Genomic DNA, 72,089 nt, shown 5'->3' on the forward strand with positions numbered 1-72,089 from the left:
CCAATTTGTAAATGGTGATAACACCTACTTCACAGGGTTGTTGTAAAAGATCAAATGAGATAACAGATGTAAAATGCTTTGCAAACCTTAAAGCAGTATCTAAATATTAGGGATTATATTAGCATGATTCCAAATTACTTTTCAAAGCAATTGGACCAATTTATAGTTCCATTAATAGCATATTAGCATACCTGTCTTTCCACAATCCCTCCAGCATTGACTTTTTCCATCTTTGCCAATTTTCAGGGTGTGAGGTAAAATCTTAGTGTTGTTTTGATTTGCCTTTCTCTTATTATTAATGATTTGGATTAATATTTCACATGGTTGTTTAATGATTTGAAATTCTTCTTTAGGAAATTGTTCATACCTTTTAATCACCTATCTACTGTGGAATTGCTCTTAGCTAGTAGAATTTGTACATCGTTGGTACTTTTTAGCAGAAACTATGGTGTTTAAAAACTATTTCTAGAACATTTTTATATTCTTAATAAAAAACTGCTGAAAGCCTAGTGACTTCTGAACCACATAGATATATTAAGGGGGAAAGAAATTGTCTATCTCCTAGGAAATTCTTAATTATCTAATACGGTCTCCTTAATGAGATTTCAGGAAAATCAATGATCTGGCCTTAAACATCGACCCTATTTTCACATATCCCCCACCTTGTCTTTTTTGGAATCAAGAGTAATTGAATGTAGAAGAGATTTGTTTTCCTTTCCTTGGAGTTCTTTTGTGGGACTTCCATCTTAGTTATCTCTCGTTGTCTTAGCTGGCTTCCCCAGTGTCTCTTATAGTCCAGAAATGTCAGTGGTTTCTCCTTATGCTATATATGAACCAGAATTTGAGCTAGGAATGAGATCTTGGATGGAGACTTCTCCATCCTGACTCCTTAGTGAACCAATTCAACTCTACTCTGCCCTTCTCTCTTGAATCTTTAGCCTGCTCATCATAGCACTTATTATGCTCAGTCAAGCCTGGTCTTGGATCTCTCCCATCATTCACTGTGGCTGAAGTGAAGATTGTGAATGAAGAAAATCACATAACTATTTTGATTGGGTCCACTACAAATTTTTGTTACATAACTTTAACTGGGCCCTCACTCCTGTTAGGTAATCCTACTATTTTTCCTTTATCAACTCACTATCTCACTCATCACAGTGGCTCTTCCAAACCTTTTTATCCATCCTCAAATTTCCCATGGCTCCCCTTTCCCCTACTCTCTCAGTTGAGAACCTTGCCTCATATTTTGCCAAAAAAATTGAAGCCATTCACTGGGAACTCCCTTTTCTCCCTTCTTTCTCATCTATCACTCAATTGCCTTCTATCAGTATCTCCTTTACCCCTGTCTCACGTGAGGAAGTGGCCTTATTCCTTACCAAGGCTAACCCCTCTACTTGTTCAAGCACTCTCATTCCATCCTGTCTCCTCCAACAGATTGCCCACTCTGTCATCCCACTCTTTCACTTATTTTCAATCTTTCCCTCTTCTGGCTCATTCCCTACCACCTACAAATATGCCCATGCCTTTCCTATCCTGAAAAAAACCTCTCACTTAAATCTTCTATCCCCGTCCTATACATCTTCTTCCCTTTGTAGCTAAACTCCTTGAAAAGGCCATCTACAATAGTTGCCTCCACTTTATCTCCTCTCACTCTCTTAAACTCTTACAATATGGCTTCTGACCTTATTCCACTGAAACTGCTTCCTCCAAAATCGCTAATGATCTCTTAATGGCCAAGTTCAATGGCCTTTTCTCAGTACTCATTCTCCTTGACCTCTCTGCAGGCTTTGACACTGTGGACCACTCCCTCCTCCTTGATACTTTCTTCTCTCAAGGTTTTGGGACACCATTCTCTCCTGGTTCTCCTTCTACCCATCTTACTGCTTCTTCTTTGCCTTCTTTGCTGGCGTCTTTTCTAAATCACACCCTCTAACTGTGGGTGTCCCTCAGGGCTCTGTCCTGGACCCTCTTCTTTTCTCCCTCCATACTACTTTACTTGGTGATCTCATCAGCTCTCATGGATTACTATCTCTGTGCTGATGATTCTCAAACCTATTTATCCTGCCCCAATCTCTCTGCTGACCTCTAATCTCTCATCTGCAACTGCCTTTCAGACATCTCAAACTAGATGTCCAGTAGATACCTTGAATGTCCCAAACAGAACTCATTATCTTTTCCCCAAACTCTCCACACTTCCTACCTTCCCTATTACTGTAGAGGGCAACACCGTCTCCCTAGTGTCTCAGTCTTGCTACCTAGAAGCCATCCTGGATTCCTCTCACAGCCTATATCCAAGCTGTTGCCAGGGCTTGTCGATTTTACCTTTGCATCATCTCAAATTTTTTCCCTTCTGTCCTCTGACACTGCCACAACTCTAGCGCAAGCTCTTTATCATCTCATGCCTGGATTATTGCAATAATCTGCTGGTGTGTCTGCCTGTCTGCCTCAACTCTCTCCCCACTCCAATTAGTTCTCCCTTCAGCCACTAAAGTGATTTTCCAAAAAAGCAGGTCTGAGCATGTCGTTTCCCCTAGTCAATATACTCCAGTGGCTTCCTGTTGCCTCCAAGAGCAAATACAAAGTGCACAGTATTCAAAGCTCCTCATAAATAACCTAGCCTTATCCTACCTTTCTAGTCTTACATCTTACTTCCTGTCATATACCCTTTGATACAGTGACATTGCCCTTCAGGCTGTTCCATGAATGAGACACTCCCTCCCTCAGATCTGGGCATTCAATTCTTGGGCACCTTCCCACTTCTGGAATTCTTTCCCTCCTCCACTGTGACTTCTGACCTCCCTGACTTCCTTTAAGTCCCTGCTAAAATCTTACCTCCTAAAGGAAACCTTCCCCAACCCTCTTAATTCCAGTGCCTTCCCTCTGTTCATTATTTCCTATTTATCCTGTACCTAGTTTGCTGTGTATATATTTGTTTGCGTGTTGTCTCCCCCATTAGATTATAAAGTCCTTGAGGGCAGGGACTATCTTTTGCCTCTTTTTGAATCCCCAGAGTTTAGCACAGTGCTTGACACATAGGGAGTATTTAATAAATGTTTATTGGATGATTGATTTTTACTACATAATAGGATAATTTATATTTCAAGTTCTGAGTTTATTAATGAGTTTATTTCATATAACCAAAACTGCCATGACTTTTTGTTGATTAACTTTTCAGATTGAGACTTAGATAAATAATGTTCTTAGTCATTAGAGGAAAATTAATTTGGTTACTCCAGAATAGCCCCAATCTGTTTTTCAAATTTATTACACTCTCAACCCCATCTAAGAACTATAAGGTTTTGAACTTAGGTCATCCTGACTCCAAATCCAAGCTCTATTCACATGTTCTTTTTATGCATTGTTACTTTAATAGTGAATTAACTGGTTCCATGTTAGGTTTAGATAACTGTAGGAAACAGGATCAGGTGACTCTGTTCCCTAGTCATCAATCCTAAACTTCACATAAAATACCCTTAAGTTGGTAATGTTGAAGGAAAAAATATGAATGCTGGATTCTGTGTTTTAGACACTACACTGGTCTGCAAGAGACAATATTATTTAATTTAACTTTATTCTATATTCATGCCACTTCTAGCTTGGACAGAGAGGACCAACCTGGCATAATTTCCTGGTACTCTTTGATATGCTGCTCCACCTCAAATGATTTGAAATAATGTTTATGGGAGTCCTTTTTTTTTTTTTTGCTTTTTGGTGAGGCAAATGGGTTAAGTGACTTGTCCAGGGTCACACAGCTAGTGTCAAGCATCTGAGGCCAGATTTAAACTCAGGTCCTCCTGATTCCAAGGCTGGAGCTCTATCCACTGCACCACATAGCTGCCCCTGTTTGTGGGAATCTTGAACAAGATAATATTTAAAATAGAGTTTGGGGTTAATGTTCCAAAATAATAGTCATTAGTTCCTTAGTTGACCATCCCCTCAGATGAAAAGAAAGGTCTCTTTTCTGTGATCAATATTTTAACCTTGAACTCAGCAAAAGAGAACTCTGTTTCTATCAGGCGGGTCTTGGCTTTCAATTCCTTCAAGTGGATGGAGAGAAAGATCTTATCTAGACCAAAGTTCAGTTATTATTCTGCATCCATTTTTTGTCCTAATAACTTTCCTAAAGAGAAAAATCTGGAAAGGGTTTTAGGCTGGAGAAAATGTTATTTCCTATTATTTTCAGTTGAACTAAAAATGAAGTTTTGAATATGATTCCTCAGCAAGCATTCCTGATTTGAGGGTCTGAAAGCTGTTTTATCTAAAGATAGCTTAACACAAGCATCATATGTACTGATGATCCCTCCAATGCATCTTTACAGGGAGCCAGAATAGTCACTGGAAATAAGATTGGAAAGCTGTAGAAAAAAGGTTCAACTTTGCCAAACCATCCATTTAGAAAATTATAAGGAAACTCTGGTTGGACTTTGCTCATTGTTAGAAAGAAGGGGAAAAAAGGTGGAAATTGACAACAAAGACAAGAGAAGCTCATTTTCCATTTCAATTTGTCTTTTTGAATGACTAAGTCTTTGGTCCTCTTGGAGGATAAATTGCATTTGAAATGGAATCTTCTTAATGACTTATCTTTCAGGCAGGTATTGTGCACACCTTTTAAATGCATTTTACGTGTGGGGGGGCATGGGTGGGATGGGAAGATGAATTATGAAGAAGTTAAGAGGAAAATAATTTCAGGAGGTAATGGATGAGCTCTGTCCGGAAGATTAATCAGGGCAGTTGCAAGAGAGTGCCAAATGCATAAGTGAAGTAGAACTAAATATCTGATTGTAATTAAAACTTTAGGCTTCTAATAGCTGCATGAAAGATATTTTAATAAACGTGAAATGCACTTTCTAAATGGCACGCTAACTTTTAATGACTTGGGTGTTTTGTTTGATTAGTAACCTGGACTGTTAAATTAAAGCCAACTGCAAGTGAATGATAAAATATTGATGGTTTCAGGCAAGTGAATTGGGGGAGTTATGCTTGACAGATTTTTGGTATCATTAAGGATTTTAACTGGTGGAAAATATATATTGCTGGTGCTTAAAGATAGTTAAAGAGGAGCTTCCTGTTTATATGCCCTAGTTTTAATTTTACAGTAATAATGGGGGGAAAATCTGAATTATTCACAGATGGTTGGTCAAGAGGGGTCACTTAATTAAAAAAAATGTTATTTTAATTACACCTGTTTCTCATTCCCTGCATGGAAAATTAAATATTCAGCAGGGTTTGGTTATTTCTGTTTCATGGAGGACCGGGAACTTTGCTGAGTCTTAGGAAGAAGTGGGAGAAGGTGGCAGAAGGATTTTTACTTCTTGGTAGCTAAAGTCTTGCTTTGCCGAAGAGGATTTCAAAAAACATTGTATTGACAAAGCTTTAGGAATGATGCAAGAAGAAACCTTGGATACACTTTAAAAAACAAGCAAACAAACCTTGATCCATGAAGCATTTAGGAGTCTTTAGTAGCTCAACTGGTATGTTTCCTTTCCTTAACTCAAAGGATTTTCTTTCATCTGCCTCGATTAAGTGGGTGTTTCAAAGGATCTTCATTCATAGGACCTAGTGTGTCCTGCTTCTTATATTAATCTTTATGAGAATCTTTTAGTTTTTTTTTTATTCCTGTAAAAAGCCTAAATGAAAAATGATTCATGAAATCCCTTACTTCTTTGCAGAAATATAGGACTCTGGCTGAAGAATATTGCATATATTGCCAAACATATGGTTGGTTTAACTAAGCTGCTTTAAAAAAAATCTTTCTTTTTAACACTAGGATTGGGATTTAAGAATACCTTGAATGACCAAACTGGGTCAGCTGACACATTGCATTTGCACATACTAGAGATAGTAGGGTGAAAATTTATTTCAAAGTAAGATTATAGTATCTGCTTGTAATTATTTATATTTAAAGAGCATTTGCATAGGTTGGAGAAATTATAGTAAAATTTTTAAAAATTCTAAAAATGCATCAATTGATAGAATTGACATGCTTGGTCCTTCTTTATTAACAGAGGTGACTTGCTGGATAGGAGACAAAGGAGGGACATATTTGGGGAAAAAAAGATGATGTAAAAAATAAAAGATATCAATTATTTTTTTTAAAAGAAAGAAAAAATAATGCATGCATTACCAAAATATGTCTGCCATTCTTGAGGTGGATACAAAGTATCACACTATAATAACATTCCATTATAAGTGAAGGACAATTTTTTTTCTCCCTAAAAAAAATACTCTTTGTCATATGGGATGATTTTTGGGCAGAGGGAAAGAGAGGGATCCATGACACATTATGGTAATATAAGGAACAGAAAAGTCAATAAAAATTATTTTAAAAAATAAGTGAAGGATAAGTTGAGGGGGAAGTAATGAGAGGGTCAACAGTCAATCAACAAACATTCGTTAGGTGTCTACCCATGTACTAGACACTGTGCTGGCATTGAAGCTACAAAGACAAAAATGCCCATCCTTAAGGAACTTATATTCTATTGGGTGAGACAACATGTACATAGAAAGTAGTAACTACACACAAAATAAATAAATGAAATTTTGTTTAGGTGAAAGGAAAAAGATGTTGGGTATAGTGATAAAGAACAGTTGATTCTGGGTGCTTTATAACAGACGCTGCCTCGTGTAAGCAAATACATGGTGCAGTGGATAGAGCTGGCCCTGGAGTTAGGGGAACCTGAGTCCAATCTGACCCCAGACATTTACTAGCTGTGTGGTCCTGGGCAAGTCACTTCATCCTGTTGGCCTCAGTTTCCTCACCTGTAAAATGAGCTGGAGAAGGAAATGACAAACCACTTCAAGTGTCTTTGCCAAGAAAACCCCAAACGAGGTCACAAAGAGTCAGATGCAACTGAATAGCAGCAACAACCCTCATGTAAAAGAAAATACAGATTTCTTTTCAATTAGAAGGTCACGAGCGTCTGTTTTATATCTGACTGAGGCAACTCATTGGTGATTTGCAGATTGATAGTAGCACCCCATGGGGGAACAGTGAAAAAACCCCCCATAACTTTTTCATAAATGAGAGGTCCAACTTCCTCCCATTAGGGATGCCTTATTAAGGTCATTGCCAAGTTGAGGGGTGGAAAGGGCCTTAGGTAGATTAAATGAATCCATAACTGTTAGATACTCCCCTAGTGGCTGACACTGAGAAGAAACTAAAACTAATCCTTGCTCGGCTGCTAATTTACTGTGTAATGCTGAATAAGATTCTCTACCCCTCTGGGCCTCTCCTCGATGAAATGAAGATAATTCTGTCAGATTTTGCAGAGTTTTTAAGGGAGAATGATAAATAGATTGTAAATTTATCTTCCAGTATTTCCTTTACAACATACTCAAATGTTATTGTTAGTGATCTAGCCTAGAGGCTTTCATTTCTGGCAAAAGATATCTATCTATCTATATGTATAGATATAGATATATCTGTATAGATACAGATATATCTGTATCTATACATATATATGGTTGAGAGGAAGAGAAAGTGAAACATTTGCAATGTGAATTTGATAAACAGATTCAAGGCCTTTTTTTTGGCAAAAACAATTAATCAGCATTAAGGAGGTCAGGTCCTATGCTAGGTACTAGCGATACAGAGACAAAAATTAAACAGTTTTTGACCTCAAGCAAATTATCTTCTCCAGAGGAAAACAGTTATGTTCGCTATGAACTATGAGCGATGTAGCTTAACTTTGTAGTTCAGTTGTTTTTCAGTCGTATCCATCTCTTTGTTACCCCTTTTGGAATTTTCTTGGGAAAGATGCTACAGTGGTTTGCCATTTCCTTCTCTAGCTCATTTTACAGATGAGGAAACTGAGGCAAATGGGGTTAAGTGACTTGCCCAGGGTCACACAGCTAGTAACAGTCTGAGGCTGGATTTGAACTAAGGTCTTCCTGACTCCAGGCCTAGCATTCTATCCACTGTGCCATCTAGCAGCTCAACTATTTTAGACATTTAAAAAGAACAAGGTGTTTCTGTATCCTAATCAAGGCATGAAAGCTGTTCCCTACCATATCTAAAAATTGTTTGCACTGTGCAAAATTGAAGCTAAGAGTTCTTTCACTTGAGGTAGGAAAAAATATATGGTTAAGAGAAGGTTATGGGCTGTAGCTGTAAAGGCGGTTGGAAAGGTTAGGGTTGGGGGTGTGGTGGGATAGGAGCTACTGACGGTAAGGGCACATCAAAACTCCTGGTTACTTCAGTGGAGACTTTCTCCTCCTCCTCCTCCTCCTCCTCCTCTTCCTCTGCTCCCTTAAGACTTTTCCCCTTTGTGCCCCTTTCCCTTTTGGGGAAAGGAGTGGCCTGCTCCCTAAATAGCTGAACCCTGTCCTCTGTGGAGACTGGCAGGGTAACGCAGGCTCAAGGAGAAGGGTGTCCCTGGGACAGTAGTTGCTGTGAGAAGAAAGCGTGTATTCTCTGGAAGGTCATAGTAACTTCTCCCCACCCTCCACGTTAGACCCCTGGAGCAAGGCCCCATTCACTCCACAGTAGCTATGCCTCTGCTCCTGGATGTACTGTTCCCTAAACAGCCCCTGTAACCTTCCCTGTAACAGTGACTCAATGCAAACTAAACGATTATGTTTCTTGGGGAGAGGGCTTTTTTTCTGGAATTAAAAAATCATGTGCCTTTATAAAAAGTGTCCCTCATCCCATCTTCACCTCCTTGCATGCTGTGGCCTAGGCATCTGCTTGCTTTGCCCACCCCTAATATTGGCTATGATTGCAAATATTAATGCAGAAGGAAGTCATCCAAGTTCTGGGACTTTTATGTGGGTAGAGTAAGGGGTACTCCAAATACAGGAGAAATTACTTTTTAAAAATTTTAAATATTTTATTTTTCTCTTAATTACGTGTACATTTTTAAAAAACATTTTTTAAAAAAAGTTTTGAGTTCCAAATTCAATCCCTTCATTCTTCCCTTCCCCAATCCCTGAGATGGTAAGCAACCTTATTTACATTATACGTGTGCAGTCATGTAAAACATTTTATGGGAGAAATTCTTATCATTCATGGTTGCAGTAGGCCGATAACAGAGTAAGAAAGTTCCGGACATGGTAGTACAAAGGATATGTGAATTTGACCAGCAAATTTATGTAGGCAGAGTGCTGAGGTGTATTAAAACCTTTCCTCCTGCCCTCCCTCTCTTCCAGTCTATGGGGGCAGATACCACAAGGACTCTCTTCTGGTCCAAGCCTACATTTGGCTGGTCCAGCAATTCAGGTTCAAGGGCTTAAAATGCAGTAAGTTACTTGTGGACCATAATACTCAATAAAATCCACTTTACTTAACAAGAAATTAAAAGAACACACTTCAAAGTTAAAAAAATACAGAAGCCAAAATAAAAACATGACTTCAGTCCTCTGCCAAAATCAACATAACAACCAGTCAGCTAGCTCAGAAAGAATTCCCTGGAGGCCAGCAGGAACTAAAGTGAAACTTTTGACCCCCATTCTGATTTGGCTGAGTTTTTTTATGCCTCTGGCAGCAAGATGGCCAAATGGACCTCTCTGTCTCATTAAAAGATGAGCCTTCGAGACACTTTAGATGCTACTCTCTGCTGTGCAGAATACCAAGCTGGGCACTGGAGGAGGAAGGGGAAAGGGGCACAAAGGGGAAAAGTCTTAAGGGAGCAGAGGAGGAGGAGGAGGAGGAGGAGGAGGAAAAAGGCTCCACTGAAGTAACCAGGAGTTTTGATGTGCCCTTACCGTCAGTAGGACCAAAAGCTTCTCCCCAGCAATGTCCCTAGCACCTGGCCCACCACCCTCAGCCCTGCACAGCCACCAAAGAAACAGCAGCAAAGTGAGGGCAGCCACAGTGGTGCAAAACGAATATTGCTCCTACAACAAAATCCAACTTCACCGATATCTATAGAGGAGCGTGTGTGTGTGTGTGTGTGTGTGTGTGTGTGTGTGAGAGAGAGAGAGAGAGAGAGAGGGAGAGAGAAAATAAACTTCTGATTTTTCTAAGACTACTTTAAAAAAATTTTATTGTATTTTCCCACATTTATTTTCTCTCCCTCCCACCATCACCCCCAATTTAAAAGGGAAGAATAAAAACAAAACCCTTATAAAAAATGTGCCTAGTCAAGCAAAAACAAATTCTCATGTTTTCTATGTCCAAAAATGTATGTCTCATTTTGTTGTGGTGGTTTGTTTTTTTTTTAATGCAATTGAGGTTAAGTGACTTGCCCAGGGTCACACAGCTAATAAGTGTCAAGTGTTTGGTCTGAGGCCCGATTTGAACCCAGGTCCTCCTGACTTCAGGGTTGGTGCTCTATCCACTGCACCACCTAGCTGCCCTTCGTTCTGTACTTGTATCTGTAATCTTTCTGTCAGGAAGTAGAATCATGGGTGAACATTGCTTTGATCAGAGTCCTTAAGTCTGTCAAAGCTGTTTGTATTTTCAGTGTTGTTGTTGTATAGATTGTTTTCTTGGTTCTGCTCACTTCACTGTTCATTAGCTCATAAAAGTCTCATGGGAGTAGCCACTGAGCCCAGTGGCATGCTGAGGGGTGCCACTGACGTAGTTTGCCATGTAGAGGAAAGCGGGGAGTCTGTTTTTGGGAGGGATGAGCCCCCACACATAGTGAGTATTTTTCTGGCCTCACTCTCCCAAAGTGAGGCTGGCTACATCTTGGGGTTCTAAGAACACCCATCAGAGTTAGAGTATCTCTTCTCTACTTCTGCAGGTTTGAACTTCCAATTCTGGTAAGGTTACTACCTACACCCACTATCAGCCACCAGTGACTAGTAACCCATTTTCATTGAAGTAATCAATATAAATTAGCTTTTAACAAGGGATATTTACTTCAAAGATACGTTGAGAACAGAGGTGCAAACATTTTCCCCCAATACCGCTAGGATATACTTTCATCTATACAATCTTAGTCTCTGGTGAGACTGGTCATCAGATTCAAAGCAATTCCTGCATAGCATTCATCCTACCAAGTTTGTGCCCAAATGTCATATTGCTGCTGGAACAAGTACTTGTCTCAGTTATCATGGGGATTGGCCCTCCTTGGGGCATTGATGCTAGGCTGGCTGAAAAACCCAGCATGGACTTGATCCTTGGTGGTTTGTTCTCCTGATCTTTCAAAATCCACAATATGATAACCTCCATAAAATCAGAGTTCTTAATCTTTTTGTATCATGGACCCTTTTGGTAGTCTGGTAAAGCCTAAGTCCTTCTTGGAATAATATTTTTAATTCATAAAATAAAATGTATTGTTGTTTGTCCTGCCTTTTCAAAGATCAATGACATTACAAATGAGTGATGTCTTGACTTGTATATGAATTGGATTTAAGTGAGGTGGAGTTGCAAAAATTGTCAGCCAGCCTCTCTTCCAGAATCATCAAAGTCCAGTGGCAAGACAAAAGTCGGGATGACTGGTGATGGCCCAGGATACAGTAGATGACCTTGGCTTCTTTGATGTCTTACCAAGCTCTAAGATCTCTGTAGTGCTTGCTTCAGCTGCCTTCATGGACATTGGAACAAATTGTTCTCATCTACTTGTTCCCCTGGGAGAAGTCTTCATATGCTTGAGGTAGGCATCCCCCAACTCACTGATGAGTTTGAAGCCTGTCAGCTACCCTTAACCTGGTATAGCCTAGCTGCTGAGACAGTAAACTGGATGTGGCTGCTGCACACGCTACAGCTTCTTGGAGCCTCAGGTGAGGGTTGGGTGACAGGTGGACACCAAAGGTTGATGAGCAGCCCTGAAAAGAGCTTGGTAAGCCCTCACACCAGAGGTGCTAGTCCTCCCTGTTACACTCCATACCCCAAGTGTAAAAATCAACAAGCAAACAAACAAAGCCAAGCTCATGGACCCTAGGTTTAGAACTCTACCTAAAATGAAAGAACAAATAAAGAGGCAAATCACTGAGACCTGTATACACTGGCTACAGGTTGACCTCAGGGAGAAGGCCCACGGATCCTCCCCTTAGAGCGCTGGTCGTCACCGGATGCTTTCAGCCAAGAAGTCACAAGAAGAGAAACAGGAAAAGGATTGACTAAGTTGACCATTACCTTTTGAATGCATCCCCAGTTCTGGCTACCCAGCCATAGTCACCTGAAGAGTCTCTTCTTCATTATGTGGCAAGCAGATTGGAACTCATTACAAAATACCTGCACAAGCTCCAAAGTCTCTTCCATTGCACATCACCATGACTTTTCTAGAAGCAGACTTCACCGCTTCTTCCATATGGGGAATTGCATTAATGGTTGCTCTGTACATGTTCATAAGGTTGAATTCAGTGGCCAGTCCTCTATTACTCAGTCTACCCAGGTTTCTCTGAAATCAGCCATTCATTACTTATTATACAATATTATTCCATTATATATCTGTATCATAATTTGTTTAGCCATTCTCCGTTTGATGGATACTCCTTCAATTGTTGTTCTTTGCCACAGTGTGAGCTGATATGAATATTTCTAACATTAACAAGTGTTTATTTTCTCTCTCTTACCCCTACCCCCCCAAAATAAAAATTTTTGTTATAAGCATGTAGGAAAACGTGTGCCTTATTCTACATATAAAAACCATCAGCTCTCTGTCAGGAGGTAGGTAGCATTCTTCATTATCAGTGCTCTGGAATCATGGCTAATCATTGCATTAATCAGAATTCTTAAGTTTCTCAAAGCTGTATGTTTTTACAATGTTGTTATAAATTGTTCCCCTGCTAACTTCACTATGCACACAATTCTTCCCAGGTCTCCCTGAAACCATCTCCTTCCTCATTTCTTATATTCCAACACATTCGTATTCTATAATTTATTCAGGTATTCTCCAATTGATGGGCACCCTCTTATTTTTCAATTCTTTACCACCACAAAAAGAGCTGCCTTGAATATTTTTGCACATCTAGGACCTTTTCATCTTTCTCTTCATCTTTCAGTCCCAGCTGAAATACCATCTACGAGAGGAAGCCTTTCCAAATCTCTCTTAATTCTAGTGTCTTCCCTCTACTGATCATCTCCTACTTGTCCCATATATAGTTTATTTGTACATAGTTGTTCCCATGTTGTCTCCCCATTAGATTGTCAACTCAAATATCTTTTGCATTACTTTATCTCCCCAGAACTTAGCAAAGTGCCTGGCATTAGGAGGTACTTAATAAATGTTTATTGACTGATTCAGTAAATGACTCATCTGAGTTTTCGCCATGGAACATCCTTCAATCCTTTTAGCCTTCTCATCCTAGAACATCTTTCTGCTATGTTGGCCCTCTTCTTCTATTGTTAGGTTCCTCTTGGAGTCTTCATATTGTGGGGGGGGGCCCAGGCTAGCTAGCTTTCACTCTCCTCCTGGTGATGCTTCTAACTTTCTGGGCTTCAATACCACGCCCATCTTCCAATTTCACCTCCACTTATTCTCACCCCCAGCCCAACCCTTCTACCACCACTTCTCTCCAGCTCTCTCATGTATTATCTTCTACTATTTTTTTCCTACCATTACCATTACCATTTCTACTATTTCTACCATTACCATTACCATTAAGCTCTTTAATAACAGGGACTACCTTTTTGCTGGCTTCCCTCCCTTTTCTTGATTATATATCACCTTGCATATTCTTGAGTCCCCTGCCCTCCAAATATAATTAGATGAAATAGTGAAATCAGTGTCTAAAAGTTATTTTACAAGTGCTGAAATCATGAGATGCTAATATAATACTCTATTGGAAATAGCCTAAGAGAGGCAAAGAAGAAACCACTAAAATAACTTTAAAATCAATTAAAGTTTATACAATTATCCCTTCCACATTGCTCCTTACCCCATTGTGGTTTTGATATATCACGGGTCAACATAAGAAATGAAATGGAAATTTTTTGGGAATTTTGCAAATGGTGTAGACAACACGTGAAGGCCAGCAGACAACACAGAAAAAGTTTGGAAACTCAGAAACGTGTAAAATATATGTATGGTACTGTATAGTATCAACCCACATTTTATAATAAGGTACTGTAAACACTCTATAGGGGAAAAAGAAACAATTCTTCTCTAGTATGAAGGAAAGGCCAAAAATTTTTACACAGATTTTCCAGATCACAAGGGGTAGGGCAGGACAACCTGTGATATAAAAGGAATAACTCTATGTATTAGTTAGTCAACAAACATTTATTTTTATTTTATTTTATTTATTTTTTAGGCAATTGGGGTTAAGTGACTTGCCCAGGGTCACACAGTAAGTGTCAAGTGTTTGGTCTGAGGCTGAATTTGAACTGAGGTCCTCCTGACTTCAGTGCTGGTGCTCTATCCACTGGGCCACCTAGCTACCCCAACTTTTTTTTTTTTGCTTTTTGGTGAGGCAATAGGGGTTAAGTGACTTGTCCAGTGTCACACAGCTAGTAAGTGTCAAGTGTCTGAGGCTGGATTTGAACTCAGGTCCTCCTGACTCCAAGGCCAGTGCTCTACTTCACCACCTAGCTTCAAAGATCAAAATCAAAACCAAATAAGATGAAAAGATTAGAAGATTAGAAGACACTTCAACAACAGCTCCCACGTGACCTATGTGAATAGTCAATTCTGAAAATAGGGGAGGGATAAAAGTCAAGACATTGACTCTATCACCATTTTCAAGTAGTTCAAGCTCATTTGCAAGATTTTCCAGAGGAGGATGACAGAAGAAACTACTCAGCAGTATTGCCTCACAAAAGCAGAGCAACTTTTTTTCCTTCTGGTGCCAATTTTAAATAGATTTTATTCTCTGGGACAAGAATTACATTTCCGTTTGTTTACAATACTGATAAAGTGCAATGTTGTTCACTTCTCTCCCTCTGTACCCATTAAAGTATTGAGAATGTCCAGGTTTATACAGTAGCTTTAATGTTACTTTTAAAATAAAAAGCAGTTGAAAGTAAAACAAATCTACAGAGTTTAGCATGAGGTCAAGCCAAACTTGACCTTCCCAAAGGCATTTATAGATGAAATTAGGAAAATTACAATAGTATATAGTCATATTCACCAGTATTTCTGTCATAATCTTTTTTCTTTAAAAAATTTTTTTATCTTTTATTTTTACATTACCTTCATTTCTGAATATATCCCTGTCCCCATGCCTCTCATGAGTCTTCCTTTATAACAAAAACTTTAAAAGAAAGGAACAAAAGCAACTCTGAAAACCAACACATCAATATTCCATACCCATAGTCCCCCACTTCTGAAAATAATAATAGTTAACATTTAGATACAACTTTGAGGTTGGCAAAGCTCTTCATATATGTTATTCAATTTTATCCTTGAAACACATACCTTGAGGTATGTGATAGTATCTTCATTTTACAGATGAAAGAACTGAGGTTTAGAGAAATTAAGTGACTTGCTCAGGGTTACATAGCTTGTAATGAATTGGGATGTGAACTAAGGTCTTCCTCACTTTAAGTCTCATGCTGTATCTACTATGCCACGTCACTGCCACAGAGCAGTAAAAAATGTAGAAAAATGCATTTTCTCCATCAGGATAACATCAGGATAACAGGTACCACTTTATTTGGCACTTAGAAGATGAACTTGGTAAGAGTGACTCAACCTAAGCAAATGCACCCTGAAGAAATCCAGGTCGGTGATGACACAATTTTAAAGATACTCAATTTTTAAATCTCAGAAGATATCTCAAAGGGGAAAGAATACACTAGAATGGAAAAAAAAATCAAAATATAATCAAGAAGACATCAGTAACTACCAATCCTTACGCTTTTTTTCTCAGCCCTACAAAATCTTAATGAGTATTGTAATGCATCAAAGGGTGTTCTTGTAAAATATGAGGCGATAACAGGCAGGCATTTGAAGATACTTTTCCATAGTAGAACACATTTTCATAGACTCATAATCAAATGAAATGTTTAGAAAAGAAGGTATCGCTAGCTAAATTGCCTCTAACAGGTGGAGTGGTATGATGGAACAGAGCAATGGATATGAAGTCAGAGGACCTGCATTCAAATCCTACCTCTATTATTTACTACTTTATAGAGTCACTCAAACTCTCTCTGCCTCAATTTTCTTGTTTGTTAAATGATGGAGTTAGATTTGATGATCGTTAAGGTCCCCTCCAAGTCTAAATATAGAATTCTTTGTTAAGCCATGTCCCAAAACCCATCTTATTGGTAGAAATGAATTCCCTTCCCTTTGTGAGGAGTGGAGCAGAGCTGGGGAGGGTAGACCTCCAGTTTTTTTAAGTCCTCTTCAGGACTCTTCAAACTTGAAGTACCCTTTGGGACTCCTCAACCTTCAAGACTTATCAAGCATTGAGTCACTTTGGGTGCTTTTGGCTTCCAGCTTTGAGAGGGAAGAGGCCAATGTCACTTCAGGTTGCTGAAGGAAAAGACTCTTGGAAAACATGAGAGGAGCCAGCAGTCTCCATCATATCCTTGTCTCCTGCTTGTTACACTAGATACTTTGGGGCATTTCCCCTTTGATCCATGTCTCTCTCGGTTGAATTGAGTTATCTTATTCTTAATAAGAGAACTACTTCATTTGGTATTATCTGGCATATATCCTCCTATGTCTACCTTCTCTGATTTCTATGTTGCTTCTGATTTGGATAAATGGGTTTTCTTTGCTATTTATACTCATTGTGGAGGTGATAATTTGGTGAGAAAAGGGTCAAGCTTTAGATATAAAGCTTGGGATTCCCCTTCCCCTCAATAATAATGACAAAGTAATCAGAAGTTAAATTGAAACTGATCACAGGATCACAGAGAAATAATATCTAAGGGAGCATATAGATATAATTTTTACCCAGTACCCTTTCTCTCTGTGGAGAGTAGAGTTGTCTCCAGTTCCAAACTCCTGCCTTCCCTTCTGGCAGGAAGAAAAGTCTCCCATAGAGAATGGTGGTGGAGAAGAGCCTAGAGAGGTTTATTCTGACTCCCTTGGAGTCACACACTGACAGCCCTCACCATGGATGGGCGTCTCTACACAAGTCTCCTTCCCTGCACTCTGTAGGATCCTGTAGGATCCTTTAAGGGATCCTTTATAGATCCAAGGATCTGCAAAGTTGGGGAGTAGGGGTGGGGAGGGATTAAACAGCTTCTGTGATCCCTTTCAGTTATTAATCTATGAGCTGATCACCTATTGTTGTTCTCTCCCTCCCCCCAAAAGTGCATTTGACTGCAAGGCAAAATACAGCCTCGAAGGCTCCTTAAATGATATCTGGTTTTTATATTGTTTGAAAAATTCCGTCTTTCAATCAAAGACTATCACTTGCATGATTTAGTAGGAAAAACTCTAGAAAGACAGTGTGGAATAGGGCAGAGAATGGGGCACTTGGAGTCAGGAAAACCTGCATTCAAAGCTGATCTCAGGCATTTACTAGCTGTCTGACCCTGAGCATGTCATATACTCTCCCTAGCTCTCAGTTTCTATACCTCATAAAGTGGGGATAATAAAAGTACCAACCTTACTGAGGCTTAATAAGATAATGAATGAAAAGCTCTTTGTAACTCTTAAAGCACTAGAGTGTTGTCAGTTACTATTTTAGATGGGGATTTCAAATCTTTGATGCCAAGTAGATGGTATGATTTGCTGAACCAGAAAAGGATAGGATGAGGAGCCCCTGTGATCACAAGGAGGCTCATCTTAAGACATGAGTCTATTCCAAACCTCCATTTGTGGCTTCTCCAGGGCTCATCAGAGCTTTGCTGCTGGCATGGTCTTTGAGACTCCTGGGTCACCTTCAGAGAATGTTGAGGCAACAGAGCAGGACTTGTATGAAGCTAAATAAATATTGAACAGCTAGGTGGCACAGTGGCTAGAATGCCAGGCCTGAGTCAGGAAGACCTGAGTTCAAATCTGGTCTCAGACACTTATTAGCTGTGTGACCCTGTCTGCCTCAGTTTCTTCATCTGTAAAAGGAGCTGGAGGAGGAAATGGCAAACAACTCCAGTATCTTTGCCAAGAAAACCCCAAATGGGGTCACAAAGAGTCAGGCATGACTGAAAATGACTAAATAACAATAAATATTGGAGTTAAATAGATGTAACAGTAGCTAATATTTATAAATAGCTTAATAAAGATTTCATTTGAACTTTATGACAATTTCATGTGACAAGTGTTTGCACAGATCTGTTTGTACCTCTCTCCTGCTCAAAAACCTTTGTTGGCTCCCCATTGCCTAGCATAAAATATAAATTTCCTAGCTTGGCATTTAAGGCTTTCTGTAGTTTGATTCTGACCTACCTTTACAAGCATATTTCATACTATCTCTTTCAACCCTTCCTCTGTTCCAGACATATCAGACTCCACAGTCTTCCTGGATCTCATTTTATCTTGTCCTGCCTCTGATCCTTGTACATTCTGTCCACCATACCTGGAATGGATTCCCTACCTCCCCCCATCCCAAATCTCCACCTATTGATGTTTTTCTTCCACTTTTTTTTGGGGGGGAAGGGCACGGTTACTACTAACCCTGTCGTTCAGCAGATTGCTAAGTATAGTAATCTACCAGTCAGTGTATTAGAGGAATGCTATAGATATAGTTTCCCTAGATTGTAGCAAAGCTTAGGCAATTCTCTAGGACAAGATGGAGAGATATAGACTAGAACATAGTCCATTTTAGAGCTAATGGAACAGTCAGACCAAAAGAGTAGACGATAGACTTATCACCTTGGAAGGGCTCTAGAAAAGTGCTTCCAGGATTTATGCTTGACCATGTGCTGTTCAACCTTTTTAAAAAATCAATGACTTAGATCAATTCATAGATGGCATGCTTACTAAATTTGCAAAAAAAAGAAAGGTTGCTACCTGCTAATATGTTGAATGACAGAGTCAGGACATGAAAAGATCTCAACATCTTTGAATTTAGGGACAAATAAAATAAGATGAAATTTACTGTCTAAAAGCTCATACGTTAGCTTAAAAGTCAACATCACAAAACCCAAGATGGAGGAAATATGTGTAAACTCATGGCCTTGAGCCCTTCAGGCTCTAGCTTTCCATGGAATGGATCTAATCTTAGTGGCTTACCCAAGAGAAAATAATTTTTGCTTTGGCTCATCATGCCTACACCCAGAGTGCCCTCTAGGAAATCTCAGCATATGATACCTGTCAAGTTTTCCACATATATGGGTCAAAAGGCCCCCAAGTTCCTTTACAAGCACTCAAGGGAACAATGCTTATATCAGGTACAGGACAGCCTTATTCCACTATATAAAGAATGCAAAAATTTGTGATAAAACACAACAGGCCATAAACAATGTAACAGAACTTATAAAAGATTCACAGTAGAGTATGAATAGTCAGGCCAAGTCTTCTTCCTGTCTGGTGAATCCCATCTTCTGTAGGATCCTAAAGTCTTCCATAACCATACTTGTACCTTGTGATTTGAATTCTCCTCAAAAGGGAAATGAACTGCAGGCTTGCTGGGGGCAACAGCCTGGCCATTCTGCGATTAACTTTGACCTCACAGAGACTCACACAACTGTCTAGCCTTATGGTAATGTTCTTATGATCTGGCTTTCTTTGAAAAGTAAGCATCCTGAGGGCTTCTAAACAGGCAAACTCCTTCTGTGGTAACCGTACCATTTAGATAACTAATTAGTCAATAGCTATTCTTTAAGTGCTTACTATGTGTTAAGTATTGGGAATACAGAGAAATGTAAAAGACATTCCATCCTCTCAAGAAAATCATAATCTAATTGCAGGAGACAACATGCAAACAACTATATATAGGATAAATTAGAGATAACCAAGAGAATGAAGAAATTAGAATTAAGGGGGGTCAGGAAAGGCTTCCTGTAGAATGTGGAATGTTAGCTGGAACTTGAAGGAAGCCAGGGAAGCCAGGAGGCAGAGATGAAGAGAGAGAGCATTCCAAGCATGGCAGACAGCTAGGGAAAGCATTGAGATGGTGAGCGTGTCTTGTCAGAGGAATAGCTAGGAGGCCAGTGTCAGTGGATTGTTTTGAATAACAAACTGATGATAATAGTAGACTTTAAAACCTAAGTCCGTTGCTGTGCCGTCTTGTGGCCCTGGGGGACATGTGGGCGATATTCTTCTCTTGCCAAGAGGTGCAGTAGTGAAGATAACTCCCTTCTCTCAATAGGAAACTGTTCTTTGAACTTATGAGTTTGGGGCTGTTCACATGGCCATGCCTGAGGCTAATGCTACCCAGGACATCTTGTTAGAAGTTCGGATTCTGAAGGTGCTGCAAAAACAAGAGATAACAAAAATGAAAAAAAAATTATATAGAAAAGAAATCTAGATTCTGAAATTTATGCTGCTCAGGAAATCCTAGGTGTCAGGAGCTCTCATCTTGGACCACGTAATACCCCTCCTCAAGGCTACCATGTCGTTGGAAACATATGTCTCTCTGTCAGTGCCTCTACAACAGTGGGTTACAGTAAAGCATCTGCTGGAGCTTTTTCAAACCAGATCACAAGGGTTGATTGTTTAACTGTCAGGATGAGCACTTATACTTCAGAATCATCAAACACTGCAAATCAGGGTTTGATTTATTGTTTTGTTGGTTGTCTAGACTTAAGAAAGTGATGCAGAAAATGTCAACTATGAAGATGAAACTTAAAAGTGTATTGTGTTTTTAATTTTTTTTTCTGGAGAGTCAATTGTTAAACATTTACCAGCATTTCCTTGGCATTAGCACACACAAAAATGACATTTAGAGGTATTAACTTGCCTTAGGAGAAGAGGGAGATGATGATGCCTACAACAGTGAGGAAATAGCAGCAGGGTTCGTTATCAAAGATCCGGGCAACACCACTGGGCCCAGAGACCGCCATTGCTGGGGCTCTTGACCAGGTAGTTTGTTAACTTGATCTGTGGTTGCACTGTGGTTGATAGCATATGACTACCATGTGCCTTGTCCCAACTGCTTTATTCTTAGCTCTGCTGTGCTCTTAGGGACTCTCTGGAAAAAAAGGAGGCAAATAAAGAGAAAGAGTTGGTCAATTGGGTTCCATTTTATAGACCAGCATGAAGGGTGGTTCTTCTTACAACAACAGAAACCAACCGATTTATCTTGGGGATAACACCCTTCTGTGAAACACATCCTGCAGGAAGCAGAAAGGGGCATGCCTCATGAAGAGCCATCTTGAGTTAGAGGCATAAGAACTGTTTTGCTTGACTCCAGAAAGCAGAATTAGTAGCAATGCCTAGAAGTTGCAAAGAGGCAGATTGGAGCTTGAAACAAGGAAATTTCCCAACAAATGGAGCTACACAAAAGTGGAATGGGCTGCCTCCTGAGAGGCTGCCTCCATGGAGAGATGCTATCCAAATTTCCCACTTAAAGCTCACCTCCCTATCACTTCAGGTTGATCAGAGAACTCCCATGACCCTCCTTTATTTGTGACTAGATCATCTTAAAAATATCTTTGGATTTTAATGGTCTCTGAGGTAAATATGTGGGCCAAAGGAGTGAATGTTATTTTAAGCTGTATTCAGAGAGGTGTGGTACCTGGGTCTAGAGGGTTGATAGCTCCACTGTACTCTGTGCTGCTCTGACAACATCTGGAGTACTGTGGTCAGTTCTGGGTAGTCTATTGTATCTATTTTTATTTTTTTAGGAGTATTTTATTTTCTCTCAATTATATGGAAACACAATTTTAAACATTTTTTTAAAAAGTTTTGAGTTCCAAATTCTATCCCTCTCTTCTTCCCCTCACCCTTCCCTGAGATGGTAAGCAATTTGATACAGTTTATATATGTGCAATCATGTAAACCATTTCCATGTTAGTCATTTTGTGCGAGAAGACTCAGACAAAAAAAAAGAAAAGAAAGAAAGAAAGAAAGAAAGTGAAAAATAGTATGCTTCAGTCTGTATTCATACAGCATGAGTTTTGTTTCTGGAGGCATATAGCATTTTTCATCATGAGTCCTGTGGGATTATATTGGGTCATTGTATTGCTGAGAATAGCTAAGTCATTCATAATTCTTCACCATACAATATTGCTGTTATTGTGTACAATGTTCTCCTGGTTCTGTTCACCTCACTTTGCATCAGTTCATGTAAGTCTTTCCAGGTTTTTCTGAAACCATACTGCTTGTCACTTCTTATAGCACAATAATATTCCATTACAAGCATATACCACAACTTGTCTAGCCATTCCCCATTTGATGGGAATCCCTTCAATTTCCAATTCTTAGCCTGGACATTTCATGTATATGTATGTATGTATGTATGTATACAGATATACATACATATATACATATATACACATACAAGTATATACATATGTGTGTATATGTGTATGTATGTATATACACATATATACATATATATGTGTGTGTGTGTGTGTGTGTATGTATGTATGTATGTTGGGGTTAACTGACTTGCCCAGGGTTGCACAGATAGTGAGTGTTATGTGTCTGAGGCTGGATTTGAACTCAGGTCCTCCTGACTCCAGGGCTGGTGCTCTATCCACTGAGCCACCTTGGGCATTATATTTTAAGAAGGATATGAATAAACTGGAAAGCCCAGAAGAGGAAGATAAGAATGGTGAAGAACTTTCCTTCCAGCTCTAAGTCCATGATCTTATGGTCTTTTTTTGATAATTAGTTGAAAGAACTAGGGACGAGTGTTTGATTCAGAGAGGAAAAAAACATGGGGCATATGTGATAGCTCTTCAAAAATATTTGAAGGGCTGTCTTGAGCAAAGGGATGAGAATTGCTTTTCTTGACTCCAGAATGCAGAACTAGGAGCCACGTACAGAATCAATTCCAGAGGCAGATTCGGGTTTGAAAGAAGGAAACCAAGTGAGCTATACAAAAGTGGAATAGGTCCTTTCATACTCTGAGATTCCATCTTAGTGGGAGGTTTCTACTTGGAACTCTGGTATTGATTCTTCCATGAAAACTTTGCTGGTCCGTTCAGCTAAAAGTGACCTTTTCTTCCTTTAGTCTCTCAGGCCCCTCTGTCTGACTTCTCCTATGTACTTTGTCAGCTTATAAATTGCATTATTGTTATTTGTGGGCATGTCTCATGTACTCAGGGGGTGCTGGAGCTGCTTGAACCAACTATCGTTCAATTGTCAGTGGAAGCATTTACACCCCAGAAGTCAGCAAATGCTACAAATCCAGGCTTGACTTATTGTTTGGTTGATTGTCTAGACCAGCACTTCTTAAACTGTGGGTTGCTACCCCATATGGGGTTGCTAACTGAATGTGGGGTCACAGAAAATTTGGCAACAGTAAAAGGTTTCTGAATGTGCGACCAAAAATGAATTGAAAATCCAATGCATAATGAATCCGAGGTGTTTCTGGCAGCACTTGCCTGTTGTTGCATTGCAGGACTTCCCTGCAGCCTTGGTTCTGAGCACACAACATGCGCACTTTGCACTGCACACGCAATCACACCACACAACGCCAACAGAAGCTGCCAGAAATGCCTTGGCTCAGATTTGAGACTAGTATATGTTATGAATTGCAGTGTATTTACTGTATATACAAAATCGTTAAATGAATTTTGGCTTGGGATTAGGACAGAATTTCCAACAATTTGGAAATGGCCCTAAACATACTTCTGCCATTTTGTACTATGTATTCGTGTGAAGTGGCATTCTCAGCATTGATAATTATAAAATCAAAATATCAATCAACTCTGAAAAACGTTGAAGATGCTCTATGTCCTGCAGTATCAAATATTCCACCAAGATTTAATTCTTTATGTAAAAATAAACAAGCACATCCATCTCATTAGTATGCAAATTTGCTTTCGTCTTTAAAAATGGTAAAATTATATGTATACCAAATAATTATTTTAAAATAAATTTCTTTATGAGTTATTATCAGTAAATGTTTGATTTTTTTTTTTGGCAAAGCAGTTAGGGTTAAGTGACTTGCCCAGGATCACACAGATAATGAGTATCATGCGTCTAAGGCCAGATTTGAACTCAGGTCCTTCTGATTCTAGGACCAATGCTCTATCCACTGCACCACCTAGCTGTCCCAGAATGTTTGGCTTGTATACCTATTTTATATACCTATATACCTAGGTTTATGTAAAAATTTCTTGCACGTGCCCAAAGGGCTATAAAAATGTGGGTATCCTTTGACACAGCAATACCACTTCTACGTCTGTATCCCAAAGAGATCATACAAATGGGAAAAGAACCCACATGTATAAAAATGTTTACAGCAGCTCTTTCTGTGGTGGCAAAGAATTGGAAATTGAGGTGATGCACATCAAGTGGGGAATGGCTGAACAAGTTGTGGTATATGAATGTAATGGGATACTATTGTGCTATAAGAAATGATGAGCAAATGGACTTCAGAAAAACCTGGAAAGACTTGTATGGACTGATGCTGTGTGAAGTGAGCAGAACTAGGAGAACATTGTACACAGTAACAGCCACAATGCTCACTGACTAACTTTGATACATTTAGCTCTTCTCAGCAATGCAAGGATCTAGGATATCTCCAAAAGTCTCATGATGGAAAATGCTATCCACATCCAAAGATAGAACTATGGAGTTTGAATGCAGATCAAAGTATACTATTTGCTCTTTTTTATTTCTGTTGTGTATTGTTTCTTCTTTCTTGTAGTTCCTCGTTTTGGTTCTAATTCTTCTTTACGACATGACTAATGTGAAAATGTTTAATAGGAGCCTAAGACAGATTGCACACCATCCTTTGGAGGGAGGTGGGGAGGGACGTGGGAAGGGAGGGGGAGAAAATTTAAAACTCAAAGGCCTATGGAAGTGAATGTTGAAAACTGAAAATAAATTAATATTTAAAAAAATTCTTGTGTGAAAAGGCATCATGAGTGAAAAAAGTTTAAGAAGTCCTCATCTAGACTTAAGAAAGTGATGGAGAAAAATGTTAAAATGCAGATTAAAGTTAGAAGTGTGTCCAGCCTCTAGACATATATATATATATATATATATATATATATAATATATACATACACACACACATATATATACACATACATACCTTTGTACATATATTTATATATGTGTGTATATATGTATATATGTGCATATCTATACACACATATATTTTCCTGCAGAGCCAGTTGTTAATGATTTACCAGTATACCATTCTATATGCATACTAAATTGTAAGCTCTTTGAGGCAAGAATCATGCCATTTAAAAAAAATCTTTGTAACCTTAGATTACTCTATCATGCCCCAGAAACCATTTCAAGTTATGAGATCACATCTACCCTGGAACTCACCTCTCATCAGTGCCCTCTTCCCCTAGGATCCCTCCAATCAGAAGGTGGAGAGGAAAGCTTCTCCCAGAATTTCCATTTAAGAGAGGGCACCCAGGCCAACCATCTCTTCATTTCCCACCCTTCTGTACTCCTTTAGACTTCTCTATCATGACCCTTTCCCTCTTTTATCTTTTCTTTTTTTTGTCTATGGTCTTTTCACATTAAATTGTAAGCTCCTCGAGAGCAGGGACTTTCTTTTTCATATTTGTATCTGTAGTGCTTATCACAGTGCCTGACTCATAGTAGGTACATAATATTTGTTAAGTCACTGATTGATCTAGAATGTGGCAGAGTGTACCGTGTACAGTAGTTGCTTAATAAATGTTTGTAGAATCGGATTTAGCTACCACCATAGTATATGTGAGGAAACCAAGGGGGAGAAAAAATAAGGGACTTGTTCAAGGGGACACAACAACTAAATAGTTACGCTAGGACTCGAATCCTGTCTCTTGACAAAGTCCGGTGCTCTCTCAACGATCCTAAATGGTGACATAGGCTCCTTTCAGCTCCATTTCTCCACTTCTTTTAATGCTATTCTTTTAGGCTTCTAGGCTAGAAAAGTTAGAATGATCACTGACTCCTCCTTCTTTTCTCTGTTTCTGACCTACTATCAAAGCTTATGTTTTCCATCTCTTGATTTTTCTTTTTTTTTTTTAAATCTCTGCTGTCATCATTCTAAGCCATATGTTCATCACCTTATAGATGGCTTACTGCGACTGCCTCCAAACTGATCTCCTTGCTGCCAGCCTCTCCCTTTCCCTAACCTGCATGCTGAGCAGCTAGGTGGTGCGGTGGATAGAGTACCAGGTCTGGAATCAGACACATACTAGCTGCGTGATCCTGGGTAAGTCAACTGTTTGCCTCAGTTTCTTCATCTGTAAAATGAGCTGGAGAAGGAAATGGCAAACTACTCCAATATCTTTGCTAAGAAAACCCCAAATGGGGTCAAGAAGACTTGGATATGACTGAACAACAGCTACCCAAAGTCCTGCATACTGCTGCTGAATTAATTTTTCTTTGAGTGCTGCTTTTGTCAGATCCTTTCCCTGCCCAGGAATGTATTAGAGCTTTGTTTTAACTGCAACAGCAAGTTCAAACTCCTCTGGCTTTCTAGGTTCTTTGTAATCTGCTGTATTAGTTTGCCTAATCACCCTCATTTCCCACTTCCCCTATTACATGCTGTCCACTCTTTTCAGACAGATCTGTTCACTGTGCCTAGAACTGGCTGTGCTCACTCATGTCTTTGCTCATGCCGTTTTCCCTACCTGGATTGTTCTCTCTTTTACGTGCCTCTTGCAGAAATCCTACTGGGAATAATTATAGCAAATATTTATGGAGCAGCTAGGTGGTGCTGTGGGTAGAGCACTACCCCTGGAGTCAGGAGGACCTGAGTTCAAATCTGGCTTCAGATATTTGACAGTTATTAGCTGTGTGAGCTTTGGCAAGTCACTGAAACCTGATTGCTTTGGTTCCCCCCCCCAAAAAAAAAACAAACCTAAAAAAATTATATGCTGCTTTAAACCTTATGACAACCTTCTGGAGTAGGCACTACAGGTATTGTCAGCCTTATCTTTAGACAAGAGGCATATAAAGCCTAGCATCACATTACTAGTCAAGTGGCAGAAACAGAATTTGAACTCAGGACTTTCCGCTATGACAATCTCAGTTAGCACAGTTCTTAGAATCATATAGATTTAGACCTGGGAGGGGCCTCAGAGGTCATCTTGTTTAATTCCTTTATTTTACAATTGAAGAAACTGAAGCCTGAGGAGGTTAAATGACTTCCCACACAAGTGGGAAACATTACATCTGAAATTTGAACTCAGATCCTCTGACTACGGAATCAGTGTTCTTTCAACTCTAACACACTGTATTTTCTTCCTCTGTTTGCTTACCATCTCGAACTCAGTATCACATAACTCAACACAACTGTGCCAGATATGCTAATTTAATCACTGAGATTGGATTATTAGCAAGCTCTCTGGGAGTGTGGGCTATATCTTCAATGTATCCTTGGAAGCACCTACTGTAGCACTGGGCACAGCCTAAGGGTTTGACAAGTACATGTTGGCTGGTGGATTGACTAATTAGGGTTGGAAGGCACTGAATGCCCTTCCAAGGTCCCTCTCAGCCACATGACTCTAAATTAAAGCTCAAACTTCAACAGATCTGCAAGGAGACAGCACACGGATAAATCTTAAGGTTTTATGAATGGGAGTGGAAAATGGAGGATAGCCAAAGACAGCAGCTGTGCTATTCTCTAGGACCATGCAATGTGAAAAATTTTTTTATGGAAGGGGTTTTGAGGTTGTCTGCAATGAAGTAAATGTACTGTTGCTCTCTACTGACATTTCCCCTTCACTTGTAAGTCTTCGGAGAGCAGACTTAAAAAAAACACTACAAAACTCTAGGCCAACTATTTATTTCATTTTTAGTCAGTTGGGGTTAAGTGACTTGCCCAGAGTCACACAACTAGTAAGTGTCAAATGTTTGGTCTGAGGCCAGATTTGAACTCAAGTCCTCCTGACTTAAGGGCTGGTGTTCTACCCACTGTGCCACCTAGGTTAGGCCAACTATTTTAACAACATAGGCACAGAAGATGACTAGCCAGCCTCCTTCTATTGATTGGATACTTAGACTGGATAGGATAGAGTGAAGGAAGAAAGGATGAAAAGATGTGTACGTGTAAGATGGCATTCAAAGCAGTCCTGCTGTGTATGTATCCTGGCTTTAATTGCTACAGTCTTGGCCAGCAGTGCTAAAATGTCTCATAGAACCCAGAACTCTAAGAACTCTACCATCAAGACAGGCCTTACTCGTAGTCTGGTACGATTATTGTATAGGGGATTTGAAAGGTGATCACCTGCCCAAAATTATCTCCTTTAGGAACCTGAAATCTCTAGCATTAGAGCCACTATTCGGAGTTAAGGAATCATGGCTCCATAAGTACCCTGTTAAATGCAAATCAGTTCTATGGTAAATCTAACAGACATATTGCCCATTAGATTGTGAACTCCTTGAGGGCAGGAACTATCTTTTGCCTCTCTCTGTATCCCCAGGGCTTAGCACAGTGCTTAGCAGTTAGTAGGCATTTAATAAATGTTTATTGATTGTAACTGAATGTAACATGTGATTACCATTGATACAGTAGTGTAAGTTGGCTAACCAGCCACCTAACAGGGCCCTGAGGGAAGAGAATAGAGAACAGGTATATTCCAGTGGAGAAGGTGAAGGATAAAGAGCAAGGAACACTGACTTAGGAACAGTAGGCCTAGTTGAAGATTAAACAGGAACACCTAGCTGGAGTCCAGTTAATTTTAGTATTTCCAAAGAATGAAGGTAATATTTAAAAAAAGTTTATTTATTTTTAATTTATGAAATAAAACAAGCATTTCTATAACATAGTAGAACAAAAAAGGATGATTGCACATGAAATCGCAAATCTATTATGCATAACTTACTATTCCTTTTAAATATATAATACAGTTATTATGTAGCTTTCCCTCTTTTTTCTCCTTTTTTCTCCCTCTTCTTTCCACCCTAGAGATGGCTGCCATTAGACACAAATATATAGATGTAAAATCATTCTATACATTCTCTCTCTCTCTATATCTATTTATTGCTTCTTTCTCTGGATGCAGATAGCACCTTCCTTTGTAGTTAACCTGGGTATGCATAATAGCCACAATATCTTAGTCATTCAAAGTTGTTCTTAAAATATAATTGTTGTTCTTAATATTTTTTCTGACAAATTTCTAGGGGGCTTGGAATTTAAGCCCATGCTTCCTTCTAGGTGTTGGTGTAAGTATTAAAATATATTTGAGAAGGCTCGGGATGTTGGTGTAGAATGGTAGCAATAGAGGAGGTTGATGGGAGCTCACTAGGGCTTTACTCTTTATTTCAGTACTTTAAGGTTCTGTGATTTCACCAGTGTGGATTTTCCTTCCATCTATGCAGATCACAACTATACCTTAGTATATGGTGTGGAGGAATTTCTGTAGGTAGAACAGATACACAAGCAGGACCTAGAAGCAAATAAACTCAATACAGTAACCCAGTATAGCAAATGTAAGAACACAAACTTCTTGGAGGAGGGACTATTGGGAAAACATTTTGGCAGAAAATATGTTTAGACTAGCATGTTTTACCACCTACTATCAGTTCTAAATGGATGAGCAATTGAAATGCAAGCTACACCATAAAATAGAAGAAAATGGAAGGAATACCTTTCATAACTATGCTTAGGGGAAAATTTTTTATAAACAGACAAGAGAAGAGATCACAAAACACAAAACAGATCATTGTGTTCCCAAGAAATTAAAAAGCATATGCATGGCCACAATAAATGCTATTAGAATAAGAAGAGTCATTGTTAAGTAGGAAATTGTTTGCATCAAGCATCTCTAATAGAAGTTTGACAGCTAAGATAAATAGGAAATAAGCATAAATGTATGACTAAGACATTCTCAAAAAACTCAAAGTATAAACAATTTTCTTTTCGTCTTTTATTTTTCTCAATTATGTGTAAAAGAAAAAAAATTTAACATATGTTTTTAAAAAATGTTGAGTTCCAAAGTCTCTTCCTCATTCCTTGGGAAGCCAAACAATTTGATAATAAAGATTATACATATGCAGTCATCCAAAACATTTCCATTCAAGCTATGTTGTAAAAGAAGACAGACCAAGAAAAGCGAGAAAAATAAAGTAAAAAGAGTACATTTTAATCTGTATTCAGACTCCATCAGTTCTTTTACTGGAGGTGGATAGCATTTTTCATCATACAACTTTCAGAATTGTCTTGGATGCTTGTATTGCTTGGAATAACTAAGTCATTCACAGTTCTTCATCATGCAACATTGTTATTACTATGTACAATGTTCTCTCTGCTTGCTTTACTTTGCATCAGTTTATGTAAGTTTTCCCAGGTTTTTCTGAAAACATCCTGATCATCATTTCTTACACCATAATAGTATTCCATCACAATCATATACAACATCTTGTTCAGTCATTTCCCAATTAATGGGTATCCCCTCAATTTCCAATTTTTGCCACCACAAAAAGAAAGATTATCCATATCTTTGCACTTATAAGTCCTTTTCCTTTTTCTTTGATCTCTTTGAGACCCAGACCTAGCAGTGGTATTGCTGGGTCAAAGTTTTATAGCCCTTTGGCATAGTTCCAACTGTTCTCCAGAATGGTTGGATTAATTCACAATTCCACCAACAATAGTGCATTAGTGTCCCTATTTTTCCACACCCCATTCAATGTTTTGATTTCCCTTTTCTGTTATATTAGCCAATCTGATCGATCTGAGGTGGTACCTTAGAGTTGTTTTAATTTCCACTTCTCTAATCAATAGTGATTTAGAACATTTTTTCATATGGCTATAGATAGTTTTAATTTCTTCTTCTGAAAACTGCCTGTTCATATCCTTTGACCATTTGTCAATTGAGAAATGACTCATTCTTATATATTTGACTCAGTTCACTATATACTTGAGAAACTTGATGTAAGCAGAAAAACTTGATGTAACACTCCCCTCCCCGAGTTTCTTACGTTTTCCCTAATCTTGACTGCATTGGGTTTGTTTGTGCAAACCATTTTTAATTTCATGTAATCAAAATTATCTATTTTACTTCCCATGATCCTCTCTATGTCTTATTTGGTCATAAACTCTTTACCTATCCATAGATCTGACAGGTAATTCTCCCCATGATCTCCTAATTTGCTTATGTCACCCTTTATGTCTAAATCACGCACCCATTTTGAGGTTATCTTGGTATATGGTGTGAGATATTGGTTTATACCTAGTTTCTGCCAAACTGCTTTCCAGTTTTTGCAGGAATTTTTGTCAAATATGGAGTTCTTGCCCTAAAAACTTGGATCTTTGGGCTTATGAAGCACTAGATTCCTACAATCATTTACTATTGTGCATTGTGTACCTGATTTATTCCACTGATCTACCACTGTATTTCTTAACCAGTACTAGATTGTTTTGATGATTGCCCTTTGTAATACATTTTAAAATCTGGTATTGTAAACTTCTTTTACATTTTGTCATTGACTCTCTTGGTATTTTTGATCTTCTGTGCTTCCAGATGAATTTTGATATTGTTTTTTCTAGCTCTATAAAATAACTTTTTAGTAGTTTGATTGCTATGGCACCAAATAAATAAATTAATTTAGTTAGAATTATAATTTTTATTATATTGGTTCAACCTACCTGTGAGCAATTAATATTGCTCCAATTGTTTAGATCTAACTTTATTTGTGCAATAAGTGTTCTGTCATTGTGTTCATGCAGTTCTTGGAATGTCTTGACAGGAGGACTCCAAAGTATTTTATATTGTCTACAGCTATTTTAAATGGAATTTCCATTTCTTCACATTTGACTTTGTGGTAACACATAGAAATGCTGTTGATTTATGTGGGCTTATTTTATATCCTGCAAGTTTGTTGAAAGTGTTGTTTCAAGTAGTTTTTTAGTTGATTCTCTAAGTATAGCATTATATTGTCTGCAAAGAAATATAGTTTTGTTTCCTCATTGTGTATTCTAATTCCTTCAATTTCCTTTTCTTCTTTTATTGCTATAGATAGCATTTCTAGTACAATATTGAATAAAAGTGCTGGTAATGGACATGCTTATTTCACCCTTGATCTTACTGGGAAGGTTTCTAGATTATCCCCATTATATATAATATTTGCTTGTTTTAGATAGATATTATGTATCATTTTAAGAAAAGCTCCATTCAATCCTACACTTTCCAGTACTTTTAATAGGAATGAATGTTGTATCTTGTCAAAAGCTTTTTCTGCATCTACTGAGATAATTGTATGATTTTGTTGTTTTTTTGTTATTGATATGGCCAATTATGCTTTTAATTTTCCTAATATTGAACAATCTCTGCATTGCTGGTATAAATTCTATCTGACCATAATGTATGATTTTTGTGATGTATTGCTGTAACCTCCTTGCTAGTATTTTATTTTAAAATTTTGCATCAATATTTAGTAGAAAAATTGATCTATGGTTTTCTTTCTCTATTTTCACTCTTCTAGATTTAGGTATCAGCACCATATTTGTGTTGTAGAAAGAATTTGGTAAGACTCCTTCTTTGTCTATTTTTACAAATAGTTTATATAGTACTGGAATTAATTACTCTTTGAATGTTTGATAGAATTCACTTGTGAATCCATGTGGTCTTGGGGAGTTTTTCTTGGGGAGCTCTTCCGACTTATTCAATTTCTTTTTCCAAGATGGAGATATTTAAGTATTCTATTTTCTCTTTTAATCTGGGCAATTTATATTTTTATAAATATTCATCCATTTTACTTAGATTATCAGATTTATTGGCATATAATTGGGCAAAATATCTCCTGATAATTGCTTTAATTTCTTCTTCATTAGTGGCAAATTCACCCTTTTCATTTTTAATACTGGTGATTTGGTTTTCTTTCTTTTTAAAAATCAAATTAATCAGTGGTTGATATATTTTAATGTCCCCCCCCATAAAACCAACTCCTAGCTTTATTTTTTAGTTCAATGGTTTTCTTACCTTCAATTTTATTAATCTCTCCTTTGATTTTCAGGATTTCCAATTTGATGTTTAAAGGGGAATTTTAATTCATTCTTTTTCTATATTTCCTTTAAGTTGCTTGCCCAGTTCATTGATCTGCTTTTTCTCTATTCTATTGATATAAGTGTTTTGAGATATAAAATTCCCCTAAGTACTGCTTTGGCTGCATCCTATAAATCTTGGTATGTTGTTTCATTGTCTTCATTCTCATTAATGAAGTTTTTTATTATTTCTATGATTTGTTCTTTGGCCCACCCATTCTTTAGGATTAGATTATTTAGTTTCCAATTAAGTTTAATCTATGTTTCCACAGTCATTTATGGAATATAATTTTTATTGCATTGTGTTCTGAAAAAGGTGCATTCAATATTTCTGCTTTTCTGCATTTGGTTGTAAGGTTTTTATGTCCTAATACATGGTCAATTTTTGTAGGTGTCAGTACAGCTGAGAAAAAAAAGATATATTCCTTTCTCTTCCCATTCAATTTTCTACAGAGGTCTATTATATCTAAAATTTCTGAATCATTTTAGAAAATTCTATTCATCTCCTTAACTTCTTTCTTGTTATTTTATGGTTACATCTATCTAGTTCTGAGAGGGGAAAGTCAAGGTCCCCCACTAGTATAGTTTTACTCTCTATTTTCTTCTATAACTCATTTAACTTTTCACTTAAGAATTTGGATGCTAGGTCATTTGGTACACATCTGTTATCATTGATATTACTTTATTGTCTATGGTACCTTTTAGCAAAATGCAGTTTCCCTGATTATCTCTTTTCATTCTCTATTTTTGCTTTTGCTTTGTCTGAGATCATGATATTACCCTTGCTTCCCCGCCCTACCTACCCCTGCCCCCAAAAATAGATTCTGCTCCATCCCTTTATTTATTTTTGCAAGGCAATTGGAGTTAAGTGACTTGCCCAGGGTCACATGGCTAGTAAGTGTCAAGTGTCTGAGGCTGGATTTAAATTCAGGTCCTCCTCTCTCCAGAGCTGGTGCTCTATCCATTGTGCCATCTAGCTGCCCCTCATCCCCTTATTTTTACTCTGTGTGTGTCTTTTGGTTTCAAATGTGTTCCCTGTAAACAACACATTGTTGGATTCTGATTTTTAATCCATTCTCCTATTCACTTTCATTTTCATATTCACAGCTATGATTACTGTTTCTTTTCTTCCATTCTATTTTTGCCTTTGTTTATCCTTCTCTCTCTCTTTTTATCCTTTTCCTCTAGAAAGTCTGTTTTGCTTTTGACCACTACCTCCCTTAAATTGCCTCCCCTCTCTCAACTCTCCTTCCAGTATCCTCTTCCCTACCTACTTCCCTGTAGGGTAAGATTTATTTCTATGCCCTACTGAGTGTGTATGTTATTCCCTCTTTGAGACAATTCCAATCAGGGTAAGTTTCAAGTATTGCTTGCACCTCTCCCTACCCCAATTTCCCCTTCCACTGTAAAAGCTCTTTCTTTTGTGCCTCTTATGTGAGATAGTTTTCTCCATTCTTCCTTTTCTTTCCCCCTTCTCCTACTGCATCCTTCTTTGTCACTCCTTAATTTTATTTTTTTGAAATTGTCCTACCATAGTCAAACTCACACCTGTGCCCTCTGTGTATACTCCTTTTAACTGCTCTAATAATGATAAAAGTTCTAAGGAGTTGCAAGTATCATCTTACCATATAGGAATGTAAACAGTTTAAATTTATTGAATCCCTTATAATTTCTCTTTCATGTTTCCCCTTTTATGTTTCTCTTGAGTCTTCTGTTTGAATGTCAAATTTTCAATTTGACTGGTCTGTTCATCAGGAATGCTTAGAAATCCTCTATTTCATTACATATCATTTTTTTTCCTTTGAAAGATTATACTCAGTTTTGCTGTGTAGGTTATTCTTGGTCTAACTCCCTTGCCTTCCAGAATATTCATATTCCAAGCCTTCCAATTCTTCAAAGTGGAAGCTGCTGGATCTTGTGTGATCCTGACTGTTGCTCCATGATATCTGAATTGTTTCTTTCTGGCTGCTTGAAGTATTTTCTCTTTGATCTGGAAGCTCTGGAATTTAGCTATAATATTCCTGGAATTTTCATTTTGGGATCTCTTTCAGGAGGTCATTGGTGGAGTCTTTCAATTTCTATTTTACCTTCTTGTTCTAAGGCAGTTTTCCTTGATAATTTCTTGAAATATGATATCTAGGCTCTTTGATCATGGCTTTCAGGTAGTTCAATAATTCTTCCTCCTCCCCCCCACTTAGTAGTATTTTATTTTTTCAAATTATATGTAAAGATAGTTTTCAACATTCATTTTTATAAGGTCTTGAGTTTCGATTTTTCTCCTTCCCTCTCTTCCTTCTCCTCTCCCTAAGATAGCAAGCAATCTGATATAGGTTATACATGTATAATTATGTTAAACATACTTCCACATTAGTCATGTTGGGTAGTTCAATAGTCCTTAAATAATCTCTCCTTGATTTATTTTCCAGGTCAGTTGTTCTTCCAATGAGATATTTCACATTTGATTTTATTTTTTTCTAATCCTTTTGGCTTTGTCTTATTGTTTCTTGATATTTCATGGAGTCATTAGCTTCCACTTGCCCAATTCTAAGTTTTAAGGACTTATTTTCTTCAGCAAGCTTTTGTACCTCTTATTCTATCTGTCCAGTTTTACTTTTAAGGAGTTCTTTTCTTCAGTGAATTTTTATAACTCTTTTTCCATTTGGCCACTTCTGTTTTTTAAGATGTTATTTTCTTTAATATTTTTGTGCTTCTTTTACCAAGCTGTTGACTCTCTTTTCATAATTTTCTTGCATCACTCTCATTTCTTTTACTATTTTTTTCCTCTACCAAGTTCCCAAAGCTGCTGCTGTTGCTACATTACCTCCAAGGACCACTACTGGTGTTCCCATGGCTGGCCCATGCTATTCTCTAGGCTCAGCCATTACCCCAGGGTGACAAACCTTTACTGCAGACCTCCTAAGTTGATTTGAGCTGGAAAATTGTTTCACCTGAACCTTTTGATGGCTCTGCCACTCCAGAATTAGATTTGGGGTGTTATTTCAAAGTTGTTTAGAGGGGAACTTCGGAGAGTTCAGTTAAGTTCGTGCCTCTACTCTGCCATCTTGGCTCCACCCCACCTGTTTTCAAAGATGTTGTTGAACTAATCTTATGATTTCATGGGTATAAGGAACTCCCGCTACTGATGGAGATTGGCAATGACTCTGGAATTTAATGTCTTGAGTCTCTGAGGTACCCAAATATTAAATAACTTGCCCAGGGTCACATAGCCAGTATGTATCAGAGGTAGGACTTGACTCTGTCTTTCTAGTCCTCAGTTTGGTTCTCTATCTACTAAGCTATGCTTTGTCTCATACAAAGATGCTAAAAGGTAGAAACAGTCAATATTACAGAGTCTAAGGCAAAAACGCACATTAATTCATTGTAAGCAGAACTTTGGACTGGTCCAACTGTTCTGGAAAATACTTTGGAACTATGGAAGAAAAAATTAGATTATTTGCATTCTTTGGCTGTAATGATCCATTACTGTGCGTATACCTTAAAGAGAGCAATGATGGAAAATTTTTATCTATATTAAAAATATTCTTAGCAGTGCTTTTAATAATAGCAAGAAACAAACCAAAAAATCCCCTAAAAATAATGTGGATGCTCAATTAGATGGTTAAAAAAAAGTTGTGGTATGTAAATATAATGGAATGTTATTGGGTTATTAGAAATTGTAAGCATAAGGAGTTTAGAGAAACAAGGGAAGACTTGTATGAACTCATTATCTATGTATTCTTGGGCAAGGTGCCTTCCCCAGGTCTCTATTTCCTCAGTTATACATGGAGGTTGAACTAGATGGTCTACATCCCTTCTAGCTCTAAATTTAGAATTAGGTCTATAAACCTATGAACAGATATAAAACAAAGAAAACAAATCTAGGAGAATAATATGCACAATAATGTGAATGAAAATAATATTAAATGGCATTTGAACTCAGGTTAAGTGCAATGACCAGCCTTTGAGTCCAAGGATAGATGATAAAATATACTGCCTTTTTAGTGTGATGTAATGGAAATTGAGGTCAGCTAGGTGGTGCCATAGTGTGCAGAGTGCTGGCCCCAGAGTCAGGAAGACTCACTTACCTGAGTTCAGATCTGGCCTCAGATACTTAATAGCTGTGTGACACTGGGCAAGTCACTTCATCCTGTTTGCTTCACTTCCCTCATCTGTAAAATGAGCTGGGAAGAAAAAGGCAAACCATTCCAGTATCTTTGCCAAGAAAACCCCAAATGGAGTCATAAAGAGTCAGAAATGACTGAAAAATGACTGAACAATAGCAATAATGGAAATTGAGTGCTGGATTTTGAGTTAGAATTAGAGTTGAGTGCTGGAATTTGAATCAAGAATTCAAATGTTGATTCTGTATCTTTCTACCTTCGCAACTTTGATCAAGTAATCTAACTTCCATAGCCCTCAGTTTCCCCATCTGTTAAATGGGAGGGTTGGACTATGTGATTTCTAAGATTCCTTCCAACTCTATAGTTATGATCCTACTATCCTCTCATTATAGAGGTGGTGGACAACAGGTAGGGAACCTTGCATACACTGTTAGACATGGCTGGTTTTGCTTAACTGTTTTTCTTTATTATAAGGAAGTGTCTTATGTAGGTAGGGGAGGGTTTCTGAATGCAAGTTTCTTGAGTTCTGGAAGCATTTCATTTTTCTCTTGGCCTCTCTTGCACCTAGTATAGTGCCTGGCTGTTTATTAAGAAATGATTTGTTGTTTAGTTGTTTTTGGTCATGTCTGACTCTTTGTGACCCCATTTTTTCCTTGTTTTTGCAAAGATATTGGAGTGGTTTGCCATTTCCTTCTCCAGCTCCTTTTATAGGTGAGAAAACTGAGGCAATCAGGGTTAAGTGACTTGCCCAGGGTCACACAGCTAGTAAGCATTTGAGGCTGGACTTGAACTCATTTAGATGAATCTTCCTGACTCTAGGCTCAGAATTCTATCTGCTACTCCATCTAAGTGCTGCCAAGAAATGATTAGGTTGTTTTAAAAAGAAAGTACCAATATAAAGTAAAAAAAAAAAGGAAAGGAAAGGAAAACATTTTCTGTGGCCAAAAAGACCTCATCACCCTGTGTCCAGCCTGGTGATGAGCTCTCTGATGTAGAAATGTATGTCCTCAGAAAACAGACATACATTCTGTCACTAGGCGTATACTAGAAGTTTGATAGGATCTTCTCAAGCTTGGGCTCCAAGTGAGGGCCACCTACTGTGTTAAGACTAAATTTAGTCACTTGACCCCAATTGCCTTGCCAAAAAAAAAACCCAACACCTAAATTTAAAAGACTTTTTTTTTTCAATTAGCAAGTATTAATTTTTTTTCCTAGGGGTGACAGGTGGGAGGGGAAGCTGTTATAACAACTATGCATAGCAAAGCAAAATAAATCTCCCCATTGTCCACGTCCAAAAATACCTGTCTCATTCTGCATCTTGAGCTCATCACGTCTCTGTCAGGAAGTGGGTAGTGTGCTTCATTATGGGTCCTTTGTGATCGTGCTTAGACATGGCTTTGATCAGAAATTTATTGAGGATAACTTGAAAAATAATTATAGCAACCTGCATTTGCTTTTTAAAGATGTTTAGCATCATCGCATAATTATGCACCAAAACACGACCTTTTAAAGAAGGCTTGAGTTTGTTTCTTTTGGGTCAGACTTGTAATTTAATTGGTATGGGGGATTCCCAGTGATGAAGCTCTATCTATCAATACAAGTTGGTACCTGCATTATAAAGAAGGCTCTGAGAATTTTTTTTTCAGTGACATTGGGTGTTGTTTTCTTTCTCTTCAAGGAACTGACCAGTGGTTTTGTAGGGGGGGAGGGCCAGAAGTGAGGCCTTTGTGAGGAGGGACAGAGATAGAGTTCCTCAGGCCAACAGAAAGAGAAAGCCATTTCCTTGATTTTTTTTTTTCTGCTGCATTGGCTTCTGGATACAGGCAAGGCCCCTTTCTGATGTACAGCAGTCATACAGCTAAACCAGTGGAATGGGGGTCTGTGTGGGGAAAGGCCACTCTCAGTCACCCATCAGCGTAGCCTGTGCGTGTACGTGCGAGCCCAGTGGTCCCTCCAGCTCTGCCTCCCTCCTACAGCTCCGAGTCTTTCTGGAGCATTGTACAACAATGTCTTTGAAGCAGAAAAAAAAATCCTGCCATTCCTTTGATGCCCCTTTTGTAATGCTGCTTTCCTTTGGCTGGTGGGATTAGTTAAAATTTCATCAGCTGCTTTATAAAAAAAAAATTTCCCCTGTTGTCATATCATGAAAAGGGAAGAAATCTCTTGAAGATACTTGCCACCCACAAGAAGAAGGAGAAGAATCGTATCTGCTGGTTTTTAGAAAACTTAATTTTTGTTGCCAGGCTCAAAGCTCCTGTGTTGGAAAGCATTCGGAAACAAACAAGCAAATTATTTCTTTGCTCAGTGGTAAGAAGAGAAAAAGAACGAGGGAGGTGTGTTTTTAGATGTTCTCACTGTCCTTTCTTAGGAAGGTTTTTTTTGGGGGGGGTTGGGAGTGGGGACGGGTGGGTAGCGTGAGCAGATCCTGGCTTGGGTGCCCCCCGAAGCTCGGCCACGACCAAAACCCAGGCTGGTTTGTGGCAGCCCCGAAGACGTTGTGACTTTGAACCTGCAGGGGGCAGTGTGACACAAGCCCACAGCCATGCTTAAAATGCAAGCCATCCCACAAACTGGGCTTTTTGACAACAAAGGCAAAAATTGTCTTAAGGGTTGTAAATCTTGGATGCTAAATTTCTGTGCAAGAAGCAGTCGTCCCAGCGTCATAATTAAAAATGCTACTGAAACATAAATCCCTTCCCCCCATCCCCAGCCCCCCAGCTTCCTATTAGTGGTTCTCATTTCCCTGCTAGGGAGCTATAGTCTGAGCTCCCCATTAGTACTAACTGGAGAGATTTCTAATAGAGTCAGCACAGAATCTCTCCTTTCTGTCTTCTGGAATGAACGAATGGTAGAGAGTTAAGGCAGGAAAGAGAAGCAGTTGTTTATCTTCATAACTGCAAGAGCTTCTTAAGCATCCACGGAAGAGCTCTGGGTTTGGAGGCAGGAAATGTGGGGTCAGATCCAGCTCTGCTGCCTATTAGCTGGGTGACCTTGGACAAATCATTTCATCTCACTTGGACTCAGTTTACCCATTTGTAAAATGAAGGATTGGACTAGAGCTCCGAGATGCCTGTTCTCTTTAGCTCCCATGCAAGATAAATAGCCTATGGGCCCTTTCCTTCAGGAGTTTAAGTTTGTAAAAATGGATGTCTCTGCTTTCCAAAATGGATGTGCTGGAATGAGGCTACTAACATTCCCAGGTTGTCCTAGCTTCTGTTGTCTGGGGGGAAAAGGCAGAACATGAATGGGATGAGGGAATGTTCATAGGCAAGTGTGTCTGGGGTGTGTGTGTGTGTGTGTGTGCATGTGTGTACATGTGTGTACATGTGTGTGTGCGTGTGTATGTGTGTGTGTAGGGGAACATTTAGAACCCATCTGAGTACTAGAGACAACTAAATCTCAGGCACATGAATTGAAATTTTAAAGATGAAAACCAATTTCTAGAAAATGAGATGCCCTTGTTATACATGTAGGAACTAACCAATAATAAGCTTACCAATCTTATCCTCAACCCAACTTTCTGCCAAGAAATGCTGAAAAACTAGAATACTTTTTACTGGTGAAACCTGGCCAAATCTGGAACCACAAAGGACTATCGAGGACTTCCATGACCATGCAGGCTGTCCCCTACTCCTGGAATGTCCTGTTATTCAGTCATCTTTGACTCTTTGTGACCCATTATGGTTTTCTTGACAAAGATTCTGGAGCCGTTTGCTGTTTCTTTCTCTAGCTCATTTTACAGATGAGGAAACTGAGGCAAACTGGGTTAAGTGACTTGCCTGGGTTCACAGAGCTAGTAAGTGTCTCAGGCTGGATTTGAGCTCAGGTTTTCCTGACTCTAGATCTGGCACTCTGTCCACTATGCCACCTAGTTGCCCCTAGCTGCCTAGAATATACTGCCTTGATACCTTGTTTTCTTAGAATTCCTAGCTACCTTCAAGATTCAAGCTCAAGGGCCGCCTTCTACATGAAGCTTTTCCTAACATTTGCAGCTGCTAACCCCCTTGTCAAATTACTTCTGTATTTACCCTGTGTATACTTTGCATTTATATATATTTAGCGGCTAGGTGATGCAATGGATGGTACGCTGGGCTTTTAGTCTGTCGAGAAGACCTGAGTTTGAATCTTGCCTCAGTCACTTCCTAACTGTATAACCCTGGTCCAATAATTTTCTTTCTTAAAATTTTTTTTCTTTTTCCTCAATTACTTGTAAAAACAATTTTCTTTTTTTTTGCCTTTTTTGGGGGGTGAGGAGATCAGGGTTAAGTGACTTGCCCAAGGTCACACAGCTAGTAAGTGTTAAGTGTCTGAGGCTGGATTTGAACTCAGGTCCTCCTGAGTTCAAGGCCAGAGCTCTATTCACTGTGCCACCTAGCTGCCCCTGTAAAAACAATTTTCAACATTCATTTTTAAAATTGAGTTCCAAATTCTCTCCCTCCCTCCTTACCCCCCTCATTGAGAAGGCAAGCAATTTGATATGTTATACATATGTAGTCATGCAAATCATATTTCCACATAAGTCATGTTATAAAAGAAAACATAGACCAAAATAAAAACTCAAGAAAAATAAAGAAAGTAAAAAAAGATATGCTTCAATCTGTGCAGTTATTTTCTGACCAAGAGCTCTCAGACTCAGTTTTCTCATCTGTAAAATGGGGATAATAATAATAGCACCTACCTGTGAGGATCAAATAAGGGAACATAGATAAGAATGCTTTGTAAACCTTGCAATTCTATATAAACGCTAGGTACTCTTGGGTGTGACTTTGTCGTAGAATGTAAACTCCTTGAGGGTAGGTCTCATTCAGTTTTTACCTCTGCATTACCAGTGCTTACACAGTGCCTGATACAATATTTGCTTAATAAATGCTGATTTGAATTGACTTGACTGTAAAATGAGTTGGATTGACCTGCATGGCCTCTGATGTTGCTTACTGATCTGAGTCTGTGATCCTATGACCTTATGACTGTACTCATCATCTAAGTTTAAACCTCCTTCACCCCCCAAAAAACATACTCTGGAAAAATGTGAACAAGAAAAAGTGAAGAAAACTCAGGCAAACTTGAAGCAGCAGCAGCGATGCGCTGGCGTCAGTGAGGCAATGGGTTCAGAGTGATTATTGCATAGGTTCCCATAACTTATTTGGCCTACGGCCCCCTTCTAAAAAAAATTACTCAGCGCTCCCCTGGAAACCTGCCTTCTTTAACCCTTTAATGGTTTGGGTTTTTTTTTGAAATTTGCATCATTTCAAAAAATATAAAACATTTTTTAAAATGATGCATCTTAAATTTAATAATTTATTGTAAATTTGTGGGGTTTTTCCTTCAGTGAAATTTTGATGACACAATATTGTGTCACTTAACTACATAGTATCATATTGTAAACAAGTCTTTACATACACATATTCCTGGACTCCCAGACAATACATGACATGCTTATCTGCCAACACTTGCTTGTTAAGACCTGTAGGGGGACTTGACCAATGATGGGTTTGAACTTGCATTTTGTGTGTTTATTTGGAAAATACTGTAATCACTATGACCTTAACTCTGTTATACAGCAGATGAAACATGTACGAATGGTTTTTCAAAATTCTCTTCTCTTCTTTCCTCATGCTTCCACCGCTCCCTTATTTTCATTCAATGCCGCCAATTGCACTTGAAGCTACTATCACCTCCCTCCACCTCAGATTGTTCCAGCACTCCCACTTTGGGAACCTATGTGTCTATTGCATTCTCCGTAGTGACTTTTCCAAAGACTTCTGTGAAGCCTATGTTTCTGGGTGGCTCATCCAGGAGCTCTGGATCTCAGGAAGCCATGAGCTCAAATCTGGCCTCAGACACTTATTAGCTCTGTGACTGTGGGTAAGGCACTTAATCTCTGTCTACCCCAGTTTCCTCATCTTTACTGTGATGCCATCAGTCCTCTTTGAAAACGAAGGACAAACAACAAAAATGGGGATAAAATGGGAGGCACCTGCCTCCCAGGGCTGTTGTGAGGATCAAATGAAATAATATTTGTAAAGCACTTTGCTAAGTGGTACAGTGGATAGAGTGCCTCAGGATAACCTGAGTTCAAATCCAGGCTTAGACATTTACTAGCTGTGTGACCGTAGTCAACTCACTTAACCTTGTTTACCTCAGTTTCCCCATCTGTAAAGTGAGCTGGAGAAGGAAATGGCAAACCACTCCAGTATCTTTGCCAAGAAAACCCCAAAAGAGATCACTAAGAGTCAGGCATGACTAAAAACAACGAGACGACATCAAAGCTCTCTATACATTCTAGCTATTATTATTCTCAAGAATTTTTATTTTATTGGGGTAGAACAATATAAATAAATAGATAAATAAGTAATAAAAGTGAATGAATGAACAAAAATAAACAAATAATAAATGAATGAATAAAATAATAGATAAATAGATAAACAAAATAAATAAAAATAAATGAATAATATAATAGATAAATAAATAATATAATAGATAAATAAAATGATAAATATAAATAAACAAATAAAGTTAGACAAATAAAATAACAATTTAAATTAAATTAAAAATTAAATCATTATTGTGATGGGGTAGAGGAAAACACCAGGGCAAGTATAGGGTCAGGAAGAAACTTGTGTAGGAGGTGGCACTTGAATTGTCTGGAATGGACCTAGGAATTCCAAGAGGTAGAGGTGAGGGAGGAAGAGCATTCCAAGTATATATGGGACCAGCTGAAAAAAGGCATTGAGGTGAGAAGTGGAATGTTGTGTATGAGAAACAGCATTCTCATACATGACAGCAAATGGGCTAGTTTGCAGCACAGGATGCGTGAGGGAGGAATAGAATAAAAGCAATTTGGAAAGATAGGTTGGAAGTAAATTGTGAAGGTCTTTAAGTGCCAAATAGAAGAATTTGTTGTTCAGCAGAGAGGCAATGGGGACTCACTGAAGTTTATTGAGCAGGAGAGAAACACTATTAGACTTATGCTTTTAGAATACAGGAATGAGAACTCATTTTTGTGTTAAAAAATGGAGATCACCTCTAGTAGCTTCAGAACTCAATACGGTCTACATTTATTAAGCACTTACCGCATGAAGAGTTCTGTAGAAGACCTAGAGGGAGGTACAAAGTTTCAGCAAGATATGGTCCTCGCGTTCATGAGTTTATAGTCTAGTAGATTTTACTGTGTCCCCTTCTATTTGCATGTGTGTCTGAGAGTTGCATAGATAAATATAGTTGTATTGAAATACCGGTAACAGCTGACATCTATGTAGCTCTTCTCAGGTTTTCAAAGTGCTTCATGAACATTAACTCATCTCATCTTTGCAACAACCCTGTGTGGTAAGTACTATGTGTACTTTTTTTAATCCTCATTTTACAGATGAGAAAACTAAGGTTCAGAGTGGGTAGGGAGGGGGCAGCAAGGTGGCACAGTGAATAGAGCACTGGCCCTGGATTCAGGAGGACCTGAGTTCAAATCTGGCCTCAGACACATAACACTTACTAGCTATATGACCCTAGGCAAGTCACTTAACCCCACTGTCTAGCCAAAACAAACAAACAAACAAAAGCAAAACAGAGTGGGTAAGTGACCACACAGCTAGTAAGAGTCAGATGCACGAGGTAAACTTAGGGTTCTCCTGACTTCAGGTCCAGTATTCTTCCTACCTCACCACGCTGGGGAAGATGATAGCTTCAGAGTCCCCATGCAAGGTTTTTGGGGCTTAATGACATGATTTTCAGGCAATAGAGAATCTACCCCTGATTCCGATCCCTCTGGGACCATCACACATTGTTGTCGTTGAGTCATTTCAGTCATGACCAATTCTCTGTAACCCCATTTGGGGTTTTCTTGGCAAAGATACTGGAGTGGTTTGCATTTACTTTTCCAGCTCATTTTACAGATTAAAGACACTGAGGCAAACAGGGTTAAGTGACTTGCCCAGGGTCACACAGCTAGTGAGTATCTGAGACTGGATTTGAACTCATGTCCTCTTGACTCTAGGCTGGTGCTCAATTCACTATACCGCCTAGCTGCCCTCCATCACATGTTAGGAGAATGAATAAACTAGTCCCTTTTTTCTTTGGTTTCTCCCCAACCTGGGGCTAAGAGGGAGGAGAAGAGGAGAGGAAGGGAATATACATTTACACAGTGCCTACTGTGTTCCAGGCACTGTGCTAATATTCTTTGCAAATATTATTTGTTTTGCTCCTCACAACAACCCAATGAAACGTACTGTTATGATCCTCATTTTGCAGTTGAAGAATATGAGGCCAAGAGAAATTTAAGTGACTTGCCCAGGGATGCACAACTAGTAAAGATCTGAAGCTAGATTTGAACTCAGGTCTTTCTGACTCCAGGCCCAATGCTCTATCCACTGAGTCACAGAGTTAGGACTCAAGTTAGCTTTGATTCCAAGAACAACACAAATTGAGAACAGTATCTAGGTGAATGTGAGTTGGAAAAATTCTCTAGAATCAACCAGGAATTAACCAGTAACCTGGGCCTGCCTATGGATTTTTAGGTAAGCACAGAATTGAAAAGGGGCTCAGATGTGGTCTAGTCACAACTGAGACCTAAAATGGAATCTTCTCTATAGCGTCCTTGATTAGCAATCATCTAGTCCCTGCTTGATGATCCCCAATGATGGACTCCCAAGGTTGCCTATTCCACTTTTCTTTAATCATTAGGAATTTTTCATGATCTGAACTAGAAATTAATAATAACAGACATCTAAATAATGCTGTGAAGCTTACAGAATCTTTCTTTATAAAAACACTGTGAGTTCAGTATGGTATGTATTATTATTCCCATTTTAAAGATGAGGAAACACTCAGGGAGGCTGTGACTTATACAAAGTCATGTTACTGTAATTGTATGAGTTGTGTTTCAATCCTAGATCTCTGCTGACTACAAATCAAGTGCCCATTTCATCATATGGTGTCATGTACCTTTTAGGTAACTCTTACTACACTTTATTTCTTTGGTGTTTTCCATCTCCCTAGTTAAGACCTGAAGGTTGGGTAGCAAGAAGACTCACCACCACTTCTTTCATTGCCTTCTTCCTTCACCCAAGCTGCTCAACTGCACTCAGGGTTTGGATGAGATGGGAGCTGTGACTGAGGACACTGGGCCTTACCATTTGTCCTGCCACTGAAATCTAATGTTTTACAGGCCTTACCATCTACTCTGCTTCTTTGCCTTGCAATCCTCTTTATTCTCAATAGAACTACTGGGCCTTACCATTTGCCAACACATTGAAAAATGTGTTGTTTCCCTCAATTAGAATATAAACTCCCAGAGAGCAGGGACTGTCTCTCTCCCTCTTTTTTTTTTAAGTTATATTCCCAGTATTTAGCACAGTGCTTGACATAGGAAGTTCTTAATATGTGATTTTTTATTCATTCAGAATGTGTATTCTCCAAAAAGCTGCTATGAGGTCCAAGACATTTCCAGTTCTATTTTTATGTCTCTGTAGAATCACACTAAAGTCTTCTAAAAAAAAGCTTCTACCATCAGTGAAAAAAAGTCCCAAGTAGATTTAGTTGATGGCAGAAAGGCTGTCCTTTCTGTCTGTATGATGCTGTGGTCTATGATTCTATGTGAAAAAGGGTAGCTACTTTTTGTAGTACAATCAGAAGAAATGATGATGAGGCATTTCTTCCAGATAGAACTGTTCTCAGGAGAGGTAGAGACAAGATGGCAGAGTGAGAGCTCACAACTTTGCCGCTGCTCTCCCAAAACCTCTTTTACAACAACTACAGGGAAAATGCAAAACCCAGTTCTGAGTGGGAAAGCCAAGAAAAAGTCATAGTGGGTAATTTTTCCAGCCCAGAGCAGCATAAAAAGATAGATAGGTCTGCAGACACTGGGCTAGGGGGCTGGTCAGGAGTGGCCCAGTGGAAGCAGCACCAGTCTGTGATGGCCCCACGGGGCTGTGACTGAAGCATTAGAAGTATGGAGCAGCCCAGCACCCAGGGGTGGTAAAGGGACTGAACACCTGGGCAGAAAGAGGTCCCAGGAGACCCCTATACCAGAACTAGAAGTAGAAATGGGTACCATCTAGCAGTTCTGTCACTCATTACCCAATTACAAGGAGTCATAGTCACCAGGGAACAGAAGCCCTATTCATGTAAAGAGCAGAGCATAGATCAGGAGACCAGTGAATAGACCTTTTTCTAGATCACACCCTATTGCAAACATTGAAAACTTATAGGCTCCCAAACCAAGCTGCGAAAGTAGCAGAAAGACAAAAAAGATGCCAAGGCCAGATATCCCTCCCCAGAGGGGAATGGAGCTCAACACAACATAAGGTCCAAAGTTGAGAAATAGGCTAGAAAAGTAGAAAACAATTTAAAAAATCCCGACCGTAATAAACTACCATGGTGAAGGGAAGCTCAAGAAACAAACTCTGAAGAAGACAATAGCTTAAAAACATCTATAAACAAAGCCTCAAAGAAAAAAAATGCAAGTTGGACATAAACCCAACAAGAATTCATAAAAGAGCTAGAGAAAGAGATTTTCAAAAAGAGCAAAAAAAAAAACTGATTAAAAAATTAAATGAATTATTGAGGGAAAATTGGGAAAAGAATGAGAGCTATGCAAGAAAATTACCAAAAAAAAATAACAACTTGTTAAAGGGGCATAAAAATATTGAAGAAAATAACTCCTTAAAAATCAGAATTGGCCAAATAATAAAAGAAGTACAAAACCTCACTGAAGAAAATAATTCTTTAAAAATTAGAATTGGTCAAGTGGAAGCTAATGACTTGGCAAGACATCAAGAAACAATAAAAAAAGTCAAAAGCCTAAAAAAATAGAGGAAAATGTGAAATATCTCATTGGAAAAACAACTGAGCCAGAAAGTAGATCTAGAAGAGATATTGGTCTACCTGAAATCCATGAGATTAAAAAGAGCCTGAACATCATATTTCAAAAGAAAGCTGCCCATATACCTCAGAACCAAAAGGCAAAGCAGAACTCAAAAGAATTCCCTGGTTATCTCCTGAAAGAAATCCCAAAATGAAAACTACAAGAATATTATAGCCACAATTCAGAGATACAGGGTCAAGGATAAAATACATCAAGAAGACAGAGAGAAAAAAAAATTTAAATATCATGGAACCACAGTCAGGATCACACAAGATTTAGCAGCTCCAACTATAAAGAAGCAGAGGGACAGAATATCATATTCTGGAAAGCAAATGAGCTAGGATTACAACCAAAAATAACCAACTCAGCTTTGCTGAGTATAATCCTACAGGGGAAAAAATGGATATTTAATGAAATAGCATATATTCAAACGTTCCTGAAGAAAAGAGCAGAGCTAAATTGGAAATTTAACATTCAAACTGAAGAACTGTTCTCAGGATGAAACTTTGGAATCTTTACAGTCACCTTTCACTTTCCTGAATGCTTTGTTTGGGTCTATCAACAAGAGAAAATGAGTGATTGATTTTTTTCTTCAACGACTTGGATGCTAAATCTATATTAAGGGTTTGAGACTGTGTCTTCTGTTACCTGTTTCTGCACTATGGAATAATGCTCCTATCCTTTTGGTAAATAAGTTTAACACGTTAGTTTACATGATGACCAGAATTATTGAACAATACATAATTTTTGTTGCCTTTTAAATGGAAGAAAAAAACCCATCTTTTCAATAATGTTAGTTGAGTTAAAAGGACTCTAGGGTAGTGGTGGAAAGAGTTCAAGAATGTGAGATAAAAGACACTACTCTCATTAGAGGCAGTCTCTCCAAACTTTCTCTACTTTCTTTATAGGAAATTGTGTGTATTATTGTTGCCTGTGTATTTGAGATTACATTGTGCATGCATGGCCCTATGGGGGGGGGCGTCACCCCTGGAGAATGTGATGGAAACTTTCTAGGACTCAATGCTAAAGGGTCTTGTGCTTTGAGATAACAAAGCAATTCCCTTATTGGAACAACTCAGTGGATTTTTAAAAGAGAATTACCTATGCTATTCCTTCTCTTTTCCTATATTACTGTACCCTTGTTTTAAGTCTTTTGTCAAGGAGTATTTATGGGTCTTGTGCATGTTAAGTTTGTGTAGAGGAAATAAAGAGCTGTTCAGTACCGGATCTACATTGTACATTGAGTACCTCTCCCCTTAGGGGAGACCCTAATGGTTCCTACCAGGGGTCTGGGATAGGGATATAAAGAGCCAAAGAGTGGGAAAAAAAGAATACTTTTTTCATTAGAGGCCAGACTCTTCTTTCCCTTTTTCTCCCCTCCACACCTCATCTGATCACCACATGAACAGGGGTCCCTTAGTGGAGAAGAAGTGAGCAGGCATGGCCTTAGCCCCTTAGGCCCTAAAGTGATTAAAACTGTTAGACATGTTTAAAGTATTTCTCATATTCTAAAATTGTAGGAGGGTTTGTGAAATCACTTTTCTAGGGGAACAGGAAGGTGAGACAATTCAATTCTATTCAACTCACCAAACCCTTAGTAAATGTTTGTTCTATGTATGTATAGAATACTGTGTTAGGTACTAGGAGCATATAAAGTTTACATAAATCATAGTCCCTGCACTTGTAGAATTTATAGTTTAATGGAGAATAAGACATTAACAGAGGTAGCCATAATACATGGTAAGTATGTCTGCAAGACACATGTGAGCTGAGATCAGAGGGGAGACCTCTGGGAGGAGGTGGCATTTACATTTGCTTTAAAGGATGAGTAAGAATTTAATAGAGGCAGCTAGGTGGGGCAGTGGATGGAAAGCTGGGCCTGGAGACGGGAAGATTCATCTTACTGAGTTCAAATCCAGCCTCAGACATTTACTAGCTGTGTGACCCTGGGCAAGTCAGTTAACCCTGTTTGCCTCAGTTTCCTCCTTTGTAAAATGAGCTGGAGAAGGAAATGGCAAGCCACTCCAGTATCTTTGCTAATCCCCCCCATCCCCAAAATAAAAAGGAGTCATGATGATTTGGACCCGACTGAAAAATGAATGAACAAGAAATTCAACAGGTGAAGAGTCATCAAAAGATACTTTAAGGTTAGTTGACGTGACTGAACTTCTCTGCTCCTCAATCAGGATGAAAAAAGCAATCAGAGTCTCCGTAGAAGTCAGATCAAGTGGTAGGATCACAGAAGTGTGTAATGATAACAGCAACAACTAACATCTGTATAGTGCTTTAAATTTGGCAGAGTAGTTATGGTATCATTTGTACCTCATTAAACCCTGGGAGGTAGGTACTATAGGCATGATTATCCCCACTTTATGGATGAAAAAAGTGAGAACCCATAATTGTGTCAGAGGCAGGATCTGAACCCATATCTTCCTGACTTCTAGAGCTACTACCCTACCCATTAAAGCCATAATGCCCAACTGAGGAACCCAAGTCCACTGGAGATAGGTAAAGGCGTCATTTGGGTAATCAGGGATCAGCTTCTCATGCTATTCCTTTCCTGGATGGAATATTTCCTTGTAATAGCCTTAATGTTGCATGCATTTAAGTAGTTTAAATTTAGCTTTTAATGACTGACATATAATATATACTCTAGCCAAGGTGTCTCATGATATGTATATTTTGAACTCATTTGACCATGCCAAGATCCATCTTTTATGAGGATTAATGTAATGACTATTTTTGTAGCACAGTGAAGTTAATTTGGGTTAGTGAGAATAAACATTGGCAAAGACCTTTGTGTTAGATGTTAACTCATTCCTAGACAAATACAACTTCTTTTAAAAAACAAAACAATAAAAGCTTAAATACTAGATCATCCATATTGTTAGTTAAATTTTTAATTTTTTATTTATATTATTATTTGCTTGCATTCGGGGCCAGAAACTTAGAGGTAGGGGTAAGGTAAAGGAAGAAAGTCCTAGAAAAATATTAGATTTTTTTTTTTTGGTCAGGGCAATTGGGGCCAAGTGATTTTCCCAGGGTCATACGGCTAGTAAGTGTCAAGTATCTGAGGCTAGATTTGAACACAGGTCCTCCTTAGTCCAAGGCAAGTACTCCATCTACTGTACCACCTAGCTGCTCTGAAAAAAATATTAATTTAACTAATGTTTGTTGAATATTCATATTGTGATATAATGAAAAGAGTACTGAATAGGAGTCTGGAGACCTGGGTTCTAGTTCCTTCTCTGCCATTAACTAGCTTTGTGACCGCTAGCAAGGTGATTAACCTCTCTGTTCCTTTTTCTCCAACTATAAAAAGAGAAGATTGGAATAGATGATCTCTCAAATTGCTTCCAGTTCAAATATTTTCTGCTTCATTATTCTATTTCCAGGGTATTGGGCAACAAAGAAGAAAAGAACAGTCTTTGCCCTCAAGGAGCTTACAATCTAGTAGGAAAGACCATTAATAGCACAAGCAGTAATACTAAGTGTCATATAACTATACAGACAATAAATGGAATGAATTACAAGGAAAGAGAGCCCTCTTCTGATCAGAGAAGGTTGCACAGAGGATGTAACATTTGAAATGGGCCTTGAAGGATGGGTAAGATTTTAATAGGTGGAGAAATGAGGAAAAGGTCTTTGAGCAAATCCATGGTGGCGGGAAATAAAAACGTGTTTGACCAATGGCAAATTGTCATGGAATCATAAGATTTAGGACATGAAAGGAGCTTTGAAATCATTTACTGTGACCCTTCTCCATTTGCCCATTTTAAGGATTCAGAAACTGAGCCCTAAAGAGATTAAAAGATTAGCCCAAGGTCATAGAGCTACTTAAATAACTAGCAAAACTCAGATGTCAATCTAGGTCCTTCAACTCCTAGGCTGCAGTTAGTGTAGGAATCATTTTGGAAAGTAGTGGTAGAAAAGTTAGGGGAGGTGGATACATGGATTTTGTCATGGAAGATTGCCTGGCTAAGGAGTGTGGATTTATTCCGTTGACAGTGAGGAGTCATTGAAGATTTTGGAACAGAGGAATGACATGATCAAGTTAAATTTTAGGAAGATTAAATTCTTTTTGGAGGGGAGCATGGAGGTCTTTCTTTATAGAGAAGGCTCCTGGAGGCCAGAGTAGGACCTCTAACTGTACAAAGTCCCTGTGGCTTACCTACAGCTCCTCGTGCATTAAGAGGCCCACTCAGCAAATAATAGAATGCATATTGCTTAATTTCCCTTTAGGCCTGATGATTTCTCAAAGGCCCTCCCTAGGCAAATGGGACAGTTTGCATGGCCCTATTATGTTGAATTGTTATGATTTCTCTAATCACACACTAGCCAGCTCTATTTATGCCCTGAAGAGTATGAATCCCCCCCCCCAAGACCCTGGTGCTGAGCAATTTCTGTATTTATAGCTATTGTATGTGTGAATTTTTATAGTTTAAAATTTCTGTATACATAAGACGTACAAAAGAACGGGTAGCATAGTAAAAAAGAGTTCTGGGTTGTGAGCCAGAGGATCCGGGTTCGAATCTTGGTTGTCAACTTACAACCTGTGTAACCTTGGGCTGGTCAGTAGGTCCCAGTTTTCTCATTTGTAAAATGAAAGAATTGGATTAGATGACCTTTGAAATCCCTTCTACCTTCAAATTTATGATAATAATAAGAGCCAACATTTAATAATAATAATAATAAACATTTATATAGTGCTTACTGTATGTAAGACATGGTGCCAAGTGCTTTACAATTGTTAACTTATTTGATCCTCATAACAACCCTGGAAGTATATATATACGTGTGTGTGTGTATCTATCTATCTATCTGTCTGTCTGTCTGTCTGTCTGTCTATCTGTCTATCTATATGACTATATGGTTTTATATATATATGATTGTATGGTTATATATACATGCATATGGTTTATATATATATATATATATATATGTATGTATATACATACATGCATATGACTATATGTAACCTGAGATTCTAAGAGGTAGAGGCTAGAAAAGAGTATTCTTCAAACATGGCAGGGATGGGGGCAAGTCTTTGCAAAGATTTTGAGTTGAAGGGTAGAGGGATAGAGCTGAAGGACCAGAGAATAGGCCATTTTGACTGCAACATACAGCGAGTGACAGGGAGTAATGTACTTTAAGCCTAGAAAGGTAGACTGGAGGCAGGTTGTGAAGGGCTTTAAATGCTAACAGAGGAGATTAATATTTTGTCCTTGAGGCAAAAAGGAGCCCCTGAAGGTTTTGGAGTAGGCCAGTAATATGGTCAGATTTGTGTTTTAGGAAGGTTTTTGTTTTTGTTTTTTTCCTTTTGGCAGCCCTGTGGAAGATGGATTAGAAAGAGCCTGGAAGCAAAAGCATAGCAAATCAGAAGCAAGGACAGAATAGCTATTTCCTGATTATCATCTACTAAAGTCTTGCAAAAAGTTTCAAGATATTTACAAGATCGGGTGATTACTCCCTATAATCAACAACATACTGACAGATCCTCTAGGGGTAACCCTGAGGGGTTAGGGTTTCTAAGACTGTTACAAGACCCTATCTAGTATGCCCCCCCAATATCAATCAGTTGGAGTCATTAAAGTTGACCTCAATTAACTTTTACAAGAGGGAATTTACTGAGAAGGTATAGAAAGAACAGAAGTTACTGGACAATCCTCCCAAACTGGTGAGTCCCATTCTTCCATTATATACTTGAGGTCCCTGGTACTACCTCAAGTACCACATTAATGAGACACATGTATAGAGAACTCATAGGGCAGAAAGTGCCACTCTATTGCCCTGGAAGTCCATTTCTCCCTTTGAGGAACCTAGACAAAGTTTGCCCGTTGTGTTGCATCTCCTACCTGGTTTCTACCCACCTGTGGAAAGAGGTGAAACACTATTCCAACTAGCATCAGACTCTTCCTTTCTGTGGAAGAGGAGAAAGGCTTTTCCATCAAGGGTCTATCCTGGTCTTCTGCTTTTGGGGAAGGAGAGTAAGACCTTTCCTTGTTCCCTCAGTTTAATTCCTGACTTAACTGAGGCCCTGAGAAGATTCCACCCTTGGGGCCCTCTTCTCTTCTCTCTCTATACAATTTCACTTGGTGATCTCATCAGCTCTCATGGATTCAATCATCATTTCCATACGGATGATTTTTAAATCTGCTTATCCAACCCTAATCTCTAGTCTTGAATTTCCAATTGCCTTTCATATATCTTAAACGAGATATCCCATAACCATCTTAAACTCATCGTGTCCAAATTGGAAGTCACATTCCCCCCGCCCCCAACCTTCTCCTCTTCCAAACCTCCCTATTACAGTCAAGGACACCACCATCCTGCCAGTCACCCAAGCTCACAACCCATGTGTCATCCTTGACCCCTCTCTCTCACCCTTCAATGTACAATCTGTTGCCAAGGCCTGGTGATTTTAGATTTGTAACATCTCTTACAAATACCCCCTTCTCTCTTCTGACACTGCCACTACCCTAGGGTGGGCCAATTTTACCTCATGACTGAACTATTCCAATATCCTGTGGGTTGGTCCTCCTACCACAAGTCTCTCCCTACTCTAATCTATTCTCCACTCAGCTGTCACAGTGATCTTCCTAAAGCACACACTTGACCATGTCACTCCCTTACTCAATAGACTCAATTTGTTCTCTGTCACCTCCAGGAACAAACATAAAATCAAAGTCCTTCATAATTTGGCTCCTTCCTACTTTTCCAGTCTTCTTTTATCTTAGTCACTTCAACAAACTCTACAATCCAGTGACACTGGCCATCTTGCTGCTCCTCACTAAGACACTCCATTTTCTAACTGCTGGCATTTTTACTGTCTCTCCCCCTTGCCTTCTCATCTCTATCTCCTGGCTTCCATGGCTTCCTTCAAGTCTGAGCTAAAATCCCACCTTCTACAGGAGGCCTTTCCTGACCTCCTTTAATTCTTGTGCCCTCCCTCTATAGATTATTTCTGATTCATCCTGTATATAGTTTGTTTGTCCATAATTGTTTTCATGTTATTTCCTCATTAGAGCTTCTTGAGATCAGGACCTGTCTTTCACCTCTCTTTGTACACTCAGTGCTTAGCATAGCACCTGGCACACAGTAGGCACTTAATAAATGTTTATTGACTGACTGACTGACTTAAGGAGTGGCATTAACAATAGATGAATTGTTTCCTTGCTCAGCTGGGCTAGTTTCTTCCAAGACCCAGTGTCTTGGCTGACAGCTCAGTTCACTGCTAGGCTGGGTTGAACAAGCTGCTCAAATATTATGATGGTCCCTCACCAGACTAAGCTATTCCTGCCATTGAATCTGGGACTCTATTTGTGGAGTTTAGATGGATTTTTTTTTTGGATTTCCTGGTGTTATAGGCTGGGTTAGGCATTCCAGTCTCAGAAAACTCAGTCATCTAAGGTGAGGAAAGAAGAAAAATGTCAGAAATAGAGCCAGCATGCCCTCAGAGACATGTGGTGGCTAGCTGGGAGATAAGGTAGACTGCTTCTCTGCCACCTGACACTTCTCAGCAGATTACCTTGATCAAAAGCTTCCAGGGAAGATAGAGCAAAATCATCTGTTCTAACATTTTGTACACATGTTCAATTCCAGCTCCATCTCTCCGGAGTTATTAATCATTCCAAGTGTAAAGTCAATTAGAAAGATTTTCATCATCATATATATACCATTTTGAGTCATCATGGTTGACATTTGCTTCTGAAGTTCCATGTGTTAGACTGATAGCAAGTAAGAAGTATGGTATAACTCATCAGAAGGGCAAATCTGAGCATGCTCTAAGGACTGGGTCCCCATTGGTCAGTCCTTTCATCATCCTTTTTTAGAGTTGTTCCAGAATTGTCTTTATTTGAAATTCTATCATTGTAAAAATGATAACATTTCAGAAGTTGAAAAGAAGAAGATCAACTAGTATATTCTTTATCACCACATTGCTTTGGAAAAAATTACAGAGGAAGAAACTGAGGCCCAGAGAAGTTGTGGAAAGTCACCTAGCTAATTATTGTCAGAGCTGAGACTAGAATACAGATCCCTGAATTCCTGCTTGTTTATTTCTGGTAAATTTAACTATTGAAAGTTGTGTCTGGCTGTTGGTGGAGTTGTGAATTGATCCAACCATTCTGGAGAGCAATTTGGAACTATGCCCAAAAGACTATAAAACTGTGTATACCCTTTGACCCAGCATTACCACTGCTAGGTTTATACCCCAAAGAGACTTTTTTCCCCTGGGCTAGGCAATGGGGTTAAGTGACTTGCAGGGTCACACAGCTACTAAGTGTTACATGTCTGAGGCTGGGTTTGAACTCAGGTCTTCCTGACTCAAGGGCCGGTGCTCTATCCACTGTGCCACCTAGCTGCCCTTCAGTTTTTAAAATTCAAGTCTTGTACAAAATGACTAATATGAAATTTTTTTACGTGCTTGCACATGAATAACCTATATCGAATTGCTTAGTGTCTCAGGGAGGGGGAAGAGTAGGGAGGGAGGGATGGATAGAATTTGGAACTTAAAACCTTTAAAAAAAGTTAAAAATTGTTTTAACATGTAATTGGGGGGAAAATAAAGTATCATATTGAAAAAAAAAGAAAAAGTTGTTTCTGGGTCCATTAACTCAACTATCTAGAATATTGTATTGCTGAAGTCAAAGCCACAGGTTCAATCTCTTTATGATCCCGTTATAACCACATAGGCCCATCATCACCAGTGGTACTCATCTTCAAGATACCTGACAGGTGATTAGAGGTGTAGTTTGTGGCCATAAAACCATACCTCTAATCACCTGTCAGTTACTTTGGAAATGAGTATCACTGGTGACGAGGGAACAAAAGAAAGAGAGAGAAGGGATGGCTTTAAGCAAATTCATCACTCTCACTGGAGAAGTAAGTTAAGGACAGCACATTTACTTAGGGTTATAGTTAATGACCCTTATGACTGGAGGAGGGTATGCCTAAGCATTTATTGTGAGGATAATTTGTAAATTTGACGGCCTTTACTCACAGGAATCTTAATGTGCTCCATTTTGTGTCCTAATATTATAAGCACTTTTGAAAACTTAAGACATTATATAAATTCTCAACATTATTATTATTATTATTCTTTATTCAACTGATCAATAAACATTCATTAACACTAAAAAGACCAGGTGCATCAATGAACTCAACATTTTTCATGATAATTTTACTTTCAAATAAAGATTTTCATCCTGTTTCTATTTTCTTTGACTTGTATATATATATATATGTATATATATATATATATATATACATATATATATATATGTGTGTGTGTGTGTGTGTGTGTGTATGTACTGCATCGATTGATGTAGCTTGGTCCTTCAGGGTCTTCTTAAATTCCTGTCCCTCAGTGTAAGCATTTCCTATGTATGAGGTATTATTATAATTTTCCAGTCTTACTGTTGGGTCAGAAAATGATGAGAATCAAGCTTTCTTCTTTTCTCAAATACCCAGATGATGGTCAGCTAGGTGGCACAGGGGATAGAGCACCAGCCCTGGAGTCAGGAGGACCTGAGTTCAAATCTGGCCTCAGACACATAATACTCACTAGCTGTGTGACTCTGGGCAAGTCACTTAACCCCAATTGCCTCACAAAAAAAATTAAAAGATCCAAATGATAAGGGCTTTTCATCAACACTTATTGTAAGGGAATTAACATTACTTTTATCTACTGTAGGAAGAGACACTAAGTCATTTCAACCAACCAATCAACATTCATTAAGTACCTGCTGTGTTCCAAGCACTGTGTTAAGCACTGGGTGGCAGACAGGATGCTGACTTTAGAGTCAAAGAGACCAGAATTTGAATTCTGCTTCTGACATTAACAGCTGGGTGACCATGGTCAAGTCACTTAGCCCCTGTTTACCTCAGTTTTCTTATCTGTAAAATGGGTATAATAATAGCACCCATTTTCCCAGGGTTGTTATGCAGACCAAATAATGTAATAATTGTAAAAATACATTGGTACAGCACCTGGCACATAGTAAGCACCATGTAAATATTAGGATGTATGTAATGGTGTTTTCCAAATTTTAAAGGACTAGATAATTATCAGTTATTATTACTGTGCCTTTGGAGAATCAACTTTGAGATCGATGTTCTCCCTTCCCCTGTGCAGTCAGCTCTCTGTGATCTGGCAGCCACATGTAGGTTGCTCAGCATGCTCTTCTGTTCATGCCCGGTGTCTCTTTTTGACTGTGCTCAACTTTAAAGTGCTACATAAATGCTGTTTATTTTTATGTTATTGTTTTTTTAACACTTCCACTTGCCAGTGGGTAGAGAAGGAACAGAGAAAGTGAAATTCGAATCAGTTTTGCTATGTACTATGACAACCGGGGAAGGCAAAGAAATAAACATTTATTGAGTACCAGACACTATGCTAAAGTGCTTTACAAATATTATCTCATGTGATCCTTACAAAAGCCCTCCAAGGTAGGTGTGACTATTATCCCCATCTTACAGTTGAAGAAAATCAGGCAGCTAGAATTTTAGTGACCGGCCAGGGTTACACAGCTATTAGTTATCTAAGGCTGGATTCGAACTCAGTTCTTCCTGAATCCAGATCCAAGTCTCTAGATGCCTACCAGCACGTCATAGTAGAAATAGCCCAATATTTGTCTCAAATGTCACCTCCTCTATAAGCCAGCCCCTATAAATAGCATTCCAGGCAAGAATTTTCCTGGTCACCCCAGTTAAGAATTTGTCTCTCTTTCCTCTGCTCTTCTTATAGCACATCATCATAAGATCTGGCACCAGAGGATATTGGATTCAAATCCTGCTTTCGCCATTCCCTACCTGTGTGACTTTGGGCAAATCACTTAAACCCTCTGTGCCTCAGTTTCCTCTTCTATAAAATGGAGACATTGGACTAAATAATAATAGCTAGCATGTAAATAGAGGTTTTGGGCAGCTAAGAAGTGCAGTGGATAGAACGCCAGGCCTGGAATCAGGAAGACTTATCTTCATGAGTTCGAATCTGGCCTCAGACACTTACTAGCTATGTGGCTCTGGACAAGTCACTTACCCTTGTTTGCCTCAGTTTCCTCCTCTGTAAAATGAGCTGGAGAAGGAAACGGCAAACCACTGCAGGATCTCTGCCAAGAAAACCCCAAATGGGGTCATGGAGAGTCAGACATGACTGAAACGTGACCCAGCAACGACAAAAATGATCTCTTCTATCTCTAAATCTATGACCCTACTTCATCACTAGATGGTAAGGGACACTGTGTTTTTATTTTTCTTCTTGTCAGTGATAGCACTTACAGCAGTCCTTTGAATATAATAGTGGTAGACTTACAGTCAATGTTTGTGAAGTTGGGTTATTGAATTAACGAAAGGCCCAAAGAGGAGGATGACCGCAATTGGACGGAGTAATAAGATTGTTCATACCATCATAGATTTAGCGTTGTATATGGCTATATCCAATCCAACTTCCCCACTTTGCAAATAAGGAAACTGAGGAATGTGAGGCAATTACATGGTCACCCAAGTAATAGAGTGAGGATTCAAACCTGGGTCCTTCAACTCCAAATCCAGCACTCTTTCCTTTGCACCATTTTATTTCCTTAGCCACATCCAGGGTGAGTAGAAGCCCTTGTGTGCTAACACCCCCTCTCCATATTCTAGAGGAGAGGAGGGAGGATCCCTCCATTCATCACTCAGGAATGCTGAGAATTCATGTTTTGGGTCCTGTTTTGATGTTATGGAGAACAGTAAACCATGGGCACACATGAATAGGAAGAATAAAACACACTTTTGAAGTTTTGGGTGAGATAATGCCCAAATACAAAGCTAATAGAACAATGAAATTTCCAGGCACCAATGTGACCTGGCACCTGGGACTTGCTGAGTCTTGCAGTAACAGGATTAAAGAATCCAGAGAAACATTCTGAGGACAAAGACACCTGACCTGAATTCTGAAGCCAGATGGACGAGGTCTGTTGGCACACTTCTTTTGGTGGCCTGAGACTTTGAGGCCAAAATCAGAAAGGATTTTGTCTGCGTCCATTTCATTTTCTTTTCTTTTCTACCAAGCATGTATTTTCTCCTTTGAACTGAAGAAAATTCCATTATCGGTTGTCTGTTAACAAATACATCTTCCCTAAACATATGGAATTGACAAGGCTTGCTTCTGAATTGGAATTTCATTCCCCCTCCTCCCCCTTCTCCCCGCCTCACTGCTATAATGCAGTTGGGATTTCTTCTATAGATTTCTTAAAGAAATACCTCCCAAAGCTGTTTTATCTTAGTCTTGTATAAAAGATAACAATCTATAGTAATTCTTTGCTATGTGGACTGCTCTATTTTCCCATAAAACACACTTGCAAATAAGTCTGTGGAACTTTCAACACAATGCCTGAGGCATCACACATGATAAATCCTTCCCCAGCCCCAGCTTTCTGTAACCTTCTCTATTCCTCACAATGACACTCACTTTCTCTCATTCATCTTTTATTACAATCCAATATTGCATTTGAATATAATTAGTTTGTATGCAGCATTCCTTAGCCTTCTCTTTTATTCTCTCTCTCTCTCTCTCTCTCTCTCTCTCTCTCTCTCTCTCTCTCTCTCTCTCTCTCTCTCTCTCTCTCTCTCTCTCACTTCTCCTTTCTCCCCAATGAACAAACTACTATTCCCATGCACATTTCATCTGGAAATTGACTTTGGTGTTATAGGTTCCAATATATTTACACAACAGGTACAGAAAGGTATTGGAAAAAAAGAAGAAATATTTTTAACATCGTAAACCTCTAGCAAAAATATGTGTGTAATAGAATCTGGTACTATGGTATTACACACATTACAACTGTCACTGTGACTTACAGCCTTAGTTTAGCTGAAAGAAAATCTATAACCCTCGAATGCAACAATGTCTGAGTCACAGTTCAGAGTAATAAATGCTTTTCACAGAATACTGTAATCCATATTTCCAAAGCTGATGCAACAAAGGCATTGCTACTAGAAATCTTTCAATTTCATGGGCGGAGGCTCAAATGTAGAGAGAGACAGAGAAAGAAGGGGAAAAATGCTTAGGAAAAATGATAACATTTCAATGCCATGATGAAACGCCCAAAAGTTCAGAAACCTTTGCCACGTGGTTAGCGGATTCAGTCTCCACTTACCCTTCAATTACATGTTGACAAAAGGCCATGTTACTATGGATAGATAGCAATGGATGGAAGTTGCTAAGAGGCCTAAAATAAGTTTGATGTAAGGAAAAAACTTCTTCAGGATTAGGAGCTGTTTCAAAATGGAATCAGTTGCCCTTGGAGGTAATGGGTTCTGTCTCTCCCTGGAGGTCTTTAAATAAAAGCTGACTGACTATTTGTTGGGGATTCTGGGAAAGAATTCTTGGTACAAGTTGGGCTAGACGACATCTGAGGCCCTTCTAACTCTGAAGCTCTGTGGTTCATACATTGAGTTGATATGAGTTTATGTTTCAAGAGAGATGCTGATCTTCTCTAAGTGTGGTATTCAACTTCAGGAAGTGGTGTTTTTAGGCTAGAATATAAGATCCTGGATCTGGATCCATAAATTTAGCTGATTTATTTTACTCTTTACAGTGGCTGACTCTTATGCCCAGAGGTTGAAAGAAACCAGCTGGTAATTAAAGGAAAACAGAGAGTAAGAGGCCTGAAAGAAATCTAAAAAAAACGCTTTCTTTTCATTCTATTCCCTTTATGTTAGGGGTGAGGATAAAGACTGAACCTGTGATTTCATTGATATAAAGGAAACTCCCTCAACCAATGTGGGTTGACATCTTTGTGGCTGCTTACAGCCTTTGAGGGGCAGCTGGGTGGTGTGGTGGATGAAACACTGGGCTTGGAATCAGGAAGATTTATTTTCATGAGTTCAAATCTAATCTCAGGAAAAAAATCTGTGTGACCCTGGGCAAATCACTTCACCCTGCTTGCCTCAGTTTCCTCATCTGTAAAATGAGTATAATAGTAATACTTACCTCACAGGGTTGTAGCAAAGATCAAATGTGTTAACAACTGCTGTAAAGTCCTTCACAAACCTTAAAGCACTATGTAAATGCTAGCTATTATTATTGAGGGCAACTCTATCCACTAAAATGCATTGCCTCTAATATATTAGATTCATATATATGTATATACATTATAAATGCAATATATATGTATGATACATAAATATATAATACATAAACATATATGCATAAAAATTTCATCCAATTCAATATACATTTATTGAGTGAGTACTCTGTGTAAGACACTACTTTAGGCACCATAGAGTCAGTCAGTCAACCGATCAATAAGCATTTATTAAGGACTTGGCATGTGCCAGACACTGGAGATACAAGGAAAAGTAACTTTTTAGTTCAATCCTTAAATTTTACAGATATGGAAATTGAACCTTAGGTTAAGTGACTTGCCCAAGGTCACTAAGGTAATAAGTGATAGAATAGAGATTTGAACCCAGGTTTCATCCATCACTTTTTCTGTTTTATTATTCTTTTTCTTGATTCTTAAAGAGCTTGCAGTCTAAAGCGGAAGGAAAGAGGGAGTCTGATACACTAAATATGGTGCAAGCACTCTGTGGTGCTCTAAGAAAGCCTGAGGTCAAAGTGATCACTTTCAGCTAGCAGTGGGGATGGGAACTGAGTTTTGAAGAAAGAGGATTTTAAGAGATGTAGCTGGGAAGGGAGAATATGATAGGCACAGGAGTTGGAAAATGGTGGTGGAGGGGGCAGATAGGCAACAGGTGGGAATGCATAGAGGTAGATGAGGTCAGGATGAGATATGGAAACAGCAATTAATACAGACTGGCAGGAGTGCAGGCGCAGCTAGGCGGTACAGTGGATAGAGTCCTGCCCCTGGTTCCAGGGAGACTCATCTTCCTGAGTTCAGATCCAGCCTCAGACACTTCCTGGCTTCCTAGTCACTTACCTCTGTTTGCCTCTGTTTCCTCAATTGTGAAATGATCTGGAAAAGGAAAAAGCAATCCTAAATGGGGTCACTGAAAAATGACTGAACCAAAGCAGGAGTGTAGAGTACATGAAGGGGGGTAGAGCAAAATTAGGCTAGAAAGATAGGTTGGATCCCAATGATTGAGAGCTTCTAATGTCTAGCTAAGAGGTTTATTTTTTCCCATAAGGGACAGAGATTCCCAAACTTTCTTGGTTCATGGAGCCCTTAGTATCACAGTAATTTTTCATGATATGCCTAGGGTGAAAGAAATAGCTATCAATTCCACTCATATCAATTCCAGGTAGTTAGGTCCAAACAACTTTTTTTTGTTTGTTTTTAGGCAATTGGGGTTAAGTGACTTGCCCAGGGTCACACAGCTAGTAAGTGTCAAGTGTTTGGTCTGAGGCCGGATTTGAACTCAGGTACTCCTGACTTCAGGGCCGGTGCTCTATCCACTGCACCACCTAGCTGCCCGAGGTCCAAACAACTTAATAAGTGTTTATGTCCTAACAGCTTAGTAGCCACTTGCAAAAATAATACACGTAAATTGAAAGGAAAATAGTATTTTCCTTTCATTTTTAAATAATCACACTTACTTGCATCTGCTGGCCAGTGCACAAGTTCTCAAATCCTGGAATCGGATTGGATACCCCCACTCTCATTTCCTGTTCCACATTGATTTCCACTTGGGATATTTGCTTTTTATCACAGAAACAAGTGAAAGCCCAGTCCCACAAAGGTATGACCTTGCAAACTAGAAAGTTTGAGAAGTTACTGGCATAGCTGAAATTACAAACAAAAGCAAAAGCATATCTCAAACATCCAATAACTTCATTGAAAGAAATGTATTGTGATCTAATGTTGAAACTATGAGCTTAAGCTAGTAGTTTATTTTTTTTAATTTGTTTTGTTTTTGGAGGCAATCAGGGTTAGGTTAGACTTGCCCAGGTCACGCAGCTAGTAAGTGTCTGAGGTTGGATTTGAACTCAGGTTCTCCTGACTCCAGGGCTGGTATTCTTAAGCTAGTAGTTCATATGTTGCCTAACTATGTTCCTTCAAAATTTAAAATATCCCCGTGGCACTTCTGTCAGTTCTTTGAAGTATCCTGTACATTTTGAGAACTGCCGCTGTGGGTGATGGTGAGTCCTGGAAACCTTTTAAGTAGGGAAGTAGTATGGTCCATCCTATGCTTTAGAAGATAGTTCGATGTGATGGTATACTTAGAGAAGCCTAGAGAATCAATTAAAAAAAAACTAGTTAAAACAATGAACAACTTTAGTCAAGTTGCAAGATATAAAATAAATTCGTATAAATCATCAGCATTTCTATCTATTGCCAAAAAACCCAAAACAAAACAGCAGCAAGAGATAGAAAGAGAAATCCCATTTAAAATAAAATGCGAGAAATATGTGAACACAATGGCAAAACACTTTTCACACAAATGAAGTCAGTTCTAAACAACTGGAGAAATATTAATTACCCATGAGTAGGCCAAACTAATGTAATATAAATGACAATAGCACCTAAATTAATTTACTTATTCAGTGCCATACCAATCAAACCACCAAAGAATTATTTTACAGAGCTAGAAAAAATAATAACAAAATTCATCTGGAAGAGCAAAAGGTAAAGAATATCAAGGGAATTGGAGAAAAAAAAGTGAAGGAAAGTGGAGAAGCAGAACCAGATCTCAAACTATATTATAAAGCTGTAATAATCAAAACAACCTGGTACTTGATAAGAAATAAAGTGGTTGGAGCAATGGAATAGATCACACAATATACAGACTGGGGTAGAAACTTGGGATGCAAAGGCAAAAGCAAAACAGTTCCTATCCCTCATATGTAAAAATATACAGAAATATATAACCGCGGTAAGCTGATGTTTGGTCAATGCAAAGATCCAAGCTTTGGGGCCCAGAATTCACTGTTCTACAAGAACTGCTGTGACAATTGGAAAGCAATTTGGCAGAAAGTAGGTATAGATGAACATCTCACATTACGTACTAAGATAAGCTCAAAATGGGTACATGATTTAGACATAAAGGGTGATATCAAAAGCAAATTGGGGGATGTGGAAAAAATTGCCTGTCAGATCTAAATAAGAGATAGAAAGGATCATGGAAGCAAAATGGATAATTTTGATTACATGAAATTAAAAAGGTTTTGTACAAACAAACCCAATGCAGATGAAAAGCCAGAAATTTGGGGAAAAATTTACAGCAAGTTTCTTCGATAAAGATCTCATTTCTCAAATATACAGGGTACTGAGACAAATTTATAAAAATAAGACACATTCTCCAACTGATCAGTGGTCAAAGGATATGAAGAGGAAGTTTTCAGAAGAAGAAATAAAAACTATTTATAGTCATATGAAAAATGCTCAAAATTATTAATATAGAAATGCAAATTAATAGAACTTTGAGGTATTACCTCACACCCATCAGATTGGCTGACATGACAGAGAAGGAAAATGACAAATGTTGGAGGGGATGTGGGAAAATTGGGGCACTAAGGAATTGCGAACTGGTTCATCTATTCTGGAGAACAATTTGGAACCATGCCTCAAGGGCTATAAAACTGTGCATACCCTTTGACCCAGCAATACCACCCCAAGAACAGAACTCAGAACCAAAACCACAATTTTTAATTTTTTTTAAGGGAAGATATTTTTGGCAGCTTTGTGAAGGAGTGACTTGGAGAGGGGTGTGAATAGGATCAGAAAGGTTAATAGGGAGACCATAATAAGAGTCCAGGTGAGACGTAATGAAGGTTTGAAGTACAGTGCCTTTGCACCCTCTTTATAATACAAGCTCCTGGGAAATAGGGACTGTTTTGTTTTTGCCTTTGCATCCCAAGCTTCTATCCCAGTGTTTGGCACACGGTAGGAGGGGCAGTTGTTGATAGCATGTTGGAACTCAGAGTCAGGGAGACCTGAGTTCAAATCTGACCTCAGACACTTCCTAGTTGTGTGACCCTAAGCAAGTTACTTAACCCTGTTTGCCTGAGTTTCCTCATCTGTAAAATGAGCTGGAGAAGGAAATGGCAAAGCACTCTTGTATCTTTGCCAAGAAAACCCCAAATGGGGCCACGAAGAGTGGGATAGGAACAGTGGGTGTTCAATAAATGCTTATTGATGGATGAACTGAATTTCATGCTCTTTTGTGACGTCAGAAGATTGGTGGTTAAGCATACCTCCTTTCTCTAGGCAGAGTGCTGGTGGTGGAGCATAGGTGCCGAATGTATCATGCACTTTCAGACATTATCAGCTGTGTTGGTTTGTTTTTCTTGACAATACTTATCTATTATAAAATTGTAGGGGTGGGGAGGTGAGGGGGAGAGTCATTGGGATGTAAAGTAAAACAAAACAAACTTTTTTTTAAAAATCAAGAAATTCAGATCATGTAACAGCTTTAGAGCCTCCCAGCCTCCCAGATAGTTGGTTCACTGATCTGCCATCATACTTGCTTTAATACAACTTTAAAAAAAAATCAGATTTGCATAAATTAGTTTTATTGCCTCCTTTATTTAGTCATTATTCCTATTACTGCTTCATTACATAGCTGATTCATAATCATTGGTTCATGAGGAATGAAGCAGAAAGCTTTTTTTCTTCCCCAGTGTGAGAACGTCAGAGATCAGCATTATAACAAATCCAGTGAAGCAGCTATAAACTTGTTTCAGGGTGGGTCATGTTGCTGGAGCATTTACTGACTGTGGACATGGTTTCTCTCCTGGCTGGACTCCCCCACCACTCAAATGCTGCCGGAGGGTCTTCTGGGTTTGGCGTGTGGTATAGAGATTGTTTTAGCTCAAAAAGGGACCAGAGGTGATGTGATATACGTGCCTTACCAAGAGTAATATAATAGCTGGTATTTATATAGAGAACCTGAAAGTTTGCAAAGCACTTTGCATATTTCGTTTGATCTCTGCAATAGCCCCAGTGATCTAGGTATGACTCTAAGTCCCATTTTACAGATGAGAAAACTGAGAAGAGGCTTGAAGAGAGGTAACAATGATGGTGAACATGACATGGAGAAAGAGGAGGAGAAGGAGGAAGACTCCCACTTGTATAGTTTCTTTTGGAGGCAGTTGGGGTTAAGTGATTGCTCAGGGTCATACTTACAGAGTTTTTAAAGGCTTACAAAGCTCTTTCCTCAAAACAATCTTGTGATGAAATTATTATTACACTCAGACAAGTAAACTGAGATCCAGAGAGTCTGTAATATAATGCAATATTGTTGTTTAGTTGTTTTTCAGTCTTATCTGACTCTTCTATATAAACATATATCGATGTCAGGTATTACATCACGCTTAAAAATAAGTATACATCACAACACCCCATGGTTCCTTTTGTGAGCTAAAATAATCTCTACACTAGATACCACACCCAGAAGACCTCTATAGTAGCAGATGAGTTGGTGGGGAAATTTGTCCAGTAGAGAAACTATGTCCACAGTGAATAAATGCTCCTTTGGGGGTTTTCTTGGTAAAGTTATTAGAGCGGTTTGTCATTTCCTTCTCCAGCTCATTTTACAGATGAGGAAACTGAGGCAGGCAGGGTTAAGTGACTTGTCCAGGGTCATACAGCTCTATGTGTCTAAGGCCAGATTTGAACTATGGAAGATGAGTCTTCCTGACTCCAGGCCTGGGTCACCTAATTGCTCATGTAGTGGAGTACTATTGTTAAAATTGATTATATAAGAGATACTTGGGAAGACTTGTATGAACTGTTACAGAGCGTAGCAAGCAGAACCAGGACAACAACGAATACAACAACATTGTAAGGACAAACAACCTCTCTTACAGCCTCACTTTCTGCATCTGTAAAATGGGGATAATAAAAGAACCCACTTCCCCTGTAAAACACTTGGTAAATCTTAAAGCACTATGTCAGGGTTGGGGAACCTGTGGCCTTAAGGCTTTCTTGTTCTGTAAAATTTAGATCCAGTCAAAAGGCCGCACTTAAGGACCTAGAAGGCCATGTGTGGCCACAGGTTTCTCACCCCTGCACTATATTTGTTGGTACTTTCAGGAGATGAACCACTGGGCATGCTATGTTGGGTGATGAACAGGTAGCCAGCACAGACCACCAGAGCAGCGAAAAGACTGCCTACATGGACCTGAAAATGGGCAGAGGAGACTGGCCTCTGCCGAGGGTTGTGAGGGAGCTGCTGCCACCTGCTGGAGAGGTGCCAGATAGAAAGTTTCTCTGGCTTTGAGACCTGCAACTCCGCTTGATTCAGGGATGTTTGTCTGAAAATGGCGGCGTGAGCTTGCAGGGTTGTGGTTCTTACTGTTCAGTCATTCGGTTGTTTCTGACTCTTCATGACTGCGTGGATCACAGCATGCCAGGCCCCTCTATCCAACAAAGGAGAGATTCTGGGTAGCGAGGTGGTGTAGCGGGCAGAATGCCAGGCCTGGAGTCAGGAAGACTCCTCTTCCCGAGTTCAAAGCTGGCCTCAGACACTGACTGGATGTGTGACCCTGGGCAAGTCAGCTAACTCTGTTTGCCTCAGTTTCTTCATCTGTAAAATGAGCTGAAGAGGGAAATGGCAAACCACTGAAGTACCTTTGCCAAGAAAACTGCAAATGCAATCATAGAATCAGACACAACTGAACAACCAAGGAGAGATTCTGGGTGGGGGCATGAGCTGTCAATATGAGTATTGAAGAAAAGTTGTTCTGCTATACTAAAGTGTGCTTCTGCCAAAGAAGACAAGATGATCTGTCCTTCCCATCTCTGAGGTCTGTGTCACAGATGTGGAAATAACAATGCACGTATGCTTGGTTCCATTTTGATTTTGTAAATAGCTGCAAAGATACATATTTCATAGCCCAGATGGCCATAGTACAGGTGAGACATGTCTACCTTTGGCCTTCCAATGTGTGTCAATTCATTTTCCTAGGGGCAGCGGTATGCCAGAGCCAGTTTATACCCAGCTCCCAAGAGAACCAATTGCTAATTTTTTTTTTTAGGCAATTGGGGTTAAGTGACTTGCCCAGGGTCACACAGCTAGTAAGTGTCAAGTGTTTGGTCTGAGGCCAGATTTGAATTCAGGTCCTCCTGACTTCAGGGCTGGTGCTCTATCCATTGTGCCACCTAGCTGCCCCTGAATTGTTAAATTTTTAGCATGAGCATTTATGCCTGGGAAGCCAGCAAATGCTACAAATTAGGACTCGATGTATTGCTCTGTTGATAGTCTAGACTTAAGAAAGTGATGGAAAACTATTAATAGTGCATGTCAAACCTAGAAGTTTATTGGACATACACTGGGGATGGGGGCAAAGCCTGTTGTTAAACATTTAGCAGCATACTACTGCCTAGAGAGCATGTCTCCCAAGTCTGGGTAGGGAACCATGTCTGTGGGAAGATTGAGTTGTTCTAAGACTGGCTTGGTCTGTGTGATTTTTACTTGGAGAGGAGGGCTACTTCTGATGTGGTACCTCCACCCTCTCCCCCACATGTATATTTAAGTATATGGGCTTTAGATATTTGGGCATCATAATTAGTTGAAAGTATGAAAAGGAACTAGGCTAGCTTGGGCTTAGCCTTGCAGATTAGCTCACATATAGCACGCACACGAAGCCTTCATCTATATTAGGGGTTCTTAACCTTTTTTGTGTCATGGATATGTTTGGTAGTCTAGTTAAGACTAGAGGCCTCTTATCAGAATAATATTTTTAAATGCACAAAACAAAAATACATAGGATTTCAAATGAAGCCAATTATATTGAAGTATAGGCATCGACATTTTTAAAAAAGGGACCTTAAGTTAAGAACTGCTGACTTTGTAGGCCTTTTTGTCTTATATTCACCTGTAGCTCCATAGAATGGGTTCCTTGTATAATGAGGCATTTTACCAACGTAAGGAATATAAGAATTTATCAAGTGTTACAAAAGGAGCTACTCAATAATTGTAAAACATTTGTTTTTACTTGAGTTTTCTTACATAAGGAAACGCTTCTTATAGGTGTTTCTGATGTAATGTGGCATAGTGGTGTTGAATGCAGCCATCAGAGGGACTATCATGGTGGGATCAGGTCCAAACTGGTTGGAGCTGGTCTTGCGATGATTCTGGAAATTTCCCATTGCTGTACCTCGAGCCTGTTAGTCTGACCAGAGGTTACCACTCCCCAGCTTCCCTGCCTTCTCTATAGAATTTCAATTGTTATGCAAAACAACTTATGTAACAGCTTTGCAAGGCTGTGCCTTCCATGAGACTGCTGCTATGTTGTTGTTTAAACCCTGCCCCCTCTGCCCCTCTTGGGCACTCCAGGACCTGGGTTCAAATACCACCTCAGACAGTTACTTCCTGTGCTGTCCTGGACAAGTCACTTAACAACTTAATCCATAGCGTCCTCACCTGTGAAGTGAGGGGGTTGGACTTGATGGTCTCTAAGTTCCCTTACAGATCTAAATCCATGATCTTATAAGTGTATGACCTCTGAAATGGACAGGACACTGAGCTTGGAATCAAGAAGACCTGGGTTCAAATCCCACCTCAGGCATTTATAAATTTGTGACCCTGGCTAAGTTCCTCATGTTCTCTATGCTTCAGTTTCCAACTCCCTAAAATTAGAAGGTTGGATTTTGTGGCCTTGAAGGCCTCTTCCTCCTCTAAATCATATAGGATCAAAATTCACAGCTGACTTAACTAATATTTCAGGGGTGTTATAATTTTGCTTCCCCAGTACAGAGGCTCCTGAGATTAAATTCGGTTCATTGTGTCACACATAAAGGTTCAGATACATGGGTGGCATGTCCACGGTCACACAGATAATGTCAGAGCCAAGATTAGAATCCAGTTTTCTGAATTCTGGATCGAGCAGTCATTTTCAAGTTCAATGCTGACTGTTCTGAGGCTCATGTGAATTCTTACTTCTGGTGGGATTCCCTATGTACTCCAGATCCCAGCCCCATGGTTCTTGAAAACCATTCTCTTGATAGCCTAGATTTCATCCTAGGCACATTCCATGTGAAACTCTAGGCTTTGGAATTTGTTATTCATTTTAGAAAGCTCTTTTGTCATTTAAATGTGAAGTAATTTCCCTCCAAGAACTCTTGACCATCCTTGGCCTTTTCTGATCAAGTCAGAATTCAAAATATTGGGACTGATTTAAAGCAGATGTTTGGCCAATTCCAGAGGCATACTCCCTCCTCCCTCCTCCTCTCCTCCCTCTTCCCCCAGCATGCTCTATGGGAGCCTGGGAAGGAGGGCAGGGAGAGTCAACTTTTGGAATCTTGAACTATTAGAAGACAAAACCTCCTTAATGGGCTTTTATGTTATTGCTGTGTGTTCTCAGCCATCCCCACAGGGCAAGAATAAGGCAGAATAGGTCCTGACGGGCATGTTTGGAAACTGGCCACATACAGCGTCCAGACGGTTATATTGCTCTCATCCCTTGGATCTGGTTGGGCTGCTCTTTTAGAAGCTTGGGTTTTAATCTGGGAATGTTAGCTAAAACAAAGGGTTCAGTTGTTTCTCTCCAACAGCCCAGGGCCTTCTTTCTGGACCCTTCCCACTGAGTCACCAACCATTGTCTTTTTGGTGAATAACTGGAATGTTGCTTGGAAGGATTCTGAGGACTTGCAGATGGACTGTCTTCTCCATGCCATACAGCAGAATTGTTGTTGCTGCTACTTCTGATTAGTAAAATTACATTCAATTTAGTTGTTCTTTTCTCAGGACCCATTCAGTGGTGGCAACTGATAACAAATCCAGTGTAAAAATATCCAACCCGTTTCCTGTTACAAGTCCCACTGTTGTGCTTCACTAAGGGGATCTTTATTCATTTTTTCTTCCTTCACTTCAGGATTTTTTCTTTGATTAGTAGGAGCATTACTAAGACCATGAACTAGGTCTATTAAAGGTCCACTACATTCATAGGATCGTAGAGATAGAGCTGAAAGGGGCCTCTGAGATCAACTAATCTGACCCCTTCATGTGACAGGTGAGGAAACTAAGGCCACCAGGACATTATGGTCCTTATCCAAGTTCACAGAGGTGCTAAGCATTGGAGGTAAGATTTGAACATAGGTCCTCTAATCCTAAATCCAGCATCATTTCCACTGTACCATATTGCGTCTTATGGATTACCCACATGTGTCTCCTCTGCTGAAAAAGTTAGGGCCACACCTCTGCCTCCTGCACCTCTCCCCTCTATTTCCTGTGGCAGATGGAAGATGATCATAAATCAGAGCTAGAAGAGACCTTTAAGGTCATTCATTCCAACCCCCACATTTTACAGATGAGGAAACCAAGGCTCAGAGAGATGAGATGACTTGCCCAGGGTCACCCAGTTGGTAAGTGTCTGGGGCAGGATTTGAAAGCTGGTTTTCCTAAATTCAAATCCAGTGTGCTATTCTCTATGCCATGCCTCT

Source organism: Phascolarctos cinereus, unplaced genomic scaffold (genome assembly GCF_003287225.1).
Source record: "Phascolarctos cinereus isolate Bilbo 61053 unplaced genomic scaffold, phaCin_HiC Scaffold_3;HRSCAF=262, whole genome shotgun sequence".
In the NCBI taxonomy this organism is placed as follows: Eukaryota; Metazoa; Chordata; class Mammalia; order Diprotodontia; family Phascolarctidae; genus Phascolarctos; species Phascolarctos cinereus.